Below are 72089 nucleotides of genomic sequence, written 5' to 3' on the forward strand. Positions count from 1 at the left end.
ACACGTACATAACTTGTTACTCAAACGTTATGGTTGTTATGTAAAATGCCATAGTTTAGGAGACAAGCAAGAAGTTGAATACTCATAAAATCCAATTTACGACATCTGGAAGAGAGAATGAACCAGCACATGACTTCATGATAGGATCAGGTTTTACTAACTTCTGTCGACTTGATTTTTTACCGTTTCTGAAAATCATTACAGATTAATAACAGCCTGAATAAGCACGAGTTCTTTCAAATGGTTAGTATTATACACCTTGCGTTCCTTTGACTATTTATTTACATAAAAGCGGCAGTAGATGGTCTTATTGTCCCTTTTGGAGTAATGCAGGCTCAAGATGAGTAAATATGTATCCTCGCTCACCAACGTTGTGGTGCTACGACGGGATCGTTATACTGTATTAAACAATTTGAACGTCTGCATCCCCTGAAGACAGAACAACATAGCATCCCATTTTAGTCAGAGTTGTGCTGATTAGAGCAATCATTTCGGCCTTGTTTCTGTCACGAGACAAAACGTCTTCCTTTTTAACATGAGCATTCTGTCTCTTTGCTGAAACTCACAATATGATTCACGTTTCCGGAGCGTTTTGTCTTTGTTATAATCACCGTCTTCGTAGACATCGAACCCCACTGTCGCTTGTCCGTAATGCCTTTCACTGCATCTACATAAGACTCGGCTATTGCGTTATACGAGTCGCCCTTCTCCATGGTTAACGATGCAGCGAAGTGCCACCATCATGCATCTGTTTCATGAATACAGTTCATCACAGCCTCACATGATGTGTCTACAGCATACTCTCAAAGTACCCGAGCGATCTGAGGCTTATCTGCTGTACAAAGTATGTTCTTCAAAGTAGGCAGCAGGATGGGAGCTCAGTTCATAAGACAATACGACTACAAGGGAAGGATCTTTATATTTTAACACGACCAGAAAACGCTGGAACAGAAGAGCATGATCAAAAGCACTGTCAAAAGCGATCTTAAAAGCCAAGCTATTCCAAAGAGATTTGGCTCTGCATTTTCTCGTGAATTTATAACCAAAGACCGACTTTCCTATGATATCTCTTATGATCGTTTTCCCAACCGCCTCAATTGAATGAACTTTCACATGTGACCCAGCCACTTTCCCTTTAACCATGTTTCTGAGAGTACGGTCAGCTGTGTATGGTGATCAGGTTGTAATCTGAGTCTACATTTTCTCTAGATCAGAAGAATCCCCTTTGATGCACGCTTCAGTTGAGTCTTTGTGTTGTGGACTTGTAGTATAGGTCAGGTCTGTGAAATCCTGCATCGCACTGTTGTGCTCGGATGTTGCAGATAGGGTTCGAGGGGTTTGCATTTCCTCAGTCATTCCACTGCCGCGAGTTAGACCACATGTGCTCTATAAAAACATCATCAATGTTTTCTCAATAACAAGATCAAGTCCTAGCCCAGCCCAGCACAGATGGCTCCTACAAACAACGTGAAAACCAATACCGAACTTTCGATAAACGTCCGGGTGCGTTTCCTCTAGGTTGCTTGCTGCAGATATATGAAGTAATACGCAGATTGCAGGTAAAGAATCCAGCAGTGGCAAAGATATATAGCAAATTGGGCACTGCCTAATGCATCAACCAATACCCAGTACGATATGGTTTAATCACCACCCTTGAATTGTTAATCATAAGCTAATAATTCAGCCATACTATGCTTGTCTTTGAGGTCTGGGCAATTTCATGTTTCTATTTCTCTGCAGCCCTCTCGAGTTTGATTAAAATCGCATAACATATCATCTGCTAAAGTCGTTTTGCCCCTCAAAAGGGAAGAGTACAAATCCTTGGCATGATCAAGCAGCATCTGAATGTCTGGATCTTCCTTGGTCATTTCAGCTGAAAGATTGCTGTATATGCACTTTTCAACAAGAAGATGGTCCCGTGAAGGCCTCTTGACAGCTTTTCGTGTCACAATGTGCACAATTGCATTACTCAATAGAGAGCCTCAATTGTGTTTTTGAGAGCGGTTTCTTCCACGAGGGATCCTTTGCCCAACCCGCCCGCAAATTCATACGTTTATGAAACATCCCAAATTCTGAACAACATTTTCAACTATTTTGTGGCGCATCAATGATTATTTCCAATACAAGGGTTGGTCAAACGTTACAATGGTGTGAAGGTTGTGGCAAGGTTGCAAACTAAGACTTATGTTGACAGAATGCACGCTTTGTTCCCATTGTACATATTAATCATAGGCAAGAATTTGACTGACAACAGCCCAGGGTACTGGCTTTGCTGATGCAAGATACGCATCATTCCCTGCCAATTCAGTGTTGCCTGAAGCTGAAAAATATCGATCTTCTTGTCAAAATCCAGAAATTGCGGCAGTTCCAAACTATGGCGTTTCACATAACAAGCATCACGTCAAAAGTAATCGACTTGCGGTCCTTTGTATTGTGTCATTGGACGCCATGTGAGATTTCTGTGTAACAAAATAAACTTAAACTATGTCTGACAATCGAAATGTGTTCTTTACCCCTCGAAACCACGGTATAGACAACACAATCATCTAATCTGAGTGGATAGTTACATAGTTATGATCATTAATAGGTTTTGATGGCCATCTTGGCGGCCTTTTTGGGTGCCATGTTGGATTTGTGTGTAATATAGTTAACTTATACAATGTCTGATAATCTTTATGTGTTCTTTGCCCCTTGAAACCTATTTATATCCACCAAAATAATCAAATTTGAGTGGATATTTACATAGTTATGATCATTAATAGGTTTTGGCGGCCATCTTGGCGGCCATTTTAGACGCCATGTTGAATTTGTGTGTACTATTGTTAACGTAAACAATGTCTGATGATCTGTGTGTGTTCTTTGTCCCTTGAAACGTATGAATAGACACAAAATCCATTAAAGTTGAGTGGATAGTTACATAGTTATGATCATTAATAGGATTTGGTGGGTATCTTGGCGGACATTTTGGACGCCATTTTGGATTTGGGTGTAATATAATAAACTTATACAATGTATGATGATCCAAATGTGTACTTTGCCTCTTGAAACCCATACAAAGCCATCAAAATTATCAAGTTTGAGTGGATATTTACAAAGTTATGACCATTTATAGGTTTTTGCGGCCATCTTGGCGGCCATTTTCGACGCCATGTTGGACTTGTGAGTACTATTGTACACTTAAACAATGTCTGATGATCTTTATGTGTTTTTTGCCCCTTCAAACTTAGGAATACACACAAAATTCATCAAATTTGATTGAATAGTTATATAGTTGTGATCATTAATAGGTATTGGCGACCATCTTGAAAAAAAAACTTTCCGGAGGTCCGATTGTGTTAAAATTTTAATATGTTTTATAGAAGCTTCTACCCTACCAGGTTCAGTTAAAATAAATTTTGTAGATTTTTTTTGGTAGTTGAAGGTATTTTTTTTTCTTTGATATATTGACCCTACTATTTTGGAGGCTCGCTAGTTTTTAGGAACTTTTCCAGCAATCTCATTAATATTCATAGGTATGCAAATGTACTAATTTGCATATTTAAGGGCAGATCATACTAGGTTATAATCATAATCTTCATTTTAACACCAAACTTTTTTCTTGAACTAATTTTGAAGAAATATTTGAGAATTATACTAGCTAAACTAGCTATTTAGTCAAAGCCTGACGGTTGCCATAGAAACAGCTCAACAATAACTTATAGCTGCCCAACTGAGATTGTTATCACTCATTTTGTTTCTTTATATTGAGAATACAATCAAGTAAGATAGGTGTTGTTTTGCCCCCCTGAGTGGTACACCCCAACCCATCTGGCTGATAGACTACTTGAAAAATAATATTCTTCTTTCCACAAAGATCTATAAATAAACATGCTTATTTATAGATATTTCTTCGAACTGATATTGGTAACAAATTATTAAAGTGATATTATGGGCATCTAACAGTTTATAGGTGTCTATCGCAACCGTTGTTTATTTTTGGTGTTTTCACTTCATATACACTTATATTTGTTAATGCAGCATCGACATACTAAAACAATATCTTGGAAAGAGAAAAAGAATGTTTACATTCGCTTGTAGATGACAAACCCAGGATGTATCAGTAATTTTTTTATAAATTTGTTCGGATTATTTTGAAAGTTATAAAATAACAACCATAACTTCCGTCTGAGAAAGACCAGTTCAGTAAAAATTTAACCAATAATAGGATCATATTTCCTCTAAAGGTAATTTTCAATATGCGCACAGTAAGCAATGACACTTATAACGCATTTGTTCAAATGGTCAAGGAAAAGTACAAAAAGGCGGTAAGAGACCGAACACGGGCAGAGAAGAATGCAGCAGTGCTATTCTGGCGAAATAGAGACAAGTTTAAAGTCAGAAACGGAAAAAGTATACTTTTCCATGACAAGAAGCGTTTAGTTATTCAGGAATGTATGGCAGACATGATCCGTAAAAAGCAATTGAAGTTTAAGGATAGTGGGGCTCGTTCGCTAGCATATGACATGAAGCAAAAGCTATCTGGTATAAGCGAACGGAAAGTAAGGACAGTTCTTGACCAAAGCGAAATGCACGGCAACCTGAATTGTAAATTTACAAATAAAGCTCCCATGAAGTTTGTTGAAGCAAATTATATATTCGAGAGGGTCAAGATAGATCTGGTCAAAATGTCAGATGTTGAGTTTGAAAACAGGAGGTTCCGATACAACTTGACTCTGGTAGACGTATTTTCCAGGTACCTTTTCTGTCGACCTCTCGAAAATAAGTCTTCAAACTGTGTTTCAAAAGCTTTAAAGGATGTTTTTGGAGAGCACGATTGGCCGAAAATCGTACAATGTGACAACGGCTCGGAGTTCCTAGGTGAAGTTGATAGGCTGTTAAAGAATAAGAATGTGAAAGTTATAAAGAGTCGGCCATATCATCCTCAGAGCCAAGGCAAAGTAGAACGTCAGAACAGGATTCTACGACAAAAGATAATGTATGAGATGTGCAGGTGTCGGCGTAGGGGCTTTAACTGGGTAGAATGTCTTCAAGATATAGTTAACAGCATAATCAAACAACCAAAAGAGGTTCTTTCATACCAGACTCTTTTTGCCGTGTATTTTGGGCGGGGGTATGAAAAATCAGCTGATGAAACAAGGAAAAATGCTAAACGCGCTTCAATTAAATGTAACAAGCGGCTGAATGAATCTCAAATGAAAGGGCGGCCGTGCACTGTTTATGAGAAATCGGGCGACTAGAATTGCCGCTTATCATTGACGATAATTCAACACTTAAGTCAACATTGTTTACATTTTATCCCTGTTTAAATCGATTGGGTAACATGTAGCTAGTTTCAGATAACGCTGATCAATACTAGACTGGGCGAGCCCCTAGCTTTCACTAGGTGATTAACTGCCCAGATTAGAGAATGAGTAGTAAGAATGTTTACAGATACACTTGTTAAATGTTTAAATCGTTTGTGTGATAATAAAATATTGACACGTAAACAGGGATATTTGTTCCGATAAAATTTTCGTTAAACGTTTTCGAACGTACGTCACTGAACATAAAGTCCACGCAACGTATCATTATTTTTATAACGCGTAAATACGTGCAAAAACAAAACTTACGTTAAGTTAGACAGTCATTAAAAAATACAGACTTAAATTGGCAAAATAAACCTCCGAAAACCCACATCGCATTTTAAAGAAGAATTGCAGTAGTAATATATATATATATATATATATATATATATATATATATATATATATATATATATATATATATATATATATATTAAACTTGACGTTCTCGAAGGAAGTTAATCAGATAGAGCAGTTTTACTATACAAATTGTTGAAAAAAAACACCCTCAAATTTCAGATCGAGTTCATGAGCTCATGGACAAACTAGTAATTCATATTCAAGACCAATAGTCGCCGTGTAAACAGGCGCTAAGTCAACATTCACAAATCTCCGATAAGAACTTAGAATCCATAATAAATCATCCCGTTTAGCTACTTAAACATTTCAAAGAGGTCGTGAAACAATAAAACCCCTCCTGTCGCGCTCGTTGAGTATCGGTTGTTTACTGATAAGGCATGTCTTTGTTTCAACTTCCTGTGCGTATATCGTGTACATCACACCTGTCGACGGGTATTTACCTTCGACGTTCGTTTTCTCTACTAACATTAGTATTTAAGAACAAATTTAATAAATGCCAATGCTTATTTGGCGATGCTCGTAAGGTAACATTAACATTAATATCATAAATGATGTAAACAAGTGTCACCCAATCTTTACTTCCATTTCAAACGACATGTATATACGAGTGTTAAAAGTTTGGCAATGGTCAAGTTGTTAACAATGAACGTGCATGACAATAAGTAATATGTTTATTTTTTTATTCAATCAACAATTTGATGGTATGAAATCTATATGTAAATGCCACTTAGCATAAATACGAATAGTGCATAGATTTATGACGCGTAAACATATTAAAGGGACTGTCCAATGGATTATGGTTTTAACAAAACATAAAATTATTGTTTTAGATATTAAAAACGATTATCGCTTTTGATTTAAGGATATAAAAACTCAAAGCAGACTAAAGGAAGTATAACACAAACCATCACATAAGCCCAAGCGGCTGGAAATTCCATATTATATTTCAAAAACGCCGCTCGACGTTTTTGACCTAAATATAAATGTAGCTGAAAATCAGCTGACAAGTCACGTGGTACATGTACCGTCATTTATTTTTGGCATAGAAATTACATTATTTCTAAAGAAAGAGATTTAGCTTGTTGAGCAAATAATTATTTTTCATTGAATATTTTTGATCAACCAATAAAATATACTTCATATTTAAATCAATATTTTTATTGGAAAATCGCTTTTCACAAATACGAATATGCGGTCGAAAACTGAAAGCCATCAGAATTCAAGATGGTTCAGACAAAAACAAGTGATAGCGCTAAGAAAAGACTAAAAAAACAAAAGATGCAAGGTACAGGTGTTATAAAAGGGAAAGGATACTAGACATTGGTATTCAGTGTGTTCGATGGAGAAGAGTTAAAGAAGCTACTGGGATTGAAAAGGACGAGAAAATGATGGAAATATTGATCGATGCGTAAGTCTTCTTCATTTTCAGTTTGTGTGTCAAAGCAACTTTTCTATAAATTCCCGTTATTATTTTGCTACATAATGAACACGATTTGACTTAAACACACACACAAACCCTTTAAGTATAAAAGATTTGTTTTAGAAATGAAATATGCTTTTAAATTTCAGAACTACTTCTGAACTCGAGAGCTTCAACAATCATCTTTTGATGTATGTTCCAAAGCGAAATGCTTTCAGGTAAATAAAAAGTTCCATGTGTAAAGTGTTTCTTTTTTATTTCATGAACACTTGCTCATTGAACAAATGAATTTATGCTCTTTCTTTTTGAGAATTTACATTTTAATAATGTAAAAATGATGTTCCCTTTGTGATAAGTCTCGTAATAAACTGCCTGAATGACTAAAATATGAATATTTTTAGCTCGGCTGTTTTCAGAGACAACCTGAAATATTGTCATAGCCAGCTCGTTGTTGTGTTGTCCGCCTGCATCGTGCTAAAACTTTGACATTTTGCTCTACAATCAAAGTGCTTCCACCTACAACTTTGAAACTTCATATGTAGATGCTCCTTGATGAGTTCTACACGCCACACCGATTTTTGGGTCACTAGGTCAATGTCACTGTGGTCTCTAAAAAAAAAAAAATCTGACAAGCTTTCAAAGTCAAGCATGGCACCCATTATGCGGTGCTCTTGTTTCATCATGTGATAGATAAATTATTTGTGAAAAGGATTTTTGTATTTGTTCACAGGATGTTTAAACAACTAGTAGTAAATCAAGAAATGAATTCTGATTATGAATATGTCAAGTCATTGATGTTGCATTAGTTCATATCTAGTGTAACATCATCAAAGTCCTAAAGGCAGATTTTCACATGAGTTGCGTTATATTTTCGGAGTTTCATTTCTAAAATCTTTTTTTTTCCAGCTATGCTGTTTATAGATGCAGGTGTCAGTTAGCAGCAATAGATTATTCAAAACACTTGAATCGTCCTGTTTTGTTGGACAAAGAAGGAAATTAGAGGTATTTATATTATTGTTTTTGCCCTGTATGTTTGTTTGTTTGTGTGTTTGTTTGCGTCAAACTTTAAAATTTTGCCATAACTTTTGCAATATTGAAGATAGTAACTTCATATTTGGCATGCATGTGTATTTCATGGAGCTGCACATTTTGAGTGGTGAAAGGTCAAGGTCAAGATCATCCTTCAAGGTCAAAGGTAAAAAAAAACAAATTCAAGAGAAGTAATAAGCTTTAAAGAGTTCATCTGAACCTGTCAAATGATAAAAAAAAATCAAAGTGGCGCAGTAGGGGAGATAGTGTTTGTCAGAAACACATTTCCTGTTTTTATTAAATTTTGAATTGTAAGGATTAATTTACAGATTTATGTTTACTTATTGAAAGTTTTTATTATTAACAATTCAACTGAATTTACAAACATGATGTTTTTAAGCTCAAATTTGACACATTCATGTGATATGAATAATAAGTATACATTTTGCAAACAATGCTCCTGGTATAAAATAACTACTGTAGCATGGTATGCACTGAATCAGTAAATTTATATTATGGCATATATATAGTCTATAGATCTTAATTCTCGGTTTTCATTTAGCAATTGTCATTTCATTTTTCCAAACATCATGTCAGTTATAAAACAATCTTTCAGGGGAAAGAGTGCACTCAAAAGCTGCTGGTAATTGGAGCACAAGACCTATGAAAAAACCCAAGGAGTATACATACATAACCGGTTTGATCACCGAAGTTACAAACGAATTCACCATAGGCAAGAAAAGAATAAGTGGCAAATGTGAACAGCTGTCTGAAGACCCCAAAAGGTCAACTATAGCCCCTGTCACCCCTCCACCTACATCGATATTTAGTGATCAGCATGTCTCTCTAGATTGAGAAAAGCGAAAAAAATGAATTGTTGCACAAGACGTGTTTGATATTCATTTGAAGTTGACGCAGAAGTTATCTTTGTTAGATAACTATTAAGTTTCACATCTTTAGTGTTAATATAATTTTAAAAGTGTTTTGAAAATGTACAATCTTACATTATGTTATAAATAATGAATGCTCTTGGTTGTACAATGCAATGACATTTTTCAGGAAGTTTTAATATTGAATTTAGCATAAAATATATTTTTTTTATTTTTAATATATTTTGTGCGATTTTTATCAATACATTTTTACACATATAAAGAACACAATATTTCTTACAAAAACTTTCGTTTTTTGTTTGATTATCGATACGTGTTTTTCATTGTCTTCTTTATAGCCTGTATTTAATAAACCATTGTAGTCAATGTCTCTAAGCCTCTTATAATTGACCTTGAGAGTAGTTTCTTCTTTAATTATCGATACTATGAGCACATTGTGCTCAGGTGAGCTAAAAAGTGTAAAAATCAAACTATTAAGTTCAAACAAGAAAATAAAATAAGTATACAAGAAATGAATTTTGATATTCAATTAGTTTATTTACATAGTATTCTTAAGAAATATGTCATTGCTTCTTTTATTTCTTTCATCTTACAATCCAGAGTACTCATGGCATTTCATTCAAATGACACCAAAGTAAGCAACCAAATGTAAAAACTGCTGTGCAAGTTTTAATAATAAACTAGCACATTTCACACAAATTGGTATTTCAAAACAAAATGCATAGAACTGAAAAATTCAAATGATTAAGCATAATTCAAATGATTTGCATAAATATAAATGTTTCAAAAAAGGAGCCAGAACAAAAAATAATCAAAACTAAGAAAGTTCTATGTCTGATAAATGAAAAAGAATAGCAACTAGGCTGTTTGTAAAACATGCATGCCCCCATATGGGCTGTCAGTTGTAGTTGCAGCCATTGTGTGAATACGTTTTTTTGCCGGGTCATCTGTCAGTCATGATCAATCTATCCATGAAGTTTCATGATCCTTGGCCTAATTATTCTTGAGTTATCATCAGGAAACCATTTTACTATTTCGAGTCACTGTGAGCTTGACCTAGTGACCTGAAAATCAATAGGGGTCATCTGCCAGTCATTATCAATGTACCTATGAAGTTGCATGATCCTAGGCGTAAGCATTCTAGAGATATCATCCGGAAACCATTTTATTGTTTCGAGTCATTGTGACCTTGACCTAGTGACCTGAAAATCTAAAGAGGTCATCTGCCAGTTATGATCAATTTACCTATGAAGTTTCAAGATCCTAGGCGTAAGCATTCTTGAGTTATCATCTGGAAACCGTTTTACTGTTTCTAGTCACTGACCATTGACCTAGTGACCTGAAAGTCAATAGGGGTCATTTGCCAGTCATGATCAATGTACCTATGAAGTTTCATGATCCTAGGCCTTAACGTTCCTAAGTTATCAACTGGAAACCATCTGGTGGACGGACCGACATGTGCAAAACAATAAACCCCCTCTTCTTTGAAGGGGGGCATAAATATGCAAAATTGTTAGAACACTGGGCCTTCACCTGGTATGAAGCCTGTATACTGGCCTGAAAGACTAGGAAACTTCTCCCTTATTAATTTAACACAACATGCTGGGACAGTTCTTCTGTCTCCAGCAGTCAGTTTCCCATGCATTAAGATGGTAAATTGTCTGTATGCAGCATGTCTGAAAGATTTATTGACATCTTCAAGTGTCTCTGCATAAAAGGAAAACACATCTTGTCGATACTGCTGCTGACTGTAGAGGGTCATCCTTTCCAGCACCGATAGAGTCATCTCCTACAAAGAAATTATTGCAGATTTTACTATAAATTTCTTTCAAATGTAACTCCAATCAGCAGTCAGTGAGACAGCACACTAGACTATATGAGTGTCATCCCAGAGTAGCCTGTGCAGTCCACACAGGCTCATCAGGGGCAACACCTTCCGCTTTTATGACATTTTTCGTTAAAATGTCTCTTCTTAGCAAAAATCCAATTTAGGCGGAAAGTGTCGTCCCTGATTAGCCTGTACAGACTGCACAGGCTAAGCTGGGACAACACTTTACGCACATGCATTATGCCCAGTTTTCTAAGAACGCGACTCGTATACAGGGGTGGAAAGGTGTTGATGGTATCAATGCAATGGATCAATGGAGTACAAAATATTGAAATGGTATGCAAACTTAACAATTTTTAAGCAAAAAAAGAGTTCCTTTCTTTACTCATGTAAAAACATAAATTGTATTGAATAAAATAGCAAGATGAGAAACAACTACACAATGCCTTAGAACTAAGCATCTTTGTTGGCATTAGCTGAAATTCATTTTAATAAGCCAATAATGATTCAGTAAATGATTTTCCCACATGACAAAATTGCCTTTATAGCAGGATTAATTTTTAAGATGGGATATTTAATAGGTTTGCATGGTGGAACATTATTGACCCATTACTTAGTCCTTGTTATAAACCAATATGACGCTGCAAAACTTCAGATATTCAGTTACAGAAACTCATAATACATGAATCTTACTCACAGGTCTTTGACTTGAGCATAATTTTGGGACCATCCCACAGCAAACTCGATCTTCCACTCTCTCGTATTGTGGGCATCTGTGACAAGAGCACTACTCCGGACTGGACACAGGTCTTGTTCCTTTTTCTCTTTCCTTTTTGATAAAATTCTAGCAATATCTAAATTATTTCCTTTCGGTGACTGTAAGACTTTCAAATATTTCCTGAAATTACACAGTTAAACTCAGTACCAAATTCAAGAATCAGTATAACACAAAAGTAATCAATTAACCCTAAACATTAACTGATCTTCAGAGATTGGATATTAATAACTAGTGCATAACTGTTACTGAAATTCAATTATAAAATCCTCAGGGCAAAAATGTGACCACATGAAATAAACTTATGATTATTTCAGAATTTACCCTCAATTAAGTATTGACTTGTATTGTATAAAAATTTAAAAAACAGCACTAAATGATATTAAAGCAAATTCTAGTGAGTCGGTGCAAAAAAGCTTTGTTTTTGACAATGTTTAAATAAAAATCTACATTGCCACAGAAAATTTTAGGGAAGTGAACACAACAATAACTTGCAGTTTTTTTTTGTGAAAAAATAAGTCTCCCTCACAAAGTTCTTCATGAGCAAAATGGCCAGTTTTCTATTAAGAGTCTCAAACAAACTAGGTGTAAGGAGCAGAATTTATGGTGAACAAATAACTATTTGGCATATAACATTATTGGAAATAACTTCAGTGATACTGAAATTATACTTAATACAGTGCTACCTTTCCAAAGTAGCCCTTACTTGAGGGCAAGAATGGGGATACATAATGATCAAATGCTTGTTTAATTATGTATTGTTATTATTCCATCTACATGCATGCTTATTAATCTGTTATAAGCTTTAAACTAGAATTCTTCTGTCTTTATTTTCAACAAACACGAAAAACAAACCTTAGATTTTTTTTCTTTCTCTTCATGGACATAACAGCGCCCTTTCGCTTTCTTACTTCCTCTTTTCCTTTCCCTTTCATTTGGTTCTTAAATCATCCTAAAAAAGATTTAACATGACATGTTTGAAAAAAATACATGATTAAATTTCAATTAGCATGTCCAAACATATACAAAGTTGTAAGGTATGCATTTCAGGTATGTTGTTGTTTCAAGTTTATCTTACGAGTAACTTCATATCATATGGACTGCATAGAATGTGTTTACATATAATACTGTAAATGAATGAACGGACAAACGAAGGAGCAAAAAAAAAAGAAAGATGCATTTTAAACAGCACTGACACTTATGATTATGCATGAACTGACTTTTTAGGATTTAAAACAGCAATACCACTCTATTGATTATTCGACAAGAAACATTTTCAGTACTATGTATATATGTTTCTCTAAAACACAGAGAGGAAACAGTAAAATTATGATTTTATAAATAATTGTAATTCAAATTATTTAAGTTACCTCTCTCTCACTGAGTGGTTCTCCTTCAGACTCATCAGAACTTGAAGGAACAAAAGCCAGTACAGGTTCCTAAATATAAATAAACATCCAGGAGTTACATATTGCAATGCACCAAATGTAAATTGCCAAGTAATAAGATATAAATAAATTACACCTCATCAGAAAAAGATGTAGAAGTTTGGACTTCCAACTTTATCAGGTAGTGAAAGTTTGTTACAAGTGTGTATTTCCAAGAAAACCTTATAAAGATATGAAGTATTATTAGTGCAAAAATTCTGCTGTGATCATTTATAAAAGTGTTATGTTGAAATAAACAAAAATTTAATCTAAGCACCCACTTAGTTCCATGTGAAATGAGGTTAAATGTTAGAATGAGAAGTATAAAATATAACTCACTAACTGCACTTAATCATCAAATAAAAGCAATCTTACATTGTCAGACGTGCTATGGTGTTCCAGTGTCCCCTTAGTTGTTGTTGCTAATGTATCAACTTTCTGGCAGGACGTTTTCCTTTACCCTTCTGTAGACTTGAATCCTGAGTGTAACAAATAAAACATCATGCATTTGATAAAAACCAAGTAATGCAGAAAATCTAATAAATAAGAGCAAAAAGCGTAACCCTAAAATGAAAAAAAACATGATGTCAATGTCATGACCTAATCACATGAGTTATAGTGCATTTCTTGATTTACTACATGTTATTTGCAACCACAGCATACATCTACAGATTTCAGACCTAAATATTGTGAAGAAAAGCAAAAAGTCCTACAATACTAAGCCAAGGTTGCTGTTCAACTCTCAGGCCTTTACAATAATAGTTCTAACTTGTAAATCATAATGGGTTATAGTCAAACCTGCATTTATCAACACAGAGCGGACAAGGGTGATATTATTATTTCTTCTTAGTTCGGCTGGTCACAAATAGATATACATAATTCACTATACCCCTCCGGTTGACCAGGTGGGAGAATTTATCAAATAACTGGCATATAATTAAAATGTGTACACACAACAGCATTAAAATTAACTTACTGAATCTGTGTCCTGTAGTGTTTTTACGGTTAGCTCTTTGTGGGGTTCGTCAACAACTACAGCAATTACTAGCAACGACAAGATACTAAACTACTCACATGGGCATCAACTGGAATGCTCGTCAGGATGGCACCAATCGTCCTCGTCGTCTTCGAGGGAACTCGTCGGCTATACTCGTCGGCTATACTCGTCGACTCGGCGGGTGGACACTCGTCGGCTACGGCTCGTCTCGTCGGTTGCACGTCACAGAATGGAACTTATACATGTTCTTCTGGGAATACACCTCCAGGCAAATACGTACTTAAACACACAGTCACCGGCTTACATACACATATACTTCTGGGAATACACCTCCAGGGAAATGCGTGTCATTGACACAATCACAGGCAACTCACAGACTCACATACACAGTCACAGACTCACTTATATCTTCTGGGAATGGCCTTCCAGGTAAATACGTGTTGAACACACATAAAATACAATATAATACAATACACACAGGCTCACAGCTAGACACTGGCTAACATGCACAGGCTTAACCCTCTGGAACTACTATCGTACTCAGGGTTACACGCACAGGTTCACAGTTACAGGCTCACAGTTACAGACACATATATACAATACAATACCATATAAAATATACAGGCTCACAATTCCTCACACAATACTCACATTGGGACATAGGCACATAAACACATCTACTCACATCAACGTCCCGTGCACAAGAGACCGTACAAACTCGTGCTACCCAGCATGCACTATACTGATTTGTCGCTGGTTCCCAATCACGAGGTATGTGCGCATTTTGTAGACCGGGCACCGGCACAACAGTCCTGAAAATACAACAACATTCTCTTAGATGGCTGTCTCACGCGTTTACTTCTTCTCATCTCTCCCTCTGTTTTGGCCAAAATAAAAAAACATAAACACAAATACACTGACTTATTTCATATCGTTGAGTGACCGGAATCGACGCTGCCCCAATTCGACGCATTTTTTTTTTGCCTTTGTTTGATACATGAGCGACATCCGTTGACGTCATACAATAGCACATGGTACTCTACGCACAAATTACTATAGTTATTTTGTGTTATGTGGAAAATAGCGGGTTAAAAGGTAAGATATGGTTGATCGGTTTGCAATTGATGGATTTTTATGTACTTTACTTAATGCAAAACTTTTGAACACTTTACACCCAATTGTCTTTGTTAATAAGACCGTGGGATAATGCATCGGTTTCGTATGCAAAAGTTCACAATTTCATTCATAAGTCACGTGACTGCCATTTGACAAAAAATGGTATAAATAGATTTATTTTCACTATGAAAAAGGTGTACGCGTAATCTTTCATTTGAAGTCCGGATATGTTTTTCGTTATGCTGTAATACAATTTTAACTGAATGTAGCACGTGTTTATGTTGGTAATTGCATATTATGTTTATTACTAATTTTCATTTAATTAATTATAAGTGCAGGTTCCACAAAAGAACTACAGGTTGTATTCACATATCTTCCATAAACACAGCTTATGACAGGGTTGCTGACACAGGCCCCTATTAAAACCACTGCCATACAGTATGGCATCACACAATTAAAAATCTTAATTGATTTAATTAATTTCAGTTTCATATCACTTTGACAGCAATTACACATTTAAGTAGAACAACCATGAGTTATTATTTTATTTATTCAGTCTCCACAGGAGTGATATTTACATTGAAATCATATAACCAATCAGATGCGTCGTTTTAGGGCACTCTCAACAGATATGGCCGCCGTTACATATACTTGGGTCATTTCGTTTTTCAACGAATTTTTGTTGATAACACAATCGATTGAATTTAAAATGTGTAAATAAAAGGTGCATGTGTAATGAAATAACAAAATTTATTACATAAATCCCTATATTGAGCAACAAAACTTCAACAAACTGCTTGTATGCGTCGAAATTGGGCACTCGAGGATATTTGTGCTTTAGGATCTGGGTACGAATTTACTGTGGAAGAATCCACTGGCTTATATTAGCAAAATTTAAAAGTTAATGAAAAACGTACATTGCAAAATAAACTACACACAATTCAAAAGTCAAAACGAGAAAAACATAAAATCAAAATACGTTAAATTGATTCTCATGTTCATGCATTCGAGTCGTCTACTAAGTACTATCGTCTAATTTGTAACCCAGCGACATTTAGCATCGAATAGCAAGGTAAAGACCAACAAATGGCTACCATTCAACGGCAGATAAACTCATCTTGTTGAATTAAATAAAATCAGATCGGAATCTTAATAAATTATATTTTATTAAATCAATAAAACCATATTTTCTTACTGGTTCGCTCATTGTAGATTTCGAAGCCTCCGCCATTTTGTTTGTTTGTGTCTGAATCACGTGACACGAAGCGCGAAATACAAATAGAAAGGGATTTCCTAAGGTAGACGCAAACGATGTAATACCATTTGGCTGTTGCTCTTTAGTTTTGTAGTTTTTAGCAAAAGGTTGAGTTGAATATGGTTCAAATTAACGAATGTTATTAATTAATCTCAAAATAATAGCCTTCTAAATTCAGTAAACTAATCCATTGGACAGTCCCTTTAAATTAAAATAGCATAATTATTATCGGTGATAGTATGATAGACGAAACTGTTATTATTGCTTTCTTAAATAATAACATATGCATAAAAATCACAAAAGTTAGAAAACGGCATATGCTAATGTAGTTATTATTCAAATTTCAATATTTAAAAATGTTTAACGAATCGAGTTTTCGTATCTGTTATTCTGCATTTAAACAACTCCTTATCATTCTAGATAACGCTTGTCTTTAAAATCTTCGTGTAGAGCACCCATATACGCAACAAATCGTTGTTGTCTATTGGCCAATAAGCAACAGTTAATATAGGATGGGTCAGTTCTGCAATAACGAATGGCGAAAGAATATTCTTGCCATAATATAAATGATGTAAACGTATATTTGTGATACATAATATTGTCTTTCCTTGCATTGTTTTCCGATATTCATTTGTTTCTGTGGTTAAGTTGATTCAAATAAATTTATTATAACTATACACTTGGGTACTATATATTGTATCATTATTAGTTTGTTGCTGTACTGCGTTCCTCAAAATTCGACACTATTTGAAGCCGTATATCAAATTGAGCGGTTTTAAATAAAACGTGTATTAGTGCAAAAAAATACAATAATAAACATAATGTAAATGTATTGTATCGTGTTGTGTGTGGCTTCTCGTATTGAAGTTGAAGATGATTTAAAATCATTAGAAGAATACGAGATGCTGTTTATCAATTAGAATATATATTCAAGAACGAATATATCAGCAGCTACTACAACATAAGATATCATCTATAATTTTGAATAATATGTATAAAATCATATAATCATCATGTTAAAATTACAAATGTATTTGTCGCATTGTGTCTGATTTTCAATTGTGTGTTTAAATTTAAGCGATTGTTGTTGTGGTCGTTATCAATTATTATAAATAAAGTCGACGTGATCAGAATTCCCAATTTGGACACAGAATGAAAAATAACACATATCGCACATGGAAAACTCCAATACAATACCGTGTTATGTTTCCTACCTCTTGGCTTATGTATGTTAATAAAATGGTTTCTATATTTAACTTCTCGCTTGATCGAATCGACAAAGGCATTTAAAAATTCAAGTGATTACATACGTTCAAAGCAGATATAAATCAACCCATTGGTATGTGAAAATGCATACATTTACATTCTCGTTTTGCAAAACAGCTACACGCATGCAAATGACTGGTTAAGGTATAAGTATAAAACATACACCACTTTTAACATCTTATAACACTTTAATAAATAAAATTATTACCTAATGTTATTCTTCGTTTTAGATATGTATTTCTTGTCTGTTTATTACAAGCAGTAACTTTATTACAAGCAGCCTGAATATGGAATAAATCAAATTCAAATCGTATAGATCAATATACACAGTCGCACTTTTTCTTTTTTCACTCCACTAATCTTTCGCACACGTGAATCGTGTCGTAACTTAAATGAATGTTGATTAAATGACTGCACAAACTAAACATTAGCTAATACGCATTTGTTTGTATTAAGTGACATTCGCACAGAGCAGCTATCAAACTGGCAGAAAAAGTTGTATTCCCCTTTTCTACTGGAATGATTCAGTTTATGAGTTTATGCGTGTTGTTTGTTTATGTTAAAATGCATTTACAATAAACAATCATAAATGCAATTATGCCAAAATTCTCAAAAAAGGTAAATTCCATAACATCGTAAACACAAGATGTATTTCAACCTTGTTTAATTCAGAAGTCGTAACAAATTGCCGACCAAGGTTGCAATCCACATTGTGGGTAACAAATTGTCATTATTTGCCAAGATGTTTCTATTGTTTTTGCAGTTCGCTGGATTCTCCCAATAAGCATCAAGTATTGTAACCCAAACATCCGTTGTAGAGTCGTTTTGTCGGTACCGGAGTGCATGCCGGGAATGACTTCATAAGCATTCAAACAACAACAACAACTCAACATAATAAGTATAATGTTTGGTCAGAAAATAATTCATTTTATGACGCAATGGAATTTTGCTCAAGTTGACATTTGGGTTACTATCACGTTTCTCATGCTCGTGTATGGTATACGGGTACCTACGAGTACCGTAAGGCCATCGTGGTTACACATTAAAATCCAGCGAGCGACAATCATGCGAAAGTGCGATAGTACGATGGCGACAAAGCGATAGTAAGATGGCTACAACGCGATATAACGATGGCGACAATGCGATAGTACGATGGCGACAATGCGACAACGCGATAGTACGATGGCGACAATGCGATAGTGCGATGGCGACAGTGCGACAATACGATGGCAACAGTGCGAAGGTACGATGGCGACAATGCGATAGTGCGATAATACGATCACGACAGTGCGACAATATGATGGCGACAGTGCGATAGAACGATGGCGACAATGCGAGAGTGCGATAATACGATGACGACAGTGCGACAAAACAGTGGCGACGGTGCGATAGTACGGCGACAACAATGCGATAATTCGATGACGACAGTACGACAACGGGATAGTTCGATGGCGACAATGCGATAGTACGATGGTGACAATGCGATGATACGATGGCGACAGTACGATATGACTGTCGCATTGTCGCCATCGTACTATCGCGTTTTCGCAATGTCGCCATCGTTCTATCGCATTGTCGCCATAGTACTATCGCGTTGTCGCATTGTCGCCATCGTACAATCGCATTGTCGCCAGCGTACTATCGCATTGTCGCCATCGTAGTATTTCACTATCGCATTGTCGCCCTCTGGATTTTGATGTGTAACCACGATGACACTTACAGTATTCCGTTGGTACCTGAACAGTTAGTTGACAGATGCGGCCTTCGGGTAAGTCGTCAATGACAATCATCTTCTTGGTGGAAATCCGACCGGCTGAGTCTATTTGAAACAGTGACGAACACGGACCTTTTCGATGAAAAAAATGAATCGCAAAAGATTAGTAACACACATTAAGATGTACTTGTGTATGCATTTTATTAAAATGACTTATATAGTACCTTATATACATTGTGCTCTATATTGTATTGTATATACTGTGCAAGTGATTCATCAAAACTGAACGGAGTCAACATACCTGGTAAAAGTGTGTAGTTGATTTGGCGAGGAACTCCAAAGTCGCCATCCATGGCACTGACCACCAATATGATGTTACCCTAAACATAAAAGTAACACCGTTGTTAGGGCGTTTGAAATTCTCAAATGTTCACTGTTAGTAGTAACATTGTAATTAAGACAGAATATCTCATCGTTTTACCATACTTTGGTAAATAGGAAATGTCACATAAATGATTTGCCTGTATTATATTTTCGGGAATAGTCGTTCTGTATAGGGCGCTGGTGAATACTGGAGCCGTATCTTGGACATCTTGCACTCGAATAACAAAATAGTCTTCAACTGTATTGCCTTTGCCAAAGTTGTCCTTAATAAATAAAAAACAAGAAATATCTTTAAAAAAGATATACGGCGTTGATTGTGGTCGATGTTTATGAACGATCAAAAGTTATCTCTATGAGATAAAAAGTAGCGGATGCCTTTTTTCTGCGCAGTTCTTAGCTACATCACAAGCAAATCAATTACGGGGTGTTGCGCCAGATTTCGTGGCTTATTTTGCTTTATGTGATATTTTTACTCAGATGTCTATATTTACAGAATAGAAAAACACAAGAAACATGAAAATAAACGAGTGCATATAGGTCAGCCGGCAATACTCGAATCTTATTTAATTGCATAATTATAATATAGTGAATTATTGTGCTCATGCTTAATAAACTGGTCAAAATGGATAAATATTTCTAATTAATTTTATCAAAATTGGTCCTTATCATGCAAATGTTGAAAACATATTAAAAATCGATGATTGGCATACCACAATAATATTGCCGAATATCTTTATTTAGTATCTTTCTGATCAAAACAGACTTCAAGTGCACAAAGTTTACGAGACGGCGTTTATATAAAGATTTCTGCAACTGACCGCAAACTGACCTTGATACCTTGCGGATTGGAATGCAATGCATTAAAGTTAGGTAACAATTCTGCTGCTGAAACGACGGCTTGTTTACGCCAACTGTACTCGACCAAGGCAACAGCTGTGCCTAAAATATTGATAAAGCGACTAAACGAACTATTTACTCCATCAGACAAAAATAGCATAGATTCCAATTTTGTCCTTCAATGAAAAGGTCGCAACCCCTTCTGCGAACTCCGGTGATGAACTGTATATAAACTCTGACTTTCGCGGGTTGAAATGCAATGCAAGTAAGTACTAAATATGAGAATATAGCCTTTAGCATAAACGCTTTTGCGCTGGTAATTCTCTGAAAATAAAAGGTGAACGCACAAACTGTATTTATGTCGAAAATTGATTGTAAAACTGTTCTATCTATTGAGCCTTTTCATTAGAGATAAAATTGTTTCATGCAGTAAAACAGTGTTACAAAGACGCGGATATGTTTCCAATGTTCTGGTGTTATACTCAAATCGGCCAATGGAATAAATGAAGTGTATTCATTCGTACCTAGCCGCGGGAAATTTTATTTGCATATTATTGGATACTTACAAAGGTCAAGTCAGGGTGAAAAGCTGGCTTAATACAGCTTACGCCGAATAAATATCGGATATGTGTTAAGTTAGGAAACACAAACGCCTTGTTTGTTAGGGTTCTATTTATGATAACTGTGTAATACTTTCCTCGATACACCATTTATGTAACTACACTTGTTTTACAATATATGTTATACATGACAGTTTCCTTGTAATTTGTTCTTTATATTGGTCTATTGAACAAAAATAATTAATATTGAATTGAGAACAATACATATTTTCTTACGGTAGAAATAATCCTTAATGTGTAGTAGGTATTATTTCAAAATCCAGAGGTTTCCGAAGAGTAATATTTGCAACAGCGATTTGCCAACAATGGGTGTTGTGACGTTAAACGTTTTCAAGTATTCCTTGTCAACCTCCGACGACTGTACAGCATTAAACAAATCTTAGTTATTAATTCAGACACTTAAATATTCATATTTCCAATAAGTATATATTTAAATACGAGTGTATTTGACTAAAACCAAAAAATACATTTAAAGAGTAAATCATGGGTGATGAGTAAATATACTAAACTATTTTCAGGCTATCGCATATTTATCCTTAGAAAATAACACTTAATAGAATAGTATTGTTTTACATGTGAAACGTTAAATAGATTTTACATGATACAATCAGTATGTATGATATTACATGTAGAGAAAAGTGAATCGATTGATAATTGTACGAATACGTCAGGTCGTTGTCATAAGTTCGGATCGTGAAATATGCAATTGGCCACGTATTCTGAAATAATATTATACACAATAGAATATACCACGTTTTTCAAATGACAATTAACAGCTCAGAAAGGAATGAATCTATTAAATATTTTTTTTTAAATTTTCGTGAAGAGTAAACAAATGTCGTCTGATTGATCTATTTTTTTACAACAAAATACCTCGTCGATTTTCCAATAAAATTGAGAACTTGTAAACTGAGGGTTTTCATCATTCACGTCAGTAATTTGTAGAATTAGACTTGCATCCACCTGAATGCAATAACAGCATAACATTCCATCAAATGCAACATATATCTCAATAATCACCATTTCGGTAGTAGAACTGGAGCATAATAGGATACATCTGCAGCATTTTTCAATACGTCATGTATTTATTACTTGGGTAGTAAAAATTATTTCTTAGCTGTGTTTATAAGTTAGTCAACGAAATTTCGTATAAATTATGGCATGCTACATGTATAGCTCCAAGTATTAGTTTGTTCATTTGAACTTACACTGTTGCCGTCATCACCACTTCTGTCTTTGACCCTTATACGTAAAGTGACAAGATTTGGACGAGGCTGAAAGAAGAAGAACTATGCATGCATACACAAATACATAGAGGATATGTGTTGGGTTGGTGGAATATCGATTTAAAATCACGAGTGATCATAGGAAATAATATGTTCAATAGTGGCGCAGCCACGAGTTAAAATATATATTTTCTATGATCACGAGTGAATTAAAATCGATATTCCACCAAAGCAAACACATTTTCTTTTTATTTTATGCTTTTTTTCACAGTTTATATACATTGTTAAAGAGTTACACTAAATAATTTCGCTGGGATAATGACGTTATTTCGTCAAAAAAGGACGTCATTTCACAGTAAACAATGAAAATTATCGCTAATTTTCACTGATAATTTTCACTGTTTGAAATAGTGAAATTATCAGTTTTAATTCACTGTTATTTCTTTATAAACCACCGGTAAGCATAAAATAAAACAAACTAACTACTGAAAGTCCGTGGATATCGGTGCTTTCGGTATATTTATTAGTAAAGAGGATTTTACAATAAAAATATAATGCTAATGCAAACATTAATATAATACATTATACTGACCGGATCACAGTCAAGCTCTTTTGTTGTTGATATGTTTGCAGTTATGCTGCCAGAACCACTTGATGGGCTGATCGCGAAAAAATTCCTGAGTGTCAGCGTTTACAGCCGACAGATACATGGTGTCCCCATCGGGATCAGTGACGGTAAACGTTGTTATTAAATTCCCTACTCAGAGATATTTTATTTAATTATGGCGCACAATGAAAGACGAAAAGGCACACAAAATATTATCTGAATATCTCAACAAAAAGATCCTTATTGCCATATCGATTTAATACGTTGCGAGTGGATGGTTACTCTTAACCAGGAAAATTCCTTTGCATAATGTTTATATATGAATAGTTTACACGATCAGTAATTATAGGTATGTATTTTCCATGGCTATTGTATGCGAGTTTATAAAAAAAATCCATGACGGCTGTTGATTACTCTAACTTGCGAGCGATCACATACACATATACATACACTACTGTAAAGGTATACCAAATAATGTGTGTATTCGTATGAAGATATGGCAAGTTATGACTCACGATGTAAAAAAATGAAATTATTTTTGGAAAAGACAGCGAATCAAAACATTCAAGCAGATGATTGTATTTATTCAAAATCGATTCAAAACGAGTCAAAGCTGAATCGTTGCAATTATACTGTGCATGTATTTGCAAGATTCCCAATACATATACATAGCTTAATAGTGAGTGCACACTAACAAAGAACTGGTTCTAGCCCCATTAAACGAACTCGAGAGCGTTTCACATAAGCATTAGGCTTTCGATGAAATCGAGCTAAGATAAACAGGTTTATACTAAATAATAGAAAAAAGGATAATAATACTGCTAGTTTAGGAAACGAGTTATCCAGATCGTAAGAACTTTAAACATATGAATACGTGTTTAATTAACAACGTTAAATCATATAACAATACTTAAGAACTCATATGTTACCAGTGAAACTATAACTGTTTGAAGTAACATATATCACAGTTTAATTTGGAATATTCTGCAGCTACATAATTACCGTTTGAAGCACCCTCAGACACCGTAAACACTCTTCCAACCCAGGCAGTCTGAAACTGCGGTGGACTGTTTGAGTATACCAACTGAGCAATTCCTGCAATTCATATCTTCATCAGTTTAATCAAACCAAAGCACTATGAGATAATTAGCTTGCGTTCTTCGAATTCGTAAAATGAATTTCTAAAATAGGATTAACTTTAACATTAAGGACAGGTATTTAATAATGGCAAGGACTCAAAGAATACAAAAATATGTTGAGAATCCTTTAATTAATAATCTAAGTATCTTACATATTTTGAAAAAAATCCATACCCGTTCGAATATGTATGAGACAATGTGTACTTGATTGTTCTTTATTAACATGATTGTGCTGTTATGAATTGTCAAAAAAACAAAGGCGACATTATATCGACCATACTTAAATTGTTCCACGCAAAGAAGTATTCAAGAAAAGTAAATAAGAATTGGGTTCATTTTTAAAATAAATCAATTTAATATAGCTTGTTATCTAGATGCGTGTGTCCAAATGGCATACCCTATGTTTGCACATCAACACCAACAATTATCTGCATCAGTACGACTGTGTCGTAATGGTTTAAAAATCTCAAATGTCGTCATTTATAACACAACCCTGATTTACATTTATATAAAACACAACGTGTGTTTGACGTCAATTATTGCAGTTGGTTTGCTTAGCTATACTTAAACTTTGAAGCATGAAACTCTTTATAAGTTAAGCGTTTTTTTAAATGATTACAAAAAACGTACCCCAAATATAAATGGCGTTAACTATCATCTTGTCCATTGCTATTTTCATAAGCTATCTGGTAGAAATATTCCTGTTTGCGGTGATCTTATAATGTTTGGCGTCCACTATAATCTGTACATATTTATAATTATTGATAAATACATTCATAAAAGTAAAACAATAAGACCGTTTTGGTTTTCATTCAATATGCCAATATTGTATTGGTAATACATTTACTTGTATTAATGAGAAAAAAAGATGAAAGGTTTACAAATCACGCATAAAGATAAACAAAACGTTTCACTACAAATACTGGATCATCTTAGAGTCGCGAATTGTTCATATATCTTAAAACGTCAACTTCACTTTCATACATAGCAAACTATCTTAAACATGGTTCATATAAATACACGTAAGCTATAGTAATATCAGCTCATCCGCCTTAATAAACATTTTATTGGTAATATAAATTATCGAAAATACGCACGAAATAATCAAACTTCACTGGTTATAAAATGTGTATTTGAATAAAGCTTATGCAAGTTTGATAAAATGTTAATTCGTTCCGTAATAAACTTAAGCTTTTTCTTCTGCAAACATATATTTACAGTTATAGCTGTGCAATATATATTGTTATATAGATTTATTTCGCCGACAATGTGCACAAATATATTGGCATTCTTTTCTCTCATAAAAGCCTCATTTATGAATGGTTAATGTTTCAACAAATTTGAACTTTCGTGATTCATTAGCCAATTGTACGTTATTATATTTGATTTTAACACGGCACGCGACTTGTTTTCTATAGACACAGAAGGAAATCAAGTGTGGGTTATTCTACATTCTACCACGGCACGTGACTTGTTTTCTATAAACAAAGAAGGAAAACTTCCGTGGGTTATTACCCCGATATACCAACGGAGATAAGTATGACATCACTTTGATTGTCCGCGCACATTTTATGAATGAAGACGACGTCCTTTGATTGTAATTGTTGTGGTGACGTCACGTTTTCGCGGAAAAGTGGAGGACGTTCGGTTAATATAATTCTCATTTATAACCTTTATATCGCGGAAAACTTATTAATGAAATCGTGTTAGAATCGAAATAATCCACGGGTAACCGTTGATTATTGCGGTAATAACCAACGGTATGTCGTTCCGATGCGTGTTATCAAACCACTCGGGCTACGCCCTCGTGGTTTAATTCCTACGCATCGGAACTCCATACCGTTGGTTATTACCGCAATAACCAACGGTTACCCGTGTATTATTTCTTAAATAACTTATGGGCGGAGCTTAATGTTTCGAAAATAGTTCCGAATAAGCAAATAACATATTGCAGTAAAATGCACGTGCTAAAACCCGCACTTAAAGAAATGTAATAAATGTAGCATGTATATAAATGTAATGAAACAACACATTGTATAAATGGTGATATGCGGCATAACCACGCCTACAAAGAATTTTATTTGTTAGGAAACGTACTTAAGAAAACATTTATAGCATGTCAGGTTTTCAGTAGCATCAATAAACAGCTTGAACCAAATAAATCAGAATCGTGTTTTAATTCCTACGCATCTATACTCCTTACTGTGTGTTATTCGACAACAAACCATCATAGAAAAATATTATTTAAGAAATAATCGACGGGTAACCGTTGGTTATTGCGGTAATAACCAACGGTATGGAGTTCCGATGCGTAGGAATTAAACCACGAGGGCGTAGCCCGAGTGGTTTGATAACAAGCATCGGAACGACATACCGTTGGTTATTACCGCAATAACCAACGGTTACCCGTCGATTATTTCGATTCTAACACGATTTCATTAATAAGTTACCTGCAATTTAAAGGTTATAAATGAGAATTATATTAACCGAACGTCCTCCACTTTTCCGCGAAAACGCGACGTCACCACAACAATGAAAATTAAATGACGTCGTCTTCATTCATAAACAGTGCACGGACAATCAAAAGTGACGTCATACTAACAACCGTTGGTATATCGGGGTAATAACCCACGGTAGATTTCCTTCTTTGTATATTAAAAAAAGGCACGTGCCGTGGTAGAATTCTTAATTAATTACTGCTAAAATATGAATACTGGTTTGTTAAAACGGAAACATAATTGCTCAGCGCGTTATGAATTGACTGTGACGTGAACGCAAACAGGAAGAGTTTCGATGTATAATTTTGCCATCTGATATTTAGAATCAATTTCTTGTAATCAAATAGTCAACATCTTTCCCAGAGGTGTTGACAATATTGTCTACTAACGTAAAATGTTTCAGCGGTATCAAATGCTCATAATTATCATTTACAAAATAAGTAACGACAAAAAGTCGTGTGCGTGTTGCTTCATATTCTGCATACATTACGTTTGGATATAAACATCCCGTGGAAAATATATTGTATTTTTTGCGTCGTCTCGAATGTTTTTTAAATACTATTCAACACTTTAATAACTATTCAACTTGTTGTATAATTGTTTATTCTTTGTTATCATTTAACTATTTGACAGTTTAGTTTGTTTGTTTTTTAATAATAGTAACATATTACTATTTGCAGATAAAACTTATTCTACGGGAGTTCACATCATATATGTCCTCACATGGCATATAATTAGTTTATTTCTCCAATTTCGAAACAAATCGTATGTCAATATTTGATTAACAGGAAGTTTTCTTTCTACACATTCAAATCATACTTTCATTGCCGCGTCATGCGAACATGGGTCTTATGGCGTTTCGGCAATCGTAGCTCAAGCCATTTGCGCCGTCTGGTTAGAGGCGATGCTGTCCGCTATGGAATTTCTTACGGTTGTATGGTCAAACATGTATTATATACCTCATGATTAGACAGAGAGATGCACAGGCTGGGTGGGATACAGCTATAATGGAAGCATATGGAATACGACCCGTTTTCGCATGACGCTGATCCTTAAAAATCTCATTGCGAGTTGTAAATTGCACATTTTATCAAAATACTGTTCGATATAAAATTGAATAAATACATGTAGAAAATATAGACTGGAAATAAAGGTAACCTTTTCAGGCGTTCAGAAACAATTTCCAGAATTGCTGACCGAGCACGACAAACATTGTGGTTGGATAATTAAACGATTTTCATCTTATTGTGACACTATACTATTTCGTTAATGTTTTATTCTCATCTTGAAAGCAAAACTGTGTTTATCGATAGTCAATTATGTCTTTCCCTGACGATTCCATGCAACCATTTACCGCTAAAAACTAATTATAAAAGTTTATATTTTATTTGCAACAACTGTTTTTAACCCCACTTGATTTTCTTGAAAATTAACGTCGCCATTCATTTCCGCTGCTAGAATCACGTGCCCGGCTTAGCAGTGAATTACACTGACAGAGCCAGGCACAAAATCATCCAATCAACAACAACAACGACGCTTTGACAAATATAAATAATAAAAAAATACTTACTAGTTCTGATTGTATTAGTTTTAAGGGGTAAGTTGTTGCATATGCATGCATTATGTGGCATGCCTCGTTGTTGTAAAGAAATAGGACGCGAGCTATCGATTAATGGGTAGCTAAAACTCAAAAATATTGTTTGAAAGTATGTCCAAGATTTATTCTCATGGAACAACGGAATCGAAATATTGCTTGGTTATCGGCCGACTGTGAGTGAACGGCTGGGAAGATTTCTTGTAAGTAATTTTTTGATAGGTTGTCCAAGTGTCCATAAAAGGACCAAGGTTGTTGCAACCCGTTTTGTAATAAAAAACCCGAATTGTAATAATTATTGCAAAGTGGGTTGCGATGCATTATTACATTTCGGGTCGACAGTAACAACCCGTTTTGTAATAAAAACCCGAAATGTAATAAATTTTATCATGTCCATTAAATCAGAGATACAGACTTTTTTAGAAGTTATTTTCATGTTTAAATTAGTTTTAGAGTAGGTATTGACTGTTCCCCCGACCTTTGTTTTTGAAATACTCCATCAAAAAATCATGAATGTAATAATTTATTACAAAGTGGGTTGCGATGCATTATTACATTTCGGGTCGACAGTAACAACCCGTTTTGTAATAAAAACCCGAAATGTAATAAATTTTATCATGTCCATTAAATCATCAGGGAGGAAGGAAGGGAGGGAGGGAGGGATGAAACACTCTGCTGTATACATATATGTGAATTGCTCACAAAATGTACTAAGTAAACAATTAAATATAATAGAAACAAACGTCATTAAAAATTATAAATTCACTGTTTGGATTTTCTCCCTTGAAAAATAATATTCTTCTTTCCACTATGATCTATAAATAAACAGGCTTATTTATAGATATTTCTTCGAACTGATATTGGTAACAAATTATTAAAGTGATGTTATGGGCATCTAACAGTTTATAGGTGTCTATCGCAACCGTTGTTTATTTTTGGTGTTTTCACTTCGTATACACTTATATTTGTTAATGCAGCATCAACAAGTTAAAACAATATCCCGGAAAGAGAAAAATAATGCATTTGTATATCAACCGTACTTTCGTTTGACAACTGATCATGCATGTACGATGTGAGCCTAAATATAGTTTAAGTGCAGATTCGTTCATACGACAAAAAGACACAATTTTGTTTTACGGATCATTTTGGCTTACAGGACTGGGTGAGTCATGTAAAATATCGAATATAAAATATATTTTTATATACAAATGGTAGCAAGATGAGTAGCAGATACTTGGTAAGTAACCACATTTTAACTAACTCTTTTGACCTGTTAATTCTTTTCAGCTCAATTCAACAGTGAAAAATGTCCATAATATCACTTTAAACAGCACCAGAGAGAATAGTCTCTGATGGCCTTAGCTATTACAGTTCCCAGGAGTTTCAACATTTCCTGGCTGAATGGGACATCAATCACGTTCAAAAGTAAAACAATTACAGTTTAAATCTTTTAACATAAAATTCAACAAAACTATCTGCCCCGATAACAAGTTCATTATAAACAGGGGCGATAATATCATACAATCCCCATGATTTAACAAATTGAGAGTAATTCAATCTTTTAAAATCAACAAAAATTCTAAATCTAAATAAAGACAAAAACATAGTAAGACTATCGATAACTTGTTTTTTATGATGTTTTATTTGATTTTGCAAATGCCAAATAACAAATCTGGAAATAGATAAGATCACTAAAATTGTGTAATTATGTCCAGCATTATCTGCTTTAAAATAAAAAACCTTTAATACCTTTTCATAAAAAAGTGATTTTTGATTCTGATGCAATATTTAACATATATATAACAATTTTATTGAGGGGACTAAAAAGAGAACATTCTATAAATAGTTGCGAAACAGTTTCGATATTTATGCAGTAATAACAATTTTTATCTTTTAAATTCCTTTTAGGTTAAGGTTGGTCGATTATTACTTTTTATTCTTTAAGCGAATGAATAAGTCATACTAATTAAATAGAAATTCTTATTACTTTATATTATAATATTTTATATACAATTGAAATAATAAAAGGTACTTAATCTTGATGCATTATACATTTTGTATCCAGAATTGAACAATATTATTGAATACGATTGTTTATAAGCAGAGTTTAACCAAAATAATGTTGTTCAAGGGAGTTAATACAAAAAAATATTTGCACCACTCTGTGCTATTAGAAGTCGGCAACGGTTTATCAAGGACGACTCTTAATGGCTATACTAGATTTTTGCCATAAAGAGACTTTCTTCAATTAAAAATATACATGCGGAATGTGTCGCCCCTTATTAGCCTGTATGGACTGCACACGCTAATAATGGACGAAAATGTACACACATGCATTTAACCCCCTTTTCACAGAGCGAGACTTATTTGATTTAATCACTGTTGTAATTGTATGCGTACTCTGTGTTTAATGAAATGTAGGTATACTGTTATCTACTTGTAAACAATTTTACGAACAAGTCGGTCCTTTATATTGCAATTGCCTAACTTACCTCAGGATGATGAAACACATTTACATGCCATAATTGAAAACTATAATTAACGCTCGATGTGTACCAAGTAACGACGTTAATAAATAAATAGCAGTAACCTCGAATACATGTATCTGAAAGTAACAGGCAAGTAGTACTACGTTAAGAATTGATGTTTGAAAGATGCCTTCAGTGTGCAACTCATTTTAAATTCACGTCAAGGAAAACGTAACAATGCAAAAACTAAATAATTAATGATCGTATAATCAATTTGTAGCACCGATTAGAATTATTCGCTAGTCAATTCGCGACAACGTGGTGTAATCAATAGCTTTAAATAATATTTTATTAATATCGTTGTATTACAACTTTGATATTTACAACCTTATATGTTTTTTGTTCAACTTAACCTTAGTAAAAATTAACAACTATGTTTGTTTAATTAAGGCCCTGCTTTTGCTGAATCAAGGATAATAATACTATAACATTCTAACATTTAATCAGTGTTCACAATTATTTGCATAATGCAGAAGCATGTATAATTATACAATTAGAGTAACATGTGAAGTTTACACGAGACCGACTGTATACATAACTGAATGTTCACTGGCCCGACGTAATGTTTCACTAGACCTGAACAGTCAGTCTAGTAGCCATGGCGTCTGTTTCAGTACGATATGTTCAATAAAACATATGAGCCACGCTATGTGAAAAAGGGGTTTAATGCATGTGCGTAAAGTGTCGTCCAAGATTTGCATGTGCAGTCCGCACAGGCTAATCAGGCACGACACTTTCCGCCTAAACTTGATATTTGCTCAGAAGAGACTTTCTTGAAACGAATAATATCATAAAGGCGCAAAGTGTCGTCCCTTATTAGCCTGTGTGGACTGCACAGGCTTCTCTGGGACGGCACTTTACGCACATGAATTAGACCCCTTTTTACAGAGCAAGGCCCATTTTTATTGTATGTAATCCGCTATGTAGCTAAGCTTACTCAAACAGGAAGATCAATTCATAAGTCTTCTACATATGTCAGTGTCAAATAAACATTATTTTATATATTTAACTCAATTTTAAATAAAAATGCCATACGAAAAGGATAGAACTTGAATAACTTGAATTTATATTTCTTTTAAACGTTAACTAGTCTATAACTTATGCTCTATGGAGAAGTCAATGAGGGGAAGGCATCTGTTTTATTAACGTTATACATAAGAATTGCCTCATATTTTCTCAGGCGGGGTAAGATAATACATATTAAATATTATATTCATGATAATAAATTAAATTGATTTTTTTGTACGAATTAATGTGTTTTCACAGTTATTATTCACAATATTTGTTTTAATTCGTTGTGTTTCGCTAAGATGATCCACAGTGGAACAGGCATTCTAGAATATTAAAAATAATACTTAATTAATTATACTTAATTATTCACATACTATTCTGTTTCTTATGAAATGGTTTTGGTACATTTGACGCAGTAGTGGAAACTGTGGGTCTTTTATAATATACCGATACTGACGTTTCATATCGGAATGACGCAGTTGTGAAACATGCCACCAAGAACATTTAGTATTATACAATACACGTAGTGTAAAATATATGCTGTTAACGCCATCATTTTTGTATGTCTATTAAAACAGATACAATAATAAGTGAATCGTATTAACTATGATTATTATTTCCTTTTGCCTACTGTTAAAAATATTAAGGTGATCGAATGACTGTATTGGATAGAGTAAAAGTAATCAACTTGTGCGATTATGTTATATTATGTTGACTCTTTGTAATGAAGAAGATCACTTCTTTGTATGATTTTCACAATTTGAAAATGTAATTGTATTGTTATCATTATCAATTAGAATATTCTTAAGGTAATTGTTTTGTTATCATTATCAATTAGAATATTCAATCTACATATGTTTAATGCTAACTGATTAAATAAATATACTAATTATTTTTTGCAATTCAAGCATAAGCATTACGTAATAGTGTTTCTTAACTAAGTCTGTGTAATTGAACAATTTTGAAATTTTTAATTGTATCCAGCATTGAAAATATAATCGATCATTTAAACAATGAGAACTTTTTTGTGGAAATGAAATTCACCACCGAAATTATATATTCATTATGTAAATGACTTCTTGATTCTATTCTTTGAATGATTTTGACATGTTTTTTCTTTTATGTTTTACCCACTATTTGTATACATCATTTTGTGTTGTTCTTCTCAAATACATGTATCATGTCTTTGCTATCTCAAACAGATAGTGTGTATAGGCTATAAATTTGCAATATGCTATTTAATGCCGAAAAAATGTTATAATATGTTGTGTTATGGCCTTTTAACAGATTTTAGCATGTTTTGAAGATTGTCAGTAAATGCTTTATAATGATAAATGTAAACATTGGACTGAAAAAGTTCAAGTAAAAAATCAAGAATAAAATTTAAAAAAGGAAAAAAATGCAGCCCTCATCAGGGCATGAACAAGTGAACCCCGGAGTCCTGAAGTAAAAACCAATTACACCGCTCGACCATCCTGCCAAGTATGTATGAGTGACGTATTTTATACTTTATATAAGCAAACTTCGTAGTTTCACAAAATTAAACGACAATAACAGAACTCTCCAAATTATTCAATCGTTTCGCGTTGCAACGCTTTATAATTTTCAGGTTTTTAAATCGTCAAAAGATGCATACAATGGCTATATTAGACCATGGTAAACGTTCAGTATTACTGATTTCTCACAAATATCATAACTTAAACGAAAATGTGCGAATCTGAAACAACTTTTTTCAATTTTGTCAATTTACCAACACATGAAAAGATCCCTTTAAGAAACAAATCCACATCAATGGCAATTTTATCTGTCTTCAAATATATAACGAACTTTTCATATACTAGTATGTCCACTTCAATCATTTTGAATGTGAAAAATAGACGAATAAAACGACCTTTATATACACCCACAAACGAAGTTTACGGGGGGGGATACCGGTATATAGGAGTGAACTTGTCTTTCTGTCTGTTTGTTTGTCAGTCGGTCTTTCCTAAAGCGTTTAAAAGGGTTGTACATCAAAAACTAACATACTTGTTAATAACTTAATTGTATTCACTAAAATATAACTCGAAAAAACACCAGATTCTGCATATATCCTGACACTTATTCCACTGATCGGGTATGTACGTTGGCCGGGGTGTTGGTGTGTACGTTGGCCGGAGTGTTGGTGTGAACGTTGGCCGGCGTGTTGGTGTGTACGATGGCCGGGGTGTTGGTGTGTACGTTGGCCGGGGTGTTGGTGTGTTCGTTGGCCGGGTTGCTGGTGTGTACGTTGGCCGGAGTGTTGGTGTGTAAGTTGGCCGGGGTATTGGTGTGTACGTTGGCCGGGGTGTTGGTGTGTACGTTGGCCGGGTGTTGGTGTGTACGTTGGCCGGAGTGGTGGTGTGTACGTTGGCCGGCGTGTTGGTGTGTACGTTGGCCGGAGTGTTGGTGTGTACTTTGGCCGGGGTGTTGGTGTGTACGTTTGCCGGCGTGTTGGTGTGTACGTTTGCCGGGGTGTTGGTGTGTACGCTGGCCGGGGTGTTGATGTGTACGTTGGCCTGGGTGTTGATGTGTACGTTGGCCAGGTGTTGGTGTGTACGTTGGCCGGGATGTTGGTGTGTACGTTGATTTAGTATATTGCAACCTAAACACAATGATAACGAGCAGGTGAGTTAGGTAGTTTTTCTTGAATGTTCTGAGCTTTAATGAGTACATACGAGCGACGCGGAGAGTCAATAGCTGGGAGTTGTATTATTGCAACTAGTGATATAGTTACAAAGTCCTCAAATACGTCCCGTTTTATTGAGCAGAACGTATGCAGGCAAGGATTCTTTAAGTTTTAAGTAAATTTACAGGTAAGAACGGGTTAATTGATTTGTTCTACAAGTATCCATAGTGCATTTACGTGTTTACTTATATTTGGAAAATGAGCACTGGCTGAATACATACTACAATTTACTTAATTTAATTTGAACATTACGTTTACACTTTTAGAAGTTAGAATACACTGTGTATTCGACGTAGAATTATGTCGAAGATTGTAGGCTATCATAGGAATTATAAGGCTGTTGTCGTGTATATATAATGGTTTTTACAGTGCCCCAGGTAATTATTTGGGAAATGGGGTTTTCACCCATTGATTTTGAAAAACAGGAGGATTTCATTCTTGAAATAGGGTGAAATGAATTATAAAAGTGCATACCTTAAAGTCATTTCTGTTGAAGCTGCACACTTGAATTGATTCAATAAAATTGTATCCTTGAAACTGTCAATGCTATAAACTTTAAATAAATAAAAAAACTGATTTTAACTGATATCTTTGTAACTATCAACTGATATTTTGTCGCAACAATCGCGGACGTCTTTCTAACTGTCTTAGACATTTTTATTTTTCGCATCGTAATAGAAACTGAAAGTAGAGACGCTTTACAAATATATGCACAATGGGCGACGAATTAAGTCAGATTGAAAACGCATGTATGTCGTCGTAAATTATTTGGTAAGTCGCTATATTTAAATATGAAAATATTTTCGCAGATCGTTTGAATAACTTTTACTGTCATCCCGATATGTAATAATGCATCGCAACCACCAAGTAATAATTTATTACATTTATGTTTCTTTGATGAAATGTATAAGAACGAAGGTCGGGTGAATAGTCAATTCCTACTCATTTTTTTTATAAACATGAAACAATATTCGAACAAATCTCGGACTTTATCGGACATCGGACAATTTATAACATTTCGGGGTTTTATTATATAACGGGTTGTTACTCTCAACCCGAAATGTAATAATGCATCGCAACCCACTTTGCAATACAATATTGCATTTATGATTATGTTATGGAGTCTACAAGATCGAAGGTCAAGTGAATTGTCAATTCCTAATAAAAATGTATTTAAACTTGAAAATAAATTCAAAACATATCAACATCTTGGACTTTATACGACATGGCAAATGTATAACATTTTGGGGTTTTATTACAAAACGGGTTGTTACAGTCAACCCGGAATCTAATCGACTTACTTAATATGAATCAATAACATCACATTTTGCTGGGTGTTTTTAAGTGTATATTTAAAAATGTGTTTGTTATATATATTTTCAGAATTATGTGTTATATATAATTTCTGCTATTGAATCCCACTGTTATTGACATTGTACTGTTTTCATAATGTGTTGTTGACAATGTACATTGTACAAGTCAAAATAAACTGTCTGTCTGTCTGTCTGTTATTGCCAAACTATATGCATTTTCTGCTAAAGTTTGTTGCCGTTGATTGTATTTGATTTTAGGAATGGTTAACTGTCATTTTATAGTTGTAGTTATAATAAATCTAATATGCATTTTGTTTTTGAAATACATAGAATCCAAATATTTATCTCACATCAAATTTGTTAAGAACATTCTCCGAAATTAAAATAACAATTATGCCAATCACATTTCCTTGACATGCTATTTTATTGAAATATTTGCTATGTTTATATGGCTATGTACTGATTGTATTCGAAAATGAAATTGTCTGTCTGTCTGTCTAATAATGCATCGCAAATCCACTTTGCAATAAATTAGTACATTCATGATTTGTTGATGGAGTCTATAAGAAAAAGGGTCGGGGGAATTGTCAATACCTTCTCTAAAACTTATGTTAATTTGAAAATAACTTCAAAAATGACTGTATCTCGGACTTTGTCTGACTCAGTTACATTTATTACAATTCGGATTTTTATTACAAAACGGGTTGTTACTGTCAACCCGAAATGTAATAATGCATCGCAACCCACTTTGTAAAAAAATAGTACATTCATGATTTGTTGATGGAGTCTACAATAACAAAGGTCGGGGGAAGTGTCAATACCTTCTCTAAAACTTATTTTAACTGGAAAATAGCTTCAAAAATGACTGTATCTCGGACTTTTTCTGACTTAGTTACAGTTATTACAATTCGGGTTTACAAAACGGACTGTTACTGTAAACCCGAAATGTAATAATGCATCGCAACCCACTTTGTAATAAATTATTACATTCATGATTTGTTATACAATCTGAAAGAACAAAGATCGGGGGAATACCTACCCTAAGTACCTACTCTAAATACCTACTCTAAACAGTGTCAATCCCTGCTATAAAACTAATTTAAACATGAAAATGAATTTAAACAAGACTGTATCTGGGACTTTATCGAATATGGTACAATTGATAACATTTCGGGTTTTTATTACAAAACGGGTTGTGACTGTCGACCCGAAATGTAATAATGCATCGCAACCCACTTTGTTATAAATTATTACTTTCATGATTTGTTTATGGGGTCTATGAGAACAAATGTCTGGGGCTTTGTAAATACCTACTCTAAAACTAATTTAAACATGAAAATAACTTTATACAAGACTGTATCTGGGACTTTATCGAACATGGTACAATTTATTACATTTCGGGTTTTTATTACAAAACGGGTTGTTACTGTCAATCCGAAATGTAATAATGCATCGCAACCCACTTCGTAATATTTTTTTTTTACATCCATGATTTGTTGATGGAGTCTATAAGAACAAAGGTCGGGGGAACAGTCAATACCTACTCTAAAACTAATTTAAACATGAAAACAACTTCTAAAAAAGTCTGTATCTCTGATTTAACGAACATGATAAAATTTGTTACATTTCGGGGTTTTATTACAAAACGGGTTGTTTCTGTCGACCCAAAATGTAATAATGCATCGCAACTCACTTCGTAATAAATAATTACATTCATGATTTGTTATCGAATATGGTACAATTTATTACATTTCGGGTTTTTATTACAAAACGGGTTGTTACTGTCAATCCGAAATGTAATAATGCATCGCAACCCACTTCGTAATATTTTTTTTTTACATCCATGATTTGTTGATGGAGTCTATAAGAACAAAGGTCGGGGGAACAGTCAATACCTACTCTAAAACTAATTTAAACATGAAAACAACTTCTAAAAAAGTCTGTATCTCTGATTTAACGAACATGATAAAATTTGTTACATTTCGGGGTTTTATTACAAAACGGGTTGTTTCTGTAGACCCAAAATGTAATAATGCATCGCAACTCACTTCGTAATAAATAATTACATTCATGATTTGTTGATGGAGTCTATGAGAACAAAGGTCGTGGGAACAGTCAATACCTACTCTAAAACTAATTTAAACATAAAAAAAATTCTAAAAATGTCTGTATCTCTGATTTAATGGACATGGTACAATTTATTACATTTCGGGATTTTATTACAAAACGGGTTGTTACTGTCGACTCGAAATGTAATAATGCATCGCAACCCACTTTGTAATATATTATTACATTCATGATTTGTTGATGGAGTCTATAAGAACAAAGGTCGGGGGAACAGTCAATACCTACTCTAAAACTTATTTAAACATGAAAATAACTTCTAAAAAAGTCTGCATCTCTGATTTAATGGACATGATCAAATTTATTACATTTCGGGTTTGTATTACAAAACGGGTTGTTACTGTCGACCCGAAATGTAATAATGCATCGCAACCCACTTTGTAATAAATTATTACATTCATGATTTGTTGATGAAGTATGTAAAAACAAAAGGTCGGGGGAACAGTCAATACCTACTCTTAAACTACTCGGGTTTTTATTACAAAACGGGTTGTTACTGTCGACCCGAAATGTAATAATGCATCGCAACCCGCATTGTAATAATTATTACAATTCGGGTTTTCATTACAAGACGGGTTGTAACATACCAGGTATGCATCGAAACAACATGGGGTACATAAAATATCCATGGCAAAAATTAATAATTGTGTTTCTGGTTCAATTGTGGTACAGTTTAGTACAGGGGATGTTATACAATTTGTGAGAATCACTTAAACAGATGTTTGATTGTTTGTGTGAGTTTAGTTAGCGATACAGTCAAGATTAAGATAAACATAGTTTTACAAAATGAACTTTGAGCTTATATAGTTATAATAATGACAATTATATTTGTTTAATCAACATTCTGATAGAAATGATTACTAATATAAGTGGTATTTATAATCTTACGCATCATAAAATTAGCCATTTTAATTTATCATAATTAACAAGTCAGCACCTTGATAAGAAATGTCAAGAATATAGTGGCATGTTTAACACACACTCAATAGTTTAATATAAAAAAGTGAAACTTCAGCTGCTGGAGCAGTATTGAATTCTTATAAGACACTTTCAAATATGATAAAACGTTAACACATACGTGATCAATGAAATAAAATAGGAGCGCGAAGTTTTTACGTTACGTGCAATAAAACATAACACAAATACAATTACATCATGGAATCTATTAACACACACCGGCAGAAAACTGCAATCTAAAAGAACGGTTCGGTCCAAAAGTGGGAAATGTCTACACAACAATTGCAAGCACGGGGATCTAAATTATCTCAAACAGTAGGCTACTTAGTAAATGTTTTATCGACTAACAACGAAAACATGCATTGGATATTAAAATACGAACGAATATTCATACGCAATGTGTGATGATCAACTTGGTGTGGCGGCACACATTAAGGAATCGTATTTTGAATTTTTGTCCCGTTTGTGGAGTGGGATAGCATGAATACTAGGGGGAAGACAAAATTGAATACAATTTCAAAATTATTTAATAACATAATTATTTCACATAATGAACGACGACGAAATCGACTAGTTTAATGACGTTTTCACAGGCTATGGAGTAGATGTACAGGTGTGGGGAACGAATGGCTGCCAGAAACTTCGTAAACACATTTTTACAGTAGAATCGGATTTGTTACTCTGTTTCAACCACAACGAGAAGTCTATCTTAGAAATGATTGACGGTTAAATGAGAGCAGCAGATTATTGTGGATTGTAGAGCTTAGGGTAAAACTTCAAAATTGTATATTAAAACATGTTCATTATTGTGTACAAAGTAGTGTTGAAATGGCGATTGTTGAACTGTTATTTACGAAATTTGTTTAACAAAAAGTTTCCTTATTCATTAAGGAGCATACATTTCCTTCGTTTCAAGTGTGTTGAAAGATATAAATATTTCCAAGTTTCCTCGTCAAGACTTTCAAAATTAACCGTAGTTCATACATATTTTTAATTTGTTTACAAGTATGCTAAATTTATCAGCAGATTAAACACGCGAGTTTGCAGCAGGTATTTAAATCTCTCCATGTTTTAGGTCTTGGTCGAAGCCATTAAGTTGCCATCAAAATTTAGCTGAACAATATGATACGAATAAAATATTTACATGCGTTGAATACTTTCTCGTACATTAACGCCTATGCCTTCGGATTGTCTCTTGTAATCTTTAGAACGATGCTTATGAAAATGTCGACGATGTCTGATTCGTTACGTGAGTTTCAGAGATATTACTTATTTTTTTTTTAAATAAGGTCTTAACTGTCTTTTTTACATTCCACTATTGTTTACACATACTAATTTTATGTTCCTGTTATTCAGGTAAGAGGGACAATGTCTTTCCCCGTAGGCCTAGTAAGCGCTTCCCGGGTTAGGTGAGCTTCTGAATCGAGGCTGCTAGGAAATGATGCTGGGTCGTTTCCTACTGGCAGTTTGAGGGTTCACTTCTAAGTGCGTATGCGCGAGGATTCCTCTTCCTCTTCCGGAAAGGTGATGGTAATTGTTTTCTTTCTGTTTTTTGCGCTTAAGTAAAGGTGAAGCAGTGTTCTATACATTGTCTTGTAATACAGCAGTGTTTGAGTTGTTTGATTGGTCGCGAGGAACTCGTGACATTGCTGACTTTGCATAGGAATGGTTTAAATTGCTAGCTTGGGCAAACTATGAGTTCGTTAACAAAAGTATGATGGTAATTATACGGCTCCCAAGCATGATGGTATCCCAATTTGAGAATGAATCGGCGGCAACGCGGACATCTTGGATAATTTTGGCTCGGTGTACAATGCTCCCCTTGCTAGATGTATGTACTTTGTGTAGGCGTTTGTAATGTGTAAATGGGTGCTCACGTTCGTTTACAACTCGTGTAAATATTTTGTAATGACATGAAAATGTTTCCCATGGAGCTGTCTAGAACTGAAGGAAAGTTCTCAGTGTAACGGTCTCAATAGTATATAATTATCGGCCTGGTTGAGTTGTGCATGAATTTTCACAGACTGTGTGATCGATGGACACGGGGGGGAGGGGGGGGAAGGATTGATGTCGAGATTTCCTCGAAAGAAAGTTACGTTAACAGGTTTCGTCTATTTCTTCCGAGATAACGCTTACATGTATCAGAATACTATTTCATAGACATCTAGCTTGGAGGTTAATGAATTTATGATATAGTCTTTTAGTCTTTTAATTTTCCGAGATGATGGTTCCAAATTATAGTTTGAATCGTACTTACTTCGTTTTGAAAGTTCAGACAACTGTCAACTTCATTTAATATGCCTTTTAATCATTGGCACAGTATGGGCTGCATATGATAAAGGGAGTGAATCTCGTAATCCAACCATGTTTTAGGCAATTCGTACTCACTGTTGCTGCCCATGTTTGCCCAAAGCAGCTGTTTTCCCCTTGTTGCCGCCGACCATGATCCGCTATGTTGGCTGAAAGTCTCATTCTCAAACACTTCAAAGAAGCTTTTGGCAGGAAATTGGGGTGCTATTAACCGAGGTTTTATTGTATGCGATTATATATGCGATTATATGCGTATTTTTACAGTTTTAAATGTATCATGTCAAATGCAAATGTTATAAATTGTTCAATCGTTGTAGATACTTTTTATTCGCTATTGAAAAATCCCGTATTTCTTCGAATTCAACCGGAAGTAAACCAGGAAGTGTTAATTACGATGGAGTGGTACACAACGTACCTATTTATTTGCAATTATACGTTCGGGTTAATATTTTTGAATTTATGCCCGTGTTAGAAATGTTTTAATCAATGATTTAATTAGTTACTGAATGCGTTGAAATACATATGTGGTTTTGATATCAGACCGAAATAAACAGTTTCTTTATGAAGCAAATGCGTGATTAAATAATGTTATGTGTTGACATCTTATTAACGAGTAACCACAAATATTACATTTGTATCATGCCTCTGAATCGTGTTATTAGGACATTATTAAACGAATAAGCAAATACATTAATTTATTGTCATTCAATGCATGTTATCTATTTTCAAATAAAGAGCAATTCTGTAAATCTGAGGTTCGACATGTCCTAAAACATTTTAAACCACTTAAAAAATATTTCCATATACTGATCAAGCAGTAAGCCCATTTGCAATCATGTGTATGTTTAGGGTTCTGTGTTTCTGTTGCTCTGCATTGTGAAAGAAATAGGTAAATTCAGTGAAAGGTGTATCGACGACTTATAAGGTGTTACATTTTCAACCATATGATCATTATTAAGCGCGAATTAATTTTGACAACTGAATACAAATTCAATTGTTTATAAACTTATTAAATATAAGTTGTTATAATCATACAAAATTGTGCTAGTGACACTTTTAGTGGGAAAATATCAACAAATATCCAATGAAAAGCACACGCAATCTGTCTAAACACAAGCACAATATCGCAAGCTGGACGTTTGCGTTGTAAAAATATCATTGAAATTAGTTATTTGTTGTGAGCCTGAATTCGCGACCTACTTGCGACGTGTATCGAAACAATTGTCAGTTTACTTGAATGTTTTTTCAATGTTACATTGTTACTACTTACACAGAGGGAAAATGTGTTGTCTTTCTACGTGTCTATATAAAGGAGGAATTAACTAATGGAGTATTTTGCGTTGCATATTTTATCATGTCTTATATACGCATTTGGTCAGGTGACGACAAAATACTAGCGGATGAGATCGTAACGTATCGCCTTGTATTGTTTATAGAGTTCCACATTGCGAAAATATGTAAAGTAACCTCACCTTAATTCCGTGCGTGTAACGTTTCCTATTATCTTAATAACATATACAGTAAGCTGATACATCATAATCACCTTATAATTAAAACATTATTTTCCACTTTGAACGCGAAAGAATCAAATAATAATGCAACAATGCAACTACACGGAAATAGGTAACAGGGCTTGTATTTGATAGGTCGTTCCTTCTAGCCAATCAATCGTCAGAAAGCGTTGCATTGGAAAGTGTATTGTACATATTTACCATATAGAATGTTCTTTATGTACTTTAACCTAATACGGGTTTTGAGTAGACATGTATTGTTGGCAATGTCACTCAACCAACAGTATGGGCGTACAAAATAGCTATTGAACAATATTTGTGTCCTATATAATAAATTAACTAAAATATATGTTAATTATACTGAGCTGATTTACAATCCACGCACATTTACTAATCAGCTAGTTTCCAGTCATACTGAAGTTGCAATCCGGTCACACTGCATCGTATGTCCAATCACAGTGCAGTTAAAGTGCAGTCACTCTGCAGTTGGAACTCTGTTCTTCTGCAACTTAAGTCCAGTCACACTGCAGCTAAAGCTCAGTCACACTGCAGCTTATGTCCAATCACAGTGTAGTTTACGTTTGGTAACACCGCAACTTAAGTCCTTCCAAAATACAGCTTATATCCAGTCACAATGTAGCTTCAGTTCAGACACACTGAATGTTAAGTTCAGTCACTATGCAACAAAAGTCCAGTCACTTTGCAATGTAAGCACCGTCACAGTGCGAATTAACATCCTACACACTGCGGCTTAAGCCCTGTCACACTAAGACTAATCTCACACTTCATCTAGTGTTCGTCCACACTGCATCTCATTTCAAAGAGTGATATTCTCCGTCACATTATCGATGCATATCTGGATTGACTCGGTCCGGTGTTATTTTGCATACAAGATGTATGTGATACGGATAATGCGAACGGTGCGAAGTCATTTTGATGTTCATGTTTGTATTGAACAGCTAATAAATTTATATTACATTTATATGTTAGCGTCGGTATTTCCAGTCTTATTTATCTGGCTTAATATTTCATTAAGTTTACCCTTGCATTGGAAAATGGGAATTTATATATCGCGCTAAATTGTGTAAATACTTAACATGATCAAAGCAGTAGTAGCCATGTTCCTAAATATGTTAATCCGGGTTGCCACATTCTTATGAAGTTCGTAACAGTCTCAATATTTTTTCTTTTATTGATTAAGTGTTTCGCTAGTTGTGTGGTATTGAGGGCTTGAGCTCCTCTTTGCCCGCCCGTCTTACAAATCTTATATTCGGTTGAAATGTGATACCCGTAGTAGAAATGTTTACATTACTTTTTTTTCAGTTTTTAAATGTGTCAAAAATACCGATGCGTTGCCAATTTAATGAATAAATGGTTCTCTGTTATATGACATAGAGCAACACCTTTAACAGCTTCTTCGTGAACAACATTTGTAATTCAATAATTTCCCTACATTTCTTTTCTACCCATCGCCCTTTATTTTCACAGGCCCCTTTTTATTTCCCCAACCCCTTTTCGCTTTTTTTCCTTCCCCTTATATTTCCACTACCACTTTCTTATTTCCTCTACCCCTTCCGTTTTATTTCCCGTAGCCCTTTTATTCCCCTTATCAATTTTGAATTTCCCTACCCTTTAATGTGTTGACATATGTTTTACTGGGGAATAATATGCTGATACTAGTATTTATACTTTCAACATGCCACAACGTATTGTAATTAAAAGGCTATTTATCATGTGAGCAATTAAATGATGTATTTGATTCTCAATTCATATTCTGTTTTATTCATTTGGAATTGTAATTCTGGACTACTGTCAATCTGAGGTTTTACAGGTACTAAACCATTATCCAAGTTTCCATCATTTTGATGTTAAGTTTTCTGTTTTGTATATAATAGCTTGCGTTGCATAAACATTGATAATATTACCTTAAAGGAGTATATCGATGGCCATTATGATATGACATCAAACATATGATTAATAATAAGCGCGGTTTTACTTTGGAAATTTTATAGGATTTGTTTTTTTTAAATAATTTTTAATATTTGAAAATAATATTTTGTATATTAAATGGTATACTTATACAATGCTTTCCTGGTTACAGATTTAGCAGAAACATATTAAGTTGTATTATTAACATTTTATTTCATCAATATACAATTTTACTTAATAAACATCTGTTGGCAAAAAGGGAATATGCATTGTTTTAATTCCTCTCAATATTAAGATAGAGAAACACCAAATAGGTGTTTTATTGTGCATATTATGTTACATGTATGTTGTATACGAAGAGGGTCAGTTGGTAAAAGGAAAGACAAAATCGTGCCTTTAGTGTGTCATATTGTGTCAGATTGTAAAAGGCATCAGGTAAACTTTAATGACATGATTATAGAGTTTCGCATTTCACGTGAAACTAATACAGTAAATTGATACTTCGTTCCAGCCGAATCATCTTTAAATAAGTATGATCATATGAAACATGAACCCATAAGAAACACAAAAATACTGCAAGGAAGGGGATAATAGGGAGCGTATTCAATTGGAAATACCTTTTCAGCCATTGAAACATCATCGCGCGTTTCCTTGAAAAGAATATAGTGCGTGGTTACGACATAAATTAGTTTCATGTTTTTAATCTCACACGAATTTTGCTTTTTAACTATTGATGTGATACTTTATATGTATTCTTTCAATATTAACTTATTATACTTATCCCCTTTATCATTAACACCAGAGTTCGGCAATTGCAGTTCATTCACCCTAACGTAAAGTCCATCCACTCACACAACCGCTTAAGGCAATCCTTTCTCCAGCTTAAGTTCAGTCACAGGGCCGCTTAGGTCCAGTAACATTGCAGTTAGGGTTCCGTCATCCAAGGGTGATCCAGGTCTATTGCATTTCAAGCCCAGCCATACTGTAGCAAAAACCGAGACATTCTGCGGCGGCTTAAGCCCAGTCACACAACGGCTTATGTTCTGTCACACTTCAGTTAATGTCCAGACACATTGAAGCCAATGTCGGCTTGAACTGCAGCTAACATCCAAACACTTTGCCGCTAATTTCTCCTCTCTCTACAGCTAATGTTCTTTCTCACTGCAGTTAATAATGGTCTCACTGAAACTAATGTCCAGAGACCTTGCAGCTAATGTTTGGTCGAACTGCAGCTTATGTCAAGACACCTTGCAGCCAATGTTTGTACTCACTTCCCCAAATATTAGGTCTCACTGCAGCTTATGTCCTTTAACATTGCAGCCAATGTCTTCTCTGACTACAGCTAATGTCCAGAAGCCTTGCAGCTATTGTCTGGTCCCATTTAAGCTAATGTTTGGTCTCATTGCAGGTAATGTACAGACATCTTGCAACTAATGTCTGGTCTAATTTCAGCAAATGTCTAGTTTAATTGCAGCAAATGTTTGGTCTCATTTCAGGTAAAGTCCAGCCACATTGCAGCTTATGCCTGGTCCTACTTTACCAAATGTTTGGTTACATTGAATGGAATGTCAAGTCGTACAGCGGCTAATGTCCAGTCAATCTGCTTCTGAAGTTCAGTTTTACTGCATCTAACGTTCAGTTCCATTATATCGCTTCAGACCAGTCACATTATTTAATCTCTGAGTAAATGTTGCAGGACGAACGCAAACACATTTGTGTTCTTCATTAGGTTTGCGCCACCGACTTAAGTTGTACTAAACAAATTCAAATCAATAGACCTACGTCTAAATGGCAAGATCAACAACAACAACAACACTAATTCGGAGGTACAATTAAAACTTACACATAGATATAGATTTCATGACCTCACATCGTTTCAATTTTTATTTGAATGAAACTACGGTTGGTGCATGAACTTGGTCAGGGTTGTAACAGCTCCAGATTGTATTAGTTTCGTCCAAAGTTGTGTAAATCTGGATATAGCTTATTTAATCGGAATGTTATGCTAGTCTCTTTTTTCTGTATGATTCTTGTGATGTTGTAATACCACATACAATGATATGTATCATGTTTGTTAATGCTGGGCTTACAAATTAAAAACAATATATATATTTTCCCTATAATATCTGTCTGCAATTGTAAGGCTACGTTAATATCTCTTCGCATAAAGCTACCGCGTTTTTAAGTTGCGGCCCTCTTCCGTACTTCATGGGCAGCGGTGTAAACCATCCGTTTCCCAAGGTGATGTGTATTACCGCTCATAATGCCAATACAAAAAGTTTTTAACATAATTATTTAAGTTATGGCATGTTATAAAAATGCCTTTATTTAATCAATCATATTGTGGTTGTTTCTCACTTCACGACTTACGAGTCTAGGACCTTTTCATTACCATCTAAGATAATACACAAATAATATTTTCTGCACACATAATTTAATGTTTATTCTATAGTTCACCTTTGGAAATATTTATTTTCTGTTATGATATTTGTTGTCTTAACATTAAGTTTAATTACTTGTGTTTAACCCAAACATCGTTTGATATTTCTCAATCTTATTAATTTATGCAATAACATGAGCTTTTTTGTCTATTTAAAATTGATATTGGTAGCTGCATCACCATTTAGTGGGATTAAAATTTCTCTATGAATTCTCCACCTTTTCTGTATTTGTATGTTTTACTTAATAGTATGTTCCTCCGCTTTAATTGTTTACCTCAGTACGCATCTAAGGTTTGTTTCTCTTCTATGCCTTTTTAATAATTATATTTAATTATATACCTTTTTTAAACTACTTTGGGGCAAGTTGTACTATATGCCGACATACACAACGAGTGAAGAGAACAATATTCATTCTACATGAAGCATTTATATTAATATATTTATTATGATGATGATCGTTAAGTCATCAAGAAATCATTTATTTTTTTAATTAATTAACAATAAATCAAACATAAGACAACAAAAGAAATGCGAAAGTTAACAAAGCAGCATAAAATATACGTTATTTGCGGACGGACGACAAAAATATAAAAGTATAACGCAAACATGAACACTTCACGCATTATAGTTACACCACAGCCGAACATGCTTGCTTTTTTTCAATGTTGCTATATAATCACATATGATACGGTAAAGTTCATTTTCACAAAGCTCGAGACACGAACGCCTTGGTGTTGTAATTAATTATTTTTACATTCTTAAGAAATAATTTTCAGAGGTTCATTCCTGAATTAATATCCAAAGTTATTGCAATTAATATTTGTATTTATTTCCTGGTTGCATTTTGCGTTTGCTGGTTCACATATCATTTGTTTGAATGACGTGTTAGTTATATGTGGAACAATGTTGAAGTCGTTTCATCTCCTCCTTAAACGAGAGTAAACAAACAAATGCAATGCTGTTTATTCAGGTATTAGCACATTTAAGTAAATGAAGGAATTAAATACATTTACTATACTTGTATTAAGAAGTTTTGAATGGTTTCAATGTTGTAAACTAGCGCGTGTGGAGTTTTGGCTGCATACGGTATAGCTTTTTTACTTTTAAAACTGAATTTGTGCTGATTCCAATTAACAAAACACAAAGTTGTTCTCAGTATTAAAAACTGTACCTTCAAGACTGTTAAACTAAACGAATTTTAAAAATTCTCTTTCATTATATCAAAATATTTTTCACATTTTTAACAATGTTAGCTGATATACTTGAACGACAACATATAATTTAAAAAAATGTTTTAGTAAAATTATTCGTAACTAATGTACCTCTAGCAAGGTATGTATCATTTCTTGGAACCTGACATTACGAAGGCAATGTTCAGGCGCATTTGCAGCAACTGTGTGGAGATCGCGTATGACCCTCCTTGTAACGGCTTTAATTGTAGACGCCAGATCGGTTGAAAGATATTGCTTGTCGACCGATTGCAAGGGAGATCCTGACAGGACATGTGCATGCATCAACACCATCAGCATCGCGAAAAATAAGGTTGAATTTCTGCAATTGCAAACGAAAGTCTTACCAGTCTGACGCTTCTGTGCAATGCACTGAATGGATGCGATGACAATTTCACGTTCATATCACCTTCAAATAATCAAACCGTCCTTCTGAAAATTACTGTTCTTTCGGTAAGGATAAAAATAATTATATGAACGTTAGGATTAAATTGCAATCAAATAGCTGTTTGAACACTTGCATGCGACGAATTAATGTGTGGGTATTCATTTGAGGGATATACATTCTAGAACTCGCAAATATAGTGTTTTATGTTGAACAATTTGGAATTAATTTTTGAGTTGTGATTAAGAATAATCTTCAAATTGCAACAGCTCTATTTTGTCAAACAAATTAATAATTCGTACATTTGCCCCCTTTTTCTCTCACTGAAAAACCTAAATGTTAGTGTTGAAAAATACAGCATTAACCCATACATATATTACAATATTTGAATTAAACTACTTTAAGATAAGCCCCCCTTGTTAAATTAGCCTTTGTAATAAAATGTCCGATATTAAGCATACTATGGACGGACACAACAAAATAAAAGCGTATGTGCTTCAAATTTTTAGAAATTCGATTTTTAATAACATACTGACAACGAATTGTGTGCACTATAAATGATGTGCATATAAATTCTAGCTTTGCAAAAGTGTTGACTTTTTACGCCGTGAATGGCGATTTCTTCCGAAAATGCATTACAACGATCTTGATTGTTCTAGGTTGTTGCACACGAACGGATTTACATATATATGATGCATTTGGTACAATACTGAGCAATACTGTCGTGCATGCATTGAACTGATACTTTGTTTTATTGCTGTTTAAATTGATTATACATGTTTAACAATATATTTACAGTTAACACATGTGTGCAACTTTGTAGGCTTTTAAATTATAAATAAACAAATGCATAGATAAATTTAAAAAAATAAAAAAAATAATGCAATAAAGATAGTAATAAAACCGCATTTAATATAGCAATAACTCGAGCAAAAAAAAAATACGCAGTAAAAAGCAAATACATTAATAAATACATAATTAAATAAGTCAACAATAACTAACTAACTAACTTACTAACTAACTAAACAACTAACTAACGAAACAGATTCCTAAATAGATAAATACATTATTTAATATATAAATAAAGCAATACAAAAGTAAATAAAAAAGAATAACAAATGAATAAGTAAATAAATAAATACAGAAATAAATAAATTCGTAAATTCAACAACAAAAGAACATATAGATTATTCTCAAGTTAAATATGTACATACCTATTGCCCATTGTAACTGCTATGACATTAAGCTAGCGAGGCACATTTAATATCAGTGAACGGCTTTAACAGACTGATATAAATATAGTATTCCTTTGCAACACCTGGCCTCGCTCACGCAGCACTGTCAAACAGTGTCGAGTTTCATCATGGTGAATTTCTTTATTTCAATTTTATAGCATTTCAATCTCAAACGAATTAAAAAATAAGATATTTGTCATGCATTATACAACCGAGAGTACTTAGTAAGATAAGATGACAAATGAGGCGATGTTATGTTTTATAATTCAATGCACTTTTAAATAAATAAATGATATGAACTTTGAAATGACCTTTCCTATGTCAGGTTGATGATACTTTTGTTGGCCATTAATTAAAACGGTTTAGTTAACTCTTTTACAACACTAAATGTCAAGTTATCAGCATCACAAATGGCTGCCATTAGTTGAGTTATTAAGTTTAACAAATTGAAATGTACTCATATGATTATTTCTACAACCTGTAACGTTAAAAGAAAATGAGCGATGTTTTTGATGCACTTTTAACAAAATAGTTTACAAAGCAGTAATTAAAGCTGCTGGCATTTAAGGTATTCAGACCTTTAAGGATTAAATTCTTAAGTGTCTTGAATAATTCCGGTAGTAATCAAGTACACAAAATGCCATAATTGTAGACATCTGCATTTTTCATTCACATAGTACATGTGCACAACAAACACAAAAACACTATTAACGTACAACGGATAACATTTTGCAAATAATTTAAGTATATTTTTTATATACTTATACGATTAATTTATATGAATATGTGTTTCGTATTGATTACATATGTTTTGGTATATATTTCAAATGTATTCCAAATTATGAATCCGCCACAGGTTCCTGACAAAGAATTGCCTGTGTTAGTAAGCAACTGATATTATCAGTTAAAATATTTCATCCGTTGTATACTAATCAAATGTATAGCTTTGCTTATACTATTTATACGACTGACAAGTAATCTGTACGCAAGCGGTAGTCATGTGTACACGTTAAATAGCTATTTACATCAATATTGCGCACATAACTGACGACCGACAAGTAATCTGTACGCAAGCATAAGTAATGTGTAAACGGGCAATAGCCATTTAACTGAATCTAATATGTGAGCCTCGCCTAGGGAAAACGATGCATAATGCATCTGCGCAACGTGTTTTGCCTGATAAGCCTGCGCAGTCCTCAAAAACGAGTCACTTATCTCCCATTTTGTGAATGAGCGACCCAACCCGGTGTATTGCGTTAGTGGCAACTTTGTCCCGGAAAGTCGTGTGTTATTTCGAGCCGCAAAGCCGTGTAATGTTGAAGCCCTTTTAGTGTTACAGTATAAGTTCGTAATGCTTAAATACCAAAAGTAAGTGACTCATTTTATTAATTACTATTACATTTTGTAATGTTCAATTGGTGTGATGTAACGATTCATTAAATGTGCAAAGTAAATGTATAGCGTATTAAGTGTAGTAAGTTGACTGCATTTGCAGTTTGCGAATAGAAATAACACAAATGGAATTTATTATTCGGAAAATAGGTATGTGTAACTTGAAATACAATCTGTAATTGGTATTAAAGAAACAATCATTCATACATATTTACAGATATATTTTTACTAAAACCACCTTGAATATTTGTGTATGTGGGTTCTTTATGCATTTTATCAGTGCTAAAGCATTACTTGATTTTTCTTTTTAATGCTTTGCTCATTCACACTTGTTTAATTTCAACGTGAATGTTTTCAGATTGGACATTCAACTGTAAATTTGAATTATAATAAATAATACGACAATGTTCCGTCTGTTTGCGATGTGGCTCCGAGGAAATTTGAAGAGCGTATAACATAACGTTTATTTTATACTCGCAAGCAATAGATTAACAATCTATAACAGTTACATGGTTGTGATAGTGTTAAATAGAATATTTGGATTAAGGTAGAATACAATAGATATGCATGATTTGATAAATATCATTTCATAAGAGATAGTTTTCGTTTCCACAGAATCAACATGCATACTTTAAAACATAGAACATCTTTTTTTTGCTTCGCTCGTACAACAGAAAGCATATACTATCTTAGAGTGACAAAATAATAAAACTGAAATATTAAAACAATCCTATTCACTCTTTTTTATATTTATCGGAAGTAATAACTTAAAATGTATTTGTAAACAAAGCAATACATCAAATTCATTGCTAAATACGTCCGTCATAAAACAAAGAAGAGAACATTTGAATATGTCAAATGGCGTAAAGTACAAAAAACACATTGACATGTTTTGATAATGTTTTACGCTTTAAATAAAGTTCAACCCTTTATTAGTTTTGCGTCCTAAATAATTAAACAAATATACACTAATTTAATTTCCGTGTATCATTCCGTATGTATTAAACATACATCATAAGATGAGATCAAAGGTAAAGTGTGTTACACATGCATGTAAATTGAGTATTTGGTGTAAATAATAACATTTATGTTTTAAGTATCTTAATCTAATTTGCTGTTCGTTAACATAACATATGAACGGTCCCATAATCATCCGGTATTTCTATATCCTCAACAAAGATACAACAAGTCAAATGTCCAATTTCGGAAATGTACTTAATTATTTGATGTATATTTTTTTTTAAATAAAAGTTTAAACAGTAAGGTTTAGCTAAATAATGGCGGATCATTAGGCTACTTTGCGAACGCTTATGCCAGATCTAAGGGGTTCGATCTCCCTCTGAACGCGAATACGACTTTCGCATGAGACGTTGAACCGATGCGAAGTATACTAGATGATTCACACAAGTCACTAAAATATACAGGGCCGTTTCTGGAACATTGCGTATCGCACTAACAACTGTAACCAGCAAACAAATATAAACAAAGTAAAACTCAAAATACTTGTTTTTTAATTGTTTGCACACAATATATTGATAAACGTACGTGCGTACGTACGATATATCGCCCTTGTGTAGGTAGCCAAAAATGCGATATATTGTTTTAAATACATCGTGCGTCGCCGCGATTGTCAAGACAACTATCGTGCACCGCCGCGACTGTCAAGAAAAAAATCGTGCGTCGCCGCGACTGTCAAGAAAAATATCAAGTATCGCTTCTTGTGTCTATTGTCGCGTTCAAAGGTCGACACTAAACACACGAAGCGATACACGATATTTTGCGCGACAGTCGCGGCGACGTACGATATTTTCTTTTTTTTTAAATATCGCCCATATTATCCGAATCTCGTGTTTCGCGGTCTTATTTCAGACCGCGACACTAGACACACGAAGCGATCCTCGATATTTTGCGCGACAGTCGCGGCGACGCACGATATTTGTACTGTTCAAATATCGCTGCAATAATATCGTCTGTCCACTGTCAGGTTTTCAAATGTTTACGTATTGTGACGAACTTTTTCTGTTAAATTATCGGTAACATACCATGGGTGAGGCAAGTATCTTGTCTTATGAGGTTATTGTCTATAACAATAGTTAACCGTAGCGAAGAATCACAATTGGCGAGAAAACAACAAAACTCCAAGGCATAGGAATGGGGGATTGTAACTATTTTTCAAATAAATACTGAAATTTAATTATTAGACTGACACTGTGTCACATAACAAAAACAGAAAACTTTATAAACAACATGTTTAATGAGACACATTTTGTGTTAGTGTTTTCTTATTATTTGCGAAAGCAAAACATATTTAATTAACTTATTCAAACTTCTTGCATTAATTTCTAAAGTATTTGTTATCTTTCCTGACTACGCCACGCGAATCAGTCCGAAATAATTCAGTGAAAAAGAAGAGTTACGAGACGAAATATCGCTATATGCCTGAATTCAAATTTAATCAGCATTCCAAATATTACACACTCCACTAGAACGCACAAGGTTTTGTTCAAAATAATATGTTTGTGTCACCTATGCAGAAGACCAAAAATTGCTGGCATTTTCTACTATGCATGTGTGTACTTTTACATGTAGCATGATGAAGAATTAATCGACGGCGTTATTTTTATTTTTAAGTCTATAAATAACTCTTCTTCCGACTCATTTTTTGCTTACTGGTATATACAAGTCCGCTACTGGCTGATGTTTTACTCACCAAAGTTTCTGTACGGATAAAAATACACATGTCAATGTTCGATTTTTTTGTGTTTGTTTATAAACAACAGATTCACAATCCGGTTTAAAAAATGGGTATTAAACGAGTGATAACGCATATATTATTCACTAAAAATAATCAATAAATATTTATGAAGAAAATAAACTGTATATCTTGCATTTGATGTTTAAAAAAATGCATTTGCTAACGCCGATAGAGGGAAATTATATCACAAGCTATTAACAAATAACATTAATGTAAGGTTGTCCTCAAGTGAAAATTGGTATAATGTCGCTGAAAATGAATGTGTTAACGAGTTCAATTATATAGGCATATATTTGTCATCAACTTTGCCCATGTATAAATTCTAGAAAACATGGATGTAAAAGGAAAGCGTTTAATTGTTTCGCTGTTATTGGCGTCGCACTGAAGTGCGGCGACTCGTATGTAATACGTTTTTTTTTCGCTTAAGGTAGGAGAAGGTATTTTACGGATCAATGTATATATTTTTGTTGTCAGAATATCTTGCACAGTGGTGATTTTTTGTGTAAATTAGTGTTAATAAGTACTGCATGTGTGCCAATTACATTTACTACAACATTTATTGCCAATAATGCAAAGCTAATTCTTTTAATTAATAACTGATCACAGGGACTGGACAATAATAAAAGATTACAGGGACTGGGCAAATACGCGGACCGGTGAAACTTTCTGGTTTTGTATAAAAACAAAATATAATCAAAATATATTTATTTTGTGGTTTTTCTAACTATAGCAGAACTTTTGCTGTTCGAGTTTTGGTTAACGCGTATTATCTTCAATTTTACAAGACGACAGCGATTACACGGTTTATTGCTTTAGTGATAATCGTTACACTACAGTCACTTATTAATATCTTAGTAAGAAGGTGATTGTTCAAGCGGTTCCGTATTGTAGTGGTTACACGCTCGCTTCACATGTGAGAGGCCCAAGATTCGAGCACCAGTAGAATCAAATTATTTTATTTGTGTTCTATGTTAAATTTTTGTTTTGATGTAGACATTTGAGTTTAAATTAATATGTTGTTTTATTGTAACCATTTTTTGTTTTTATTATACACATGAAATATATGTGTGAAAGGGTGGGGGGGGGTCGTAAACACATTAAAACTTTTACAGTGTTTTCATATCAATGAGTTCTCAACCCCTATCGTACATGAGCATAGTAAGAATAGGTTCAGAATCATCTCCCTTTGAAGTTGAGAAAAATATGAAATTACGCTTACACGATGAAGCAGATTTTTTAAAACCTACACAGTTCTGTTCCATTAATGAAAACTGCACACGGATGCCAGTAAAAAAAGGAAACCAATGTAAATAAAATAAACTATGAAATATTTGGGGGTTACAACACAAAATCACAGATAATGGTTATTTGGGAGTTATAACACAACATCATACATCATGGTTATTTGGGTGTTATAACACAAAAATCATAGATAATGGTTATTCCAGTATCTTTTTCTATTTTGTTTAAAAGAATATATTAATATTTACAGTAGAAAAAAATCGTTCCATGTAACTTCATTGAGTGCCTTTAACACTGAAATTCCCGACGCCCTTTGATGCTTTGTATCAATAGTTATCTTGTAAACTTTGTACAAATATAAGCCAATGAAATGTGACTGTTGTTTCAAGCTAATCGATACCAAGGTTATGACTATCTTATTCTATATCTCAGAGCTTCGGGGACTAAAATCATTTGTTGATATCGAACGTGTTGATATAAAAACTTGCAAGAGACATATTTAAGCACTATTACATACATGTGTGTATAGCTGTACTGGGCGATTGTGGAAGATACGTATATATTTTTACATGTAAACGTGTCATTAAATATTGTTGCGTTTGTAAAAAAATGCCAAATTCTAAGAATGTAAAAAATTGTTATGAACTGTTAAGAGCATATGATAGTTTAATTTAGTGGGAATCATCATTGCGTGAACCTTTATTTTATGTAGGGTTTTTGAGTTTGTCTGGAATAAACAAGGTGTTGTATATGAAAAATTATTTGTGTTCTATTATTTTAATAGCTTCAGAGATATATTTTAACAGCCGTAGTTACAATCTTGCAAAGATACTTCAAAATTGATAACGTATTCCGGTGAAAAATTAATTTTGAATTGGAAAAGTACCATAAAGTCCTTTTAATTTGAAAATTAAGAAATGCGTATGTCCGTTTCAGAATATCACTACATCAACTCATGCTTGAACATGGGCGATACATAAATCTTGAACGAAACAAACAGTTTTGTCTGTTGTGCATGACTTATATTGAAAGTATCATTTCTTACTTGTATGTTCTTTTTATGAAAATGTTCGTGAAAGGTATAACTCTTCCAGATTTAACATTCAGCCAACCATAAATATATTTAATAACGCTATGACCTAGTGTGATGTTAACATTTTATCGCATGCCATACCCTGTTTTTCATGCAATATAACCATAACGAATATTTTTATCACATGTGTAATATACTTTTAAGCGTTTTCATTGGCTTAGTTTTCGTTGATTGACCAATCGCATTTTGTTATTTTGCTGAAATGACGTTGCAACGTCAAATAACTTCACGAAATGAAAACAACATTCGTGATTTATCATAATGTTTGCCTTAATATTCAGTTAATTTTCTCATTTTAAAGCATAGGATAAAAAAGATCTGACACTCGTTGTCATTTCATACCATATTTTATTAAACTTGTCCAGGAAATTCGTTAGTAAGCTCGCCAAAGGCTCGCTTACTAACAAAATTCCTGAACTCGTTAATGGTATGGTATGATATGACAACTAATACTAGATCCTATATACGAAATATTGCCATGAATGTTCAAAATGCCTTAAAAAATGTGACGTGTTGTTAGCTTAAAAACGTGTTTAGCTGTTCCACTATTGAAATATATGTGTTCAAATTGATGATACACCTACATACCTTAATAACTAAACACTAAAAAAGCTTTAATGATAAGTTGACAATCTTAACACGGCATACAAGATACATGTGCTCATCGCATAGACATTTAATGATAAACTAACAAAGGAACGCCCCATTTAGCACATACATTACCGTTTTAAATTCAAATTCCTTAGAAAAGTAAAAACAAATAAATACCAATTAAATACCATAATTATAATATAAGATGTTAGACTTTTTTAAGTCACTGACACTGTTCTCACTTAACATCGCGTTATTCAGCAATTTATTCCAACACTTTTATTCACATTTTAACATAATAATCAATTCTAAACACGCAAATAATACATCATAAGCAAGCAAATAAGTCATATATGAATGTAACTGCGTTTTAAAATTCCCAGGCATGGTGCTATAACATCCGTAATAATATTCGCTAAGATATGATTGATACTGTGTAAGGAACAATCTGCATGATTGGACTGTTATTCTCAATTATGCTGATTCCACGACTAGAAAATATTTGCAGTTTTTAAAGATGCAGATAAACTGTCAAGCCTACACAGGTAGCCAACACGTTTTCCCTTAGTCATCATCCTCACAAAAACGATAAATTTTTAAAGCCCTCTTTAAAGTTGGCTTATCTGGCGCATGTACAAATATTACTTCCCGTTTATGGCCTGGGGTGAGCCCTAAGGCCATAGCAATGATACAAATTTCTGGGACAGTCAGAATTGGCTGGCTGCCAAACCCCACGAATGAATGAATTCCCAAAAGTCCGATTTACCACTTGGTTGTAATTCATGCGCAATCAAAGAAGTTCTTCGCAGATCTCAATACCCCGCCTTGTAAATACAGAACATCACTATATAACATGAAAGTGTCATAAAACGTGATAAAAAATATTATTGAAGCAAAATTGCTAAGCATTGGCTACGACATTTTTTTATTATTGTTTGCATATTAATGCGAAAATAAGTTCCTCACTTGACGGTCTAGGCCGAAAAGATACGAGTGTCAACGGAGACAGTAAGAAGAATTTTTTTCTGATACATTTTTTGAAGACATTACATTTGGTATTTATAAACATATTTTAAGATAGTGTTATTTTATTTTACGTTAACGAGACATTCAAAAAAAGAAAATGAAAAAACAACAACAACTATTCATGATAATTCTCGGAAATATACGAAGTTACCGGATATGATATTTCACTGCGCAGATCGAGCGCGCAGATCGAGCGCGCAAATCGAGCGCGAAAAGTTCTACGTGAGACAACGTACAAAATCTATACACCGTTCATGATCAGGGTAAAGGCCCAGTCTCACTATGATGCCGGCGGTGCCCCGGTGCGTGATCCGGGATCTACCGGGATGAACCGGGGCTCTACCGGGATGAACCGGGGCTCCATCGGGGACGACCGGGATGAACCGGGGAAAACCGGGGCTCCACTGGGAAAGTATTAAAATGTTAAATACCTCCGGGATGAACCGGGAGTCACCGGAAGGACCGGAAACGACCGGCGCGGCCCCGGGAACAAACGGGACGGCACCGGGAACAACCGGGACGGCACCGTAGCTCCCCTGACGCCCATACAGACCCCGGCAGAGATACGGCAACGTCCCGATGAATGCCGTAAGAGTCCCGGTATAGGTACGGTATATAAGAAAACCGGCGCTCTGCCGGAACGCCACCGGCATTCACCGGGGCTCCGCCGGGGCATTACCGGCCTATGTAGACGAACCTCTACCAGATCTGTAGAGTTGAACAAAAGGTTATCGTTCCCACAACCAGTATCGTGTTGTCCTCCACCGTCTATGTACACTGTAGTATATACACAGCTATTGTCTTTTCTTACAGTCTCTGAGCTTCTGCACTCAACCGCTATGGTCAATCCGTATCAATTCGGACAAAGGGAGTAATTCGGACAAAACTTCCTCAATGCATTTTACGTCACACTAAATCTAGCCCCAGGCCTTCAGTGCCAACAGCGCTTTGATTTATACAGGGAGTGGTGAATTTTTATTCACAAATGTTCTTAGATATATTTTTTAAAACATGGAAATTTTATACATAGGCAGTGTTGCAAATCAAGTCTTTGTTTATAAAGACATTCAAAGGTAGAGTCATGTATTCTGTCACATTGTTATTCGTATGAGAATTTTTGGTAATATATACTACATATACATGTCACCATGTTATTTTTGTAACTACCTGTCGTTGAAATGCCACGCCATCTCATAAGAACTAGGGGACAATGTTTAAAGTTTTCATTGTCTACATTTGACGCTTTTCAAAATTCTAAGTTGTACAATGTTCAAAAACGTACGTTTTTGTCACGCACGAAGGAATGTCAACGGGAAAAGTATGATATTAAATTGAATGAAACGTACACACATATTGAACTCTGTTCAGTTGGTTAAATGTTATTAAATTCGTTTTGTCTGTCATGTCTTTATCCAACATCATGTAAGATATGTATTTTCATTTAGGAATTCAGTTGAAAAGAAGCGAAACATACATTTTAAAAGCAAATTTAGCTGTTGCAATTGAATGATACCTATATGATAGTTAACCCAAAAGACATATTAGTGTGATAGTATAAGATAATTGACGTATTTGTAATTAAGTAACAAGCGTGATATTAGTTTAATTAAGTATATGTTGATAATCATTCTACGCTTCTTGCAAACAATCTACGTAAGGTAACGCTGTCATGCTTCACGCTCGCAAAATTAGAAACTATGTATACGAATTCGTGATTGTATGTGTGTTACAAATATGAGATTTTTTCTCACGTTTTCATCAGTATGAACTTTATAATTAAGCAAACAGTTCAAGCGAACGAGAACGGAACTGCGAAGTCATAGTTACGCGAACAGATAAAATATATACCCAATAAAGGGAAATTGTAATCCCTTGAGTAAAGGGTGACCGTGAACCCGCTATAGGTAAAAAATGCAATGATATTGAAATAAGAAATCCAGAATGGGCTTTATTTTGAAAAACTCCATTTATTTAGAAACTTAAGCCAATAATTAGATAGCCTTGAAAATCACATATTGAATCAACCTTTCTTGTTTGAATAAAAACTATAATTCGCGGATAACATAATAGTGCTTGTCTTGTAGCAAATGATTGTATTGGTTTTTTTCTAAATTACATATGCATAATGCCTTGAAAACAATATTTTTTATTTAATAATATGCGTACAAATAAAATTATTTGAAATGCTTACAAATATGATATTGCATGATATTATACAAAAGACAAAAGTAGTTCAAACGCAAACTCACATGTCAGTATTTGTTTGAAATTTATTTGTTCAATAATTAACTTTTATCATTGACATCGCTTAATTAACAGTTTACTTTGCATGCGATGCAGTTCCAAGTACGTAAGCATCAACCGTCAATGTTTTCTTATAGCATTTCATTAAGTTTATTTTATATATATAATAATTACATATATAATAATACTTTATTAGGCAAATCGGCATAATCCATTAAGTATGATATAAAGTTTGATAAACTTGATCGTCCATCGCTTCCCGTTGAGAACGTGGAAAATGAAACCGTCTTCAATGTGTATTTAAGTATGATATTGGCATGTAAAAATAATTTGAAATATTATTATATTAAGTACGGGGTAACAAATTTGTAAATAAGCAGTATTACAGTTGTTAATCCTTTTATAAATGAAATCATTAATTGCACAGGATACCATCGTTATAATTACATCGTTGTGAGTGTTCGTAACAGATTAAAATCCTGGAAGGATAATCGAAAGAGCTAATGTAAATGTAAGGATTATGAATAAATCTAAACCAAACTATTCGCCTAAATAAATAAAAGAATAAAATGCATATTGCAAGCCGACATTTGTGGACAGCCCTTTATGTTATTATGAAACATTATGTGCTTTAAATGATGTGTTATAATGCACTTCAATTGTATTTTTACCGAACTAATGATGCACTACATGTTAAGCCAAAAGAAACGGTGTTTGGACAATAAGCTTTGAAAAGTTTCTATACGTATACACATGTTTTTACCACGTGTACTCTACATCTTTGTCTGAGATTAAACAGTCCCTTGCCTGCTGCAGTTCTTTCTGAAAATAGATGCCAACATAAAATGGTACGGTATATTATTCCAATATTATATAAAGAGCATATATAATTGTTATCGGGGTGAAACCTTAATTTGTGTACATTTTTCAGCATTCTTTTTACACTGGATACGTTGAAAGAAAGCTCCTACCCGTTCTATGTTCTCATTGATGCTTTGTAACTTTTCTTACGAATCCTCATTCATTCCAGCACCATATTTGATTACAATAAACGTGTCATGAATTTCAGATTTAATTTGTAAGAGATACTTCTCATAAAATAAGTATACCTTCGAGGACCGTTATGTTTTTGAGAAGAAACACATTTACCTAAACAGTTCGGTATAGGATTAGCTAAGTTTAAACAATCACAACATGAAATTGCGTATGGGTTTTATATATCAAGATAAATAATTTAAAATATTCTTTTTAAAATGTGAAAATTCAAACACGTTCGATGGAATATTTTTCTTAACAGGTTTTATAGAATATATTTATCTATTTATTCCGTAATTGTCTACGAAATTAAAATACAAAGTGAGCCTGGGAATTATGATGACGTACTTTATAACGCTGAGCCATAATGTTAGAAAGTAACATCACACTTACGTGTGCATTTCATTAAGCCGTGTTTATCAGGCTTTAACTTACTATCATTCGTTCCAAGTACAAATTGTTATTTTCTTTGGGAAATATTCCTATAAATAAATAAAATCATGGACCATTTCAATTTAACACGATTTTAACACGCGTGACCTTATGAGCCATTGCTGCGTCTTTGACAAACACACATACCCTTAATACTAAATAATATACATTTTGCTTTTGTCCTTACACACACAAATCTTCTCTCTAAGTAAAAGTTAAATATACATCTGCAATAAGATCTTTTTTATGCAGCGATTTTTCTTTCCCGATTAGGAAAAGTACCTGTAGCATACCGATTGGGAAAAATTAGCGCGATAAAATCTGAGCTTGGGGAAATTCGCGTCGTGAAATTTCCCAATTGGGCATTATGGGTCTTTTAAATGCTTCGTATCAAAAGCAAAAATCTACTCAAATATCGATTGACATTCATTTTGGCTTGAAATGTTCAGTGTCAGTGCTCATTTTAATTGTTAAATTGCAGATAATGCACTTTTGAAACAGAAATGATAACATTTTCCTTCCTTTTGGAAATTTTTTAGACAGCAATTAGGAATTTTTTAGTTTTTTTTTTAAATTGGGAAAGTACCTTTTACTGGTACTTTATAAAGAAGGGAAAAAATCGCTGTTATGTACCAGCAGTTTTCTCTATAATAGAAAGAATATTATATAATTATATGGGATTAATTATACTTATTACATTAATTAGCTAAGTCAAACATTGTAGATGATTGTATAAAGCAATAGTAGTAACATAGATGATGAATAAATAATAATTTAGTTTAAACATATTTTATTTCCAAATTGACAATTACAAATGAATTACAATACACAAAGTATAATACGGAAAAAGGGGTGGTCCTTAATAATAAGGTGAAGTAAAAGTACTATATTGTAACGGGGCTCAACACGCATGTAAATAACAAATTAATGATGCACTATTTTACTATCAAACGACTGAAATGTAAACATAATTTGCAAAATGGTAAATAACCTCAAGTTTTAAGGTCATGTAATTTAACATATTGTTCTGAAGTTTTGAATGAAACTCTTCTGTGGGGTTGGCGTCAACGAGACTATGCGTCAGCGGCTGGTTTTGACCGTCGAAAAGGGGTGAACGTGTTCCCGATCCCCAGTGCGTTGAAAAGCTGATTTGGCAACAGACCAGATGCATGTAGATGCACGCCAACAAGACCAATAAAATCACTTGGCGAGTCATCTGAAACAAAATCTTGCATCGTAATGTAACTGAGAAATTGTCTGACAATATTCCATATGTAAACATATTGAAACCATTAAGCCCAACCAGAGAGTAACCCTATAATAAAATTAAACCCTTAAATAACATGTAACCCTACAATAACATGTTACCCTACAATAACATGTAACCCTATAATAACATGTAACCCTATTCTAACATGTAACCCTACTCTAACATTTCAAGCCAAGGAACCTATTGAAAAACGATATGATACAAAACACGTATAACAGACAGGACACACATGCGGACAAAAACACTGCATACACACAACAGTGAAAACAAGGTTGGGCGTCGCCTTGAAACGATTAACACAAAACATGTTGGGGTAAAAACGGATTTAAGAAGCCTGCAACCTCATACTGTACACAGAGTTTTATTTACAAAACAGTTATAGGGATCTGTTAACAGTTTGGAAAAATGACATTTACAAAAATAATATTTTCACAATAAAATGCATGCAATATATACAAACAAGCAAAACAACACATCTGACTAACAAAGAACAAATACAAAAACATGGTCGTTCACCCATAGTAAATTTACAAATTATAAAGCATTTGACACGATATCGTCCATAATTTAGCAAAGGCGTGTATGACCTACATTGGAGTTTTAAGTAAACCGCAAAGGCTGTTATACTGCGTGGTGTAATAGTATAAGAACCCGGATTCGATCAACATTGCGGGCAGATTTTATAATTTTCCGTGAAATTATAATTATTTAAAAAAATCCAAAAAATTCAGTTGTGTTACTTTATTATTTTTACATTTGTAAAACATACGTAAATCTGTTGATATGTCCAAAACAATACACCTCCTAGCATAACAATTAGAACAATAAAGTAATATAAGATAAAAGTAAAAATCATTGAAACTGCAAGCCATACCAGAAAGGAATTAACAACTTATGATTACTTATTCAAATAGTCTAATGTTTTATTTAATTTTATTTATTAACACAACTAAAATAGTTTAGCAGATTCGACTTAAAATTGTTTTATTGTATGAAAGGCGTGTATGCTTGCATATTTGTAGGTTACAGGTGCATAAGAACGATTTCTGAAAAAAACCTAGACATGACTCAATGATTTTCACAAAGCTTACAGTAAAGATGATATTCGATTTTTTGTGATTGAAGAATCTCCGTTAATTATCTGTCGGGTATTTGTCAATAAATAAATGTATTAATTTCAAGATATTTCCTCGACATCAGTCCAAGTGTTATCATGTTTATTCAAATCGTTTTGTTATATTTATTTCCCCGTATTTGCTTACATAAAATTCTAGCGGAGCGAGCAATTACAATATTGCAATCATAATATTTTTTCCGGAGTTAAATTTGTACTGTATTGTTTTGCTCAGAGTCTGAAAGGATTTGAATTAGAAATTGATGAAGAAGGTCGTATGTTAGTGGTTTGTTTTACCATCCAACGAAATTGATTAACCTTCCCTTTTCCATTACAATAACATACTGTCCAACTTGTAGCATTGGTTCCTTTTTTGGTTTAAATAAACAATTACTTTAAAGAAAATAATTAAATTATATATTCAGTATATGCCAGCAAACAAGTAATTTCTGTGTTTTCTAATTGGAATTTCCTGGCCAAATTAAGACTTTAATTTATTTCAGCTCTAACTACGTTTGGTTCAGTTGAATAGGGAATCTCATTTTGATTTGGAAATATCTAATCACGTTCGTAGTTAACGTTACTGTCAAATGAGCTTTTACATGTAATACTAAATCAGCTTAGGTAAATCGCATATTATATAACAATATATTCTAAATATGTCCCTACCTCACTATCGTCGTTTCAGTGTGCTATCAGAATACGTTTGAATGAATTTATTATATTTACTTATCTATTTTATCACGTTTGTTTATAATTTGTTTTGAAGGATAGCTTAAACAAATCTAACAATTTTGTAAATATTGAGAAATATAGTGTGCAATTTAAAGAGAGACATTTATTAAGAACTCTACTACTCTGAGACAGCATTGTTATATTAAATGATAAATACAATAGGCATTAGTTTGTTTAGCTTATAAAATATCAATTAAATACCAATATGTATATAATATAATAATAAAAATAAAATAGTAATATATTAAAAAATAAATATAATATTACGTTTATAATATATAGATAATTTAAAAACAAATACTAAAAATTTATCCAAATGACATTTAGAACCAGTTAATTATTGTTTGTCTCGATCATTATCGGTGCGTTTTCTTTTTAGTTTTAGTTTAGTAGTTTGGAGAGAAAAATAAAAAACATAACGTCAAGGAAGATGATAAATTTAAAATGAACAACACCATGAGACAAGCTTTCTTTTTGCTTGCGAAAACAAAACTAAATAGAAAGGTAATACTCATTTAATTATTACGCAAAATCAACTTCGAATCCAATAAATAAAATGTTATCAAAAGGTTTGTAGTTACACACAATGTATTATGTTTTGTTTTAAATTCGTTATTTTTTAACGTTTAATCAGTTTCACGCAGGTTATTCAAATCATCATTTGAATACATAAGCTTTTTCATTCAATGCACTTAATTCATGATACTTTTATTAAATATGCAAAACAATTTTGCAGTATTATTAGTTTTTGTATGTTACCATTATTATGCAAAGAACCTGTAAAAGTCAACATTGAATGTAACGAGTAACATGTTTGACAAAAAGATAATACAATTCACATGCCTTTTTCCTTTAATGAAAGTATCTTTAAACGATATAAAATTAAATTCGGAAAAACTTTATCTATACAATTGCAATATCTGTGTGTGTTCATATTTTTTTATCCATCGATACGCTCGTTATGTCCTAATTTAACATAATTTATAATCGATATCAGTTTTATCTGTATTCTCATTTTTAGAAAATTATTCTTCCGAAATCCCTTATATAGCGTATGAATATAGAATAACACAAAATGTATACTACATGTATATGTACATATAATGACTGTAATTATTAAACATTATGTATTCTTCTCTTTTCAAATGATGATACTCTGTTAACTTCAAACACTACATTTCATGAGTTCTAACTATTTTGTTACGATTGCCGATTCAATTTACAACGCACATTTTACGATACACACGTGAACGTAATTATTGAAGTTATTTCACGTGGTTATTCGCTGAAATTTTGAGATTGTTTTTCAAGCATATAACATGAATATCTGTGTCACATACAGTGTCGATAATTGTTTGCAAAAATCCGACTTCATCAATATTAAAAATGAAAAAAGTACGATCCATGCCATATCCAGATTAAAACAATAGTTGCCTATGACGTCATTTGTGTATAAATATACATTATTTATTAAGTTTATAACTACATATATACAACCTTTCATCACATACCCTACCCTGTTTCCCATGTAAAATAACCATAACGAATAGTTTTATCTTACACATGTGACATGTGTAATATACTTTTTAAGCGTTTTCATTGGCTTAGTTTTCGTTCGATTGACCAATCGCATGTTGTTATTTTGCTGAAATGACGTTGCAACGTCAACTGACATCACGAAATGTAAACAACACTCGGGATTTATCATTTTGTTTGCGTAAATATTTATTTAATTTGCTCATTTAAAAGCATGAAATAAAAAAAGATCTGACAGTCGTTGACATATCATACCATATTTTATTAAACTAGTCCATGAAATTCGTTAGTAAGCTCGCCAAAGGCTCGTTTACTTACAAAATTCCTGAACTAGTTTAATAAAACATGGTATGATATGACAACTCGTGACAGATCCTACATGTATACACCCTTACAATGTAGCTTTTATTTCGAAGTAAAATACAGGTATTAAAAGTAATAAATATAAATACATTTACAGGTCATAGACAAAACTACCAATTTAACCAAAATAAAAATACGAACATTGCGTTACAATTGCACGTGCCTTTATGATATTTGGAACTATGTTGCAGGGTATGGCCGCCTTGCTTTGCTCCTAAATCGATATAAACCCATTTATGCCTAGTGGACTCTCCCATCCTTCTGAATAGGTTCAATTCATTTCCAAAATTATGGATGTCTAGTATATTTATTTCTATATTTAGAATATTTCTTACAGAAATTCCTTTAAGCAAACAGCACAGACCCTGATGAGACGCCGCATCATGCGGCGTCTCATTTGGGTCTACGCTGTTTGCCAAGGCCTTTTTTCTAGACGCTATGCATAAATGGGTTAAATGCACCGAGCTTTTATGTCTGAAGACAAGTGATGGAAGGGCTTTAACTAATGAATAAATAATTGGAATACTAATTAGAACTCCGTACAAAGAAGGGACTGCACGACAAGTTTTCATCCCAAGAGTTGCTATCAAGGTACCCATGATTTGTAATTAAAGGCAAATTAACACGAGCATTACATTTTATCAATATGAGATACGAATGCATTGACAAATAAACCGGATTTGTATAAACTGGGAATTTTATTACGGGAGGGATTTTCGTGCTGAAAATAAAAAAAAAAGATGTTTGTGTTGATATTGAATATAACACAGACACAAAGAATATTGTTAAATTAGACATTTTTTCCTCTCACTACTTGTTTTTTTTATCCTCGGAAGAGTCGATTTACCATTTGTATATGACGTTAATGATTCCATTTCGGTACATTAGTTGTTTGTGGATGAATACAAGATTCATCCTACATGAGTGGGCTCTAATTATATAACAACGGTTCTGTGGGCGGTCATACATTTTATTTTGTTGAAGTATATTGTATACTAGCAGCACGCTTTTAAACTGTCCATATGTTACGATGATAAGAAATCAGGAACATAACTACGGCAACAACCACCTGAAAGTAATGAACGAATAATGTGGTAAATGTTAGTCTTAAAGTTCGAATATACTTTTTAATTTCATTAATGATTGCCACAGGTGTATTTTTCTGATTAATCATTGATACATTTCCCTAAAGTAAACAACTATTAAACAAGATACAATTTCGGACTTTATGAGATTCTATTTGCTACAAACACGCGTGATGAATGTAGAAATAGAAATATGATCGTCGAAATATGCTCACAACATCAACAAAATCTTATGAAATTTGTAGCGTACGCACAAACCAATCACTGTGCGGATTTTCAATAGAATTTTAATGTATGTTTTACAATGGCAAAAACTGTGTTTAGACAATGACACTAACACTTGTAATAATTAGAAGTTGTATGTTTATTTTTAAATCCCATCCTTTCACAATAAGCGAAGATTTGTCCTGGCGGAAAGCAACCTGCTAAATATACGTGGTTTGGCGATATGCATTTAGGGTATCAGCCTATAAAGCCTTTAATGCCGACTAAATTTGCTTAATCCCTACCGATTATGTTGATGGCATTTAGCATATAAATTATTTATTTTCGACATTGAAACGTACATAAAGTGGATTAAGAGTAAAATGTGTGGTGAAGACTTTGAATATAGTGCTGTCGTCAAGTGAATTCGTAACCAGGTTTGACCTATATTGGGATGTTTTTACTCATACTTACACTTTGACCTACATGTTAGCACTGTTTTCAATGAATGTGTGCAATCTAGGGATATAAGTATACCATGCGCTCTTGATCCGATTTTGTTTTTGCATAATTCATATGAAACAAAGATAATGAAATAACAAAAAATGATTTGAAAACTCATTTAGCGTTACTTACGTTATTTGTCATTGTTTTTTATTGTATCATCGCTAATTAGGATTGGCTTTCACTAAAGCATACGTTAATTATGCATACAGTTTTGACAAATTTGCTTCTCAGAAATGTCATTGTCATTTTAGATAATGAAATAGTGTTATACTGTAGAACTATTTGTCCATATTAGTCACCACAGCTAATATGATATGACTTGTTGATTATACAAACGCAATCTTGAATGTCATACTCCGACTAGTAAACAATTAGATGCGTTGTAATGTGGTAGTTATGCTTTGCCACCATGAAGTTAATATATGAGCCGTGCTCTGTGTACAATGGTGTTTAATACATTGCGTAAAGTGTCATCCCAGATTAGCCTGTGTAGTCCGCACAGGCTAATCAGGGACGACACTTTCCGCCTAAACTGGATTTTCGCTAAAAAGAGACTTTCTTGAAACAGAACATATCATAAAAGCGGAAAGTGTCGTCCCTGATTAGCCTGTGCGGACTGCACAGGCTAATCTTGGAGGACACTTTACGCAGATGCATCAAACCCCATTTGTATTTACTATTCTAAATGTGTTGTTATGAAGTGTAAGCTGTAAACCAACGCATATCCATGTTACCTATTACATCCGTATAACCAAAACCAAATCATGTTTATCGACAAGAGGTCGGCTATCCTATTATGGATAACAAAACACCTTGTATAAGTAACAGCTGTTCAATTTATTTCCGAGTCGGATAAATCGGGAACATAAGTACTGGCAATTCAGATTCAATTAAACGTGTGTATTTAAAGATCGTGAATCCATCGCTCTCAGGTCATTATGTGACGTTTCAACCTAATACTCGGATGCTACAATATCAATTATTGCTGCGAAATCATGAGTATTCAGAAACTAAGTATCTCTATGAAACCTGTGTATATATAGATGAACAAAGAGTGTATTGGTTAGACGCATATTGTATTATGACGGCTTGTTGTAATACTTTTGCTAGCTACCTAGCAATCTAGGCTTAAACATTTAACAAGAAAAAAAATGTTCAAACCTTTTGTTAAGTGTCAGCTTTTGGTGCTCCACACAACGTATCTGAGCACTAAATGCTTTCAATAAAATGTGACAAGTTGGTGATTCCAGTTTAATGATTTTCATATATGTTGGGTACAAAGTTTATTATGCTGTGTCTACCGAGTGTGTGCTGAAGTTTCACCTGGGTTTACATTGAGCTTTTGCAACTTGATATAGTTGTTTTATGCAATAGTATCTGTTGTTATATACCAAGAAGCTTTTTTGCAATGGATATTATTAAAATACACTGTATGTTTCTATAATTGTATTTTTAATGAAATACAAGCGGCATCGTGTGCACGTAATTACGTTATACTGGTATGAGTATGAACGTTAACAATTTTCCGATGCAATCTATGTTTAAGTTATCGGTAAAAACTTAACGTCGAGGCTCTGCTTTTGTGAATGAAAGGTAAACTGAAGACTTAATAAAGTAAGTCGTCTTCAGAGTCTAAATACGGATTACATATTTGATGATTTGAGTTCTATAAAATATTTTGTCAATTTGATTTTCAGACCAGACCAAGCGATGAGCGGCATCCGGGGACCTGTGCATGCAAGATGTCTTAAAGATATAGTGACGATATTCCTACGCGCAACAAATCTGTAATTGGCACTGTCGCCTGTCCGTAGACGTGACAGTGACATTAAATATTCATGCTATAGAATTACAATTTTGACGTAGAAAGCCGAATATAAATAGGATAGTTCTATAATTGTGAATTGTGAATAAGATATTTAGTTCATACTGCCTTAATTGGAATGTTCAGTATATTTTAAACGTGTTCCGTAAATCACTTGCCAGATGGCTCTTACCGTATGTGTGAAAATCTTTGAAGACACTGCTGCGTCTAAATTTTTCAATTGTAAATGCGAGATCGGACGCGAAGGTAAACAATACGCAATTAATTGTTTCATATAAAAATTCCCAAGTCGCTGAGAGGTAAGTCTCAACATATACATGTTCCCGTTACCATCCGCGTTCGTGTGTGTGTGTGTGCTATAAAATTTATGGGCACTTTCACGAAGCATACTATTTACAACAGCAACAATAACAACATGTATTACCTCTTATACATAAAATTGCATTTAAGCCATGCACGGAAAACACAATTACACACGTGTAATACCTGTATTGTAAGAATTTTATAAACATTAGGTTAAGATAGCAGTCAGCAAAGACTTAACTGACTAGTAACGTAAGTTGAATTACTGTAATTACTTCATTTTTCTACTTTAGAGATACGGGTAGACGTTTACAAAGAATTAACTGCTGAGTGACATAAGTATTATCACTCAAACGTTGATTTTGATTATTATTCACCAAATTATGAGATTACACATATATTATTCGGTAAACTTTAAGCTTTATATAGGTTATATTCTGTTGAAATAGCATGAAGTAAAATTTATTCATTGTTGGCCATCTGTGAACATAGGATTTTAAATAGGGGTTACAATGTCTCTATATATTTGACAGATTAGCAAAAATGGTACTTTCTTTCTACAATATTAAGATTCCAAAATCTACATTTTTTGCTATCCATAGCTAAATTGTAGTATAGACCTTGTTTAATTTCTAAGAATGTGGAGAAAGACAGTTTTTGCTGTTTTAATTTTGTAGTTGTAATTTTATCATAATATTGTTCTTCAGTAAGCGTATTCAAGATTCAACAATATCTAGTGAATCTTGGTATATGATTTGTATGACCAAAAGGTCGTTGTTTGTATTAGATTTTAAGTGCTTGTATGACCAGTCTTTTCTGTGAGGATTTGTTTTCAGTCCGTAAGTAACTTAAACCAAGTTGCTCGAGTATTGATTTGATCATGAACACACAATTTATTTTGTTGTGCCTTATGTTCAGTCCTTATCGATGAGAAGTAATAACTATTGTTTGTTTAAATAAAACTATAATATGCAGATGATATTTTATCGCAACAATGTTTGAATATGTATCGAAAACGTATACCGGATAGGAGATGTCTTCCTAATTTGACATACAGTTATGAAAGATTAGTAGATTCGTTTACACGTATTGATTATTTCTAAAAAAAATGTATGAATGGTGTTGTATTCTTGTTGTTGTTTTCTCGAAATTCAGCAGCAAAGTGAAGAACTTGCGCTACTTATTCATATCAAATATTCAATGTTATTGAATACAATATCTGAATGATGCGGCGATTTCAAACTGGTTTACAACTGTTATTAATAATATAGATTTTCAGTTTACAATTATTAAAATAATTGTAAATGTCATTGACCATTAATTGAATTGATGT

At 33.7% G+C, this 72089-nt stretch overlaps 1 protein-coding gene and 2 long non-coding RNA genes across 3 annotated transcripts; 2 read left to right on the forward strand and 1 right to left on the reverse strand.

Annotated features, from left to right (window-relative positions):
- The first annotated feature begins 4277 nt into the window (after positions 1-4277).
- LOC127840800 (KRAB-A domain-containing protein 2-like) lies at positions 4278-5237 on the forward strand. The gene has a single exon (XM_052369208.1). The coding sequence runs from the start codon at positions 4278-4280 to the stop codon at positions 5235-5237; it is 960 nt and encodes a 319-aa protein (XP_052225168.1).
- A 1736-nt stretch (positions 5238-6973) lies between these two features.
- LOC127843231 (uncharacterized) lies at positions 6974-9031 on the forward strand. Its single transcript, XR_008032148.1, has 4 exons — positions 6974-7110; positions 7272-7340; positions 8029-8124; positions 8768-9031. It is a non-coding gene; the product is annotated as an uncharacterized LOC127843231 (long non-coding RNA).
- A 504-nt stretch (positions 9032-9535) lies between these two features.
- On the reverse strand, positions 9536-16418 carry LOC127843230 (uncharacterized). The gene is made up of 7 exons (XR_008032147.1): positions 16380-16418; positions 14146-14880; positions 13447-13550; positions 13015-13083; positions 12500-12596; positions 11567-11767; positions 9536-10830 (listed from the first exon to the last, which is right to left on the reverse strand). It is a non-coding gene; the product is annotated as an uncharacterized LOC127843230 (long non-coding RNA).
- Between the last annotated feature and the right edge of the window lie 55671 nt (positions 16419-72089).

The sequence above is a fragment of the Dreissena polymorpha genome, chromosome 8 (genome assembly GCF_020536995.1).
Source record: "Dreissena polymorpha isolate Duluth1 chromosome 8, UMN_Dpol_1.0, whole genome shotgun sequence".
In the NCBI taxonomy this organism is placed as follows: domain Eukaryota; kingdom Metazoa; phylum Mollusca; class Bivalvia; order Myida; family Dreissenidae; genus Dreissena; species Dreissena polymorpha.

What these genes read in the sequence shown, in the direction of transcription:
- LOC127840800 (XM_052369208.1), top strand. Translation starts at nt 4,278, where the DNA reads ATGGTCAAGGAAAAGTACAAAAAGGCGGTAAGAGACCGAACACGGGCA.